The sequence below is a fragment of the Diospyros lotus genome, chromosome 2 (genome assembly GCF_014633365.1).
Source record: "Diospyros lotus cultivar Yz01 chromosome 2, ASM1463336v1, whole genome shotgun sequence".
In the NCBI taxonomy this organism is placed as follows: domain Eukaryota; kingdom Viridiplantae; phylum Streptophyta; class Magnoliopsida; order Ericales; family Ebenaceae; genus Diospyros; species Diospyros lotus.
In genome coordinates, this window is record NC_068339.1 from 39,072,913 (window position 1) to 39,135,253 (window position 62,341).

Below are 62,341 nucleotides of genomic sequence, written 5' to 3' on the forward strand. Positions count from 1 at the left end.
TTAAACTAAATTAAATTAACACTAAATTAAATTTACACTAAACTAAATTAAATTAACACTAAATGAATTTACACTAAACTAAATTAACACACATATCTGTATACATAATCAAATATACATTAACACACACGCAACTTTATACACACATAATAAAATAATAAAAATACCTCCCATCAAATCACTTACACTGCAAACATAAATATGTATGCGTATGGTATGGTACACAGAAACTTCTAGTTTCCACGTTTGTAAAATATTTTTGTTTTTTAAACGTTAAGACTATTTTTATAATTTAAAAAAAATTATGATCATTTTGTAATTTAAAAATATATTTTTATCTACGAATAGATAAAATATTTTTTTGTCTATCACTCAAAATTTTTATTTTTTTAAAAATGTATTTAAATATATTATAAATTTTATGTTTATTTTTAAATTAAATAATTATTTTTTATTATTTTTATATTAAAAATTATATTTACAAAAAAAATTCTTATTTTTTTTATTCATGAATTTTATTCACATATTTATTTTTTAAATAATAATTTTTTATTTTCATTTTATATCATACTCATTTTTTATTTTATTTTCATTTTCATACAACATATTATATATATACACTTGACTGAAAACTCGAGAAAAATAAGTGTTAATTATTAAAAATATATATATCAAACTTTTTTAATAATTTTATAATATATTTTAAAATTTATTAATTAATTTTCCAGTTAATTTTTAATTATGTATTAATTCTATAATACTATTAAAATTTACATACTTAATGCTTTTTTGATGTATTAATTATTCTTTTTTTCCCAAGTTTTTATGCTTGCATAATGAATACTCTTTCGAGAACTTCTAGGATGGGTTTGATAAGGATGTAATCTTGCAGTGATATTATAAGAAAAAGTTGACAAATTTTTAAATCTTCCAAGTAAATAAGACACAAAAGTTGACAAATGTACACAAAACATAAAACACTATAAAAAAATACACAAAATAATAGGATACACATAATCAAATGTACATAATGAATAATCAAATACAAAATTAGATACACACATAAACATAATCAAATATACTAAATTAACACACATATCTATATACATAAACTAAATTAAATTAAACTAACACTAAATTAAATTAATTTACACTAAACTAACACAAAATTAAATTAATTTACAATAAACTAAGGCTAAATTAAATTAAATTAAACTAACACTAAATTAAATTAATTTACACTAAACTAACACTAAATTAAATTAAATTAAACTAACAGTAAATTAAATTAATTTACACTAAACTAACACAAAATTAATTTAAACTAACACTAAATTAAATTAACACTAAATACAGAAATGAAGCAAATAAATCTATCTATCTATCTATATATATATATATATATATATAGACAGAGAGAGAGAGAGGACCTTCTGGAGGTGGCGGCGGTGCGCAGCAGGGGCGGCGACGATGGTAGTGTGGGTGAGGGGCGGCGACGATGAGGTGGATAGTTTGGCCGCAGGTGAGATAGAGAAAGAGAGGGAGAGAAAGATGCACCGTGGGCGACGATGGTAGGTCGGCCGCGGGTGAGAGAGAGAAAGAGAGAGGGAGAGCGAGAGGCAGTGTGGGAAAGAGGGGGAGACAGTGAGCTAGGGCGAGGGTGAGGGCGAGTGCCAGCCGCGAGAGGTGAGAGCGAGTGCGAGATCGAACGAGAGAGAGGAGAAAGGGCACGCAGGCAATGCAGATGAGGGAGAAGAGGGAAAGAGGGAGACGGGGGGGCGTCGCAGGGGGTTTACGGGGGGAGGGATAGGGGGGTGAGGGGGGTTTTACGGGGATCAGTGAAAGAGGCGGGAATTCCTCGCCTCTTTCATTAATAAATTATTAAAATAATTAAAAAAATAATAATTATTATATAATTAATAAAATTTATAATAATGAATAAAATTATTAAAATTATGATAATTATTAAATCATTTTATTAATAATTTTTTATAATCATTTAAAATATCATAATAAATTAATTTAAATCATTGCATTTTAAATTAATATTAATTTAAAAAATACTTATATTATAAATCTAATAATTATAATAAATTAATTTGATATGTTATAAATACTATTTTAATAAAAAATTTATTAAAGATAAAAAAAATTTAAAAATATTGTAACAATATTCTTAATATATTTTGAATGTTGAGTAGTCTTTAATTTTTTAAAAAAGAAAATTTTGATTATTTTCTCTTTCATATTCCTTCATTATTAGGGGAACGTGATCGGTTTAATTATCAAATTAATCAAAAAATCAATAAATTGAATTGAGAAATTAGACTAAATTGACTTGACAGATTAAACCCAATAAACTAAATTAGATAGAAAAAACTAAATATAGATTACATAAACTAAACAGATTCAATAAACCGAACAAACACATAAAAAAATTAATTAAAATTTAATTAACCGATAAACCAAATAAGCTAAAAAATCAAACAAGCTGAAAAATTGTATGATAGGCCAAAAACGACATCATTTTATTATCATAAAAACATCATTGTCTTAAAATCCAATCGATTCGATTTTTTTTAATTAAAAAATATAATCGAAAACAAAAACTAATTTTTTTTTAAAAACATTAATTGAATAGAAGCAATTTTTTTAAAAAATTGATAATTTTTATTAATTTGATTCAATGAATTTGATTATACCGAATTTTAATTAATTTGATTCAATAAAGTAGTAAAAACCAAAATAAAATTAGAAATAAAAAAATAATACATTTTAAAAACTAACGATATATTGTCATACAAACAAAGAGTTTATATCGAATTTTAATTAATTTGATTTGATTCAATAAAGTAGTAAACAACAAAAATAAAATTAAAATTTTAAAAATCATAAATATTTAAAACTAACGATATACTATCATACAAACAAAGAGGTCAAACGATGCATAACAAAACAACGAAGATATAATATTTAATAACATGAGATAATTAAAAAGAAAAATTTATAAAAGTTTTTAATTAAATATACATTAATATATTAAATTTCTTATAGAATTTAATATTTATATATTTAAATATTTATAAATTAATTAAATAAGTAAATAAAAATTAAGGTTAGCGACAGATTGAAAGTTCCGTCTCTATATCAGCGATGAACTCAGACAATTCGTCACTAAATTTTTTTATTTATTTTTTATTATCAATATTAAATTTTAATTTTTTATTTTTAAAATTGGTGACGGAAAAAACTTTCCAGCTCTATATTTGAAAAGCAAAAAAATTACAATTAAAATTTAATTTTTTAGCGACGAAAATAGTTTTGCGTTGCTAAAAGTAGTAATAGAATATTAAATCTGTTGCAAAATTTAATTTATTATTATTTTTAATTTAAACTAATATATTTTTCTTATTTTAAACTTTAGGGACATAATTTATTTTCATCTCTAATTAACGATAGAAAATAAATTTCGTCTCTATCTAAAAATGTATTTTTTATTTTTTTATTATAAAATAAATTCTCGCCTATTGAATTTGTTTATTTTTAATATTTTAATTATATAAAAAATAATATAACTTATAAAAATAATAATAATAATTATTTAATTGATAAAAATAATGTATTTTAAATATAATTTTATTATTAAATAATTTAAATAAAATCTTACTGTAATTATCTAAAATGTGATAATAAAATAATTTAAATTATTATATTAATATATTGAAATATTTATTAATAGTTTGCTATATTAAAAATTTATTTTTTCTATAAATAAAAATTATATTAAACGAAATCTACATAATATTTAAAAAAACATTAACTAACCTTAGGATTCTCAATTATAGAATAGAACAATACTAATGAGAGAACCCATCTGATCAACACAATGAGTTTCAGATTGTTGAATTTCATCTATAATTCAAAGACAAAATTAGAGAGGACAAATGATAAAGAGATATATTTATTTTTTTTCTTGATCAACATTAATGTTTTATATATAACACTTATATTAGATAGTGACATATGATACTGTTATTAAGTATAAGATACAATATTGTTCATATATTGGCCCTATTTGTTACAACTTAATTAAAGAAATTATACCTCATAACTTCTTAGTTTATAGTTTTTAAAACTTAAAATAAATTGTGAACTTGTTTGTTACAACTTCTCAGAAAGATGTTCAAGCTGGGGTACCTTAACTTTGAAAAAGTCAGCTTGTACTCCTTCTAAAACCTAGTAGAAGATATAAGTTATAATTCTACAAGTTAAAACAAACAATACATTACCACTTTTTTAAAGCTAGAAGTTAAAAATTACAGCTTTTAAGCTACAAAAAAACATGCTCATTATGGTTTTTAAACTTTTTAACTTAACAAAAAATTCTCATATTTATAAAGAGAAATAGATTGACAAGATAACTCTTAGACTCCTTTCTATATAATGTAATCTCTCAATATTTTTTCATTTTTATGATTTCTAAAATTTAAAATAAAAAAATTTCAATAATATTATGATTTTTAAACTTTTTATTTATTTTTCAAATATAATATTTGTTTACATTTTACACACAGTTAATAAATATTATAAATAATTAATTATTATACATTTAATTGATATAGTTAGAATTTAGCAATATTATGATTTTTAATATTAATATATTCATTTAAATTATATAAATTAATTTTTTCATATTCATCTCATGGTTAAATGTAAATTTAAATATTCATTCCAAATTTAAATATTTATAAATTAATTAAATAAAAAAAATTAAAATTAAAAATTAATGTTAGCGACGGAATATTCAATCCATGGCTAAATCAGCAACGGAAATCATAATCCGTCGCTAATTTTATTTATTTTTATTTTTTTAAATTTAAAATTTTATTTTAATTATTTAAACTAATATTAAAATTAATTTTTTATTTTAAAATCTTGCGACGGAAAATAATTCCGTCGCTCTATAAAAATTAATTTTTATGTTTTTTATTATTATTAAAATTTAACGACAGAAAATAATTTCCGTCGCTAAAAGTAGCAACGGAACAAAGTTCCGTCGCAAAATTTTAAAATAAAAAAATTAATTTTAATATTACTTTAAACAATTAAAATAAAATTTTAAATTTAATTTTTTATTATTAAAATCCGTCGCTACTTTTAGCGACGGAAATTATTTTCCGTCGTTAAATTTTAATAATAAACAAATTAAATTTAAAATTTTACTTTAATTATTTAAACTAATATTAAAATTAATTTTTTACTTTAAAATATTGCGACGGTAAAGAATTTCTGTCGCTAAAAATAGCAACGGAAATTTTTTCCGTCGCTAGCTAAAATTTAATTTTCATTTTTTTTATTACAATTAATACTCAGCGACGGAAATATTTTTCCGTCGCTAAAAATAGCGACGGATTTTATTTTCCGTCTCAAAAAAAAATTAAAAATTATTTTTTTAGTGACGAAATTTTTTCCGTTGCTAATTGTGGAAAAAAAAAATGATCGTAATCCATCGCAATTCTGTTGCTGTTCCGTCGCAAAATAGCGAAGGAAATATCCGTCGCTGAAAATCCGTCGCTAAATCCCGAATTTCTTGTAGTGGTAGATGTATATACATAGTATAACTAATGATATTAATATTATAATAACACATAGCTATCCATGGTATAACATTGGTACAACCTTGGTATTAGGGATACTAGTGGTACAACTTAAGGGTGTTTTTGGAATAACATAGAAGTACTATATATGGTATAATGTTGAATTGGTGTACCCATTGAAGGGAATCACTAGTACGGCGGTATAGACAAAAATAAAATTTTTACCGTGTATCAAATATATGCAACGAAATATAATATGCACGCCATACATAGATTGGGTATTTAAGCAACATATATATTCAACAATTGAATATATAAATAAATACATACCTACTGTCCGATGTAAGGTTATTGTACATAAACTAGTCCTCAGCGGGGGCGTTGTCCCCTACACCTCTGCGAGCTGGCAGCAGCTCAACCCCGTCGGGGGAATGTAATACCCGGTATTACATAGTATTAAGAAAAAAAATAATTTTTCATTATTTTGAAAGGACCTCGGGTGGTTCGGGAAGCCCAAAGGTCGGTTTCGAGAAATTAATTAATAAAATTGTCGAATTGGCGGTCGGGAGTGCCTCAGGACTTGGATGTCCAGGGAAGAGGACAAGAGACTGATGAGCGTCTCGGGATGAAGATAATGGCGCTGAAAGCAGTCCGATCGGGAATAATTTTTGAAATAAATTCTGTATAAGTCTGAGTGGGTGTCAATACCAAATAGTCGGAGGTGACCTCTTGGAAGCTGAGGGGACCCTAGGGGTGGTTCGGTTTTCTGAGTAAGACAACCCTTGAGTGCTTTCGGGTTGAATAAAGGTCCCGTGCAGGCGCAAGGACGAGGTCGGTTTTCCCGAGTAGCGGTCAGTTATTAATTTCGAATAAATCAAGATTTTGAATGGTTTAATTATAATTAATTTAAGCATTGGGAGGGCCCAAGTGTAATTATAAAGATCTTCAAGAGCAATTATTAATTGCTTAAGTGGAATTAATGAGATATATGAGGGGTTAATATGTAATATATATATTTATATATGTGTATATATATATATCGTGAGTGAGTGCTGTGAACATTTCAAAATTTGAAATTAAAATCAAAGAGGGAAAAGAGAGATTGCGAGGGAACTGAGAGCTGAAGCTTGAGTGATTGCGAGAGAGCATGAGATTGAGAGAGAGAGCTCGCGAGAGAGTGAAAGAGAGTTGCTCGAGATGGTGATGGGCCGGCCTGAAATCTCGATCGGTGGCGGCCATGGAAGCCGCAACGCAGCGAAGTAGAGACAGCCATGGCTGGGGGATGCGACGGCAAGCTTAGTGGCCGATGGTGGCCGCAAGTGACTGGGGGCTTGTAGGGGAAACAACCAAGGTCATGCGGTGGCGTGTGGAGGGGTCAATATGGGCCGAAAGCAGCAAAATCGAGTGGCCATGGCAGCAGCTTCGTTGCTGTTCCAGTTGCTGGTCAGTGGTAGGGGAAGCACGGAGGAGGCTGGTGGCAATCGCAGGGGCGCGGGGAAGCGTCAGAGCTGGCCGGAGGCGCTGCCATGGCAGCTCGAAGCTGCTGTGGCAGCAGCTAGGCGTGGCCATGGCAGTGCGCAGTAGCTGTAAACGGCGAGGTGAGCGAGCGGTGGCAGCGGTTGAGGCGTGAGGAGGCCAGTCAGGGGCAGCGAGGTGCGGTCGGCGGTGGTCGTCGAGGGCGGAGCCGGCTGTAGGAGGCGTTGGCGATGGCTGAAATGGCAAGGCTGGCGCGCATGTAGTGAAGAAGAAGAAGGAATAGTGGTTGCGCGGGAAGCAGGGGAAGAAATGGAGAAGAAGAAGGAAAAATAAAGAGAAAAGAGAAAAATAAAAGAAAAGAAAAAAATGGAAATTCTGGAAAATAAGGGAAAAATGGAGAAAAATCCCAAAAAATTCCAGAAAAATGGGGAAAAGTTCTGGAATTTAAATTGGGGCTGGAGAAACGTGTCGGGAGCTCGGAAGTGAGATTTTTGGGCGCGAATGGCAGCTCGGGAGGCAGCGTCGGTGTGGGTGTTTCTGAATTTCTCTCCAAATGGGTCGAGGTAAATTAATATTTTCTTCTCCAGTTATTTACATTAAGCGAGTTAATGTAAAATAGTTATTTGTTGGATTAAACCCTATGTCGGGGTTGTTTGAAAAATTGTTGATGGATGGTTTTGATAGTGTGTGTGGTGAAGTTGAGGGCATTGGTTTAATGCCGAATGTTGATAGAGTTGGGTTTGTGTGTATTTGTATCTAGATTCAACTGGGGAGGTGGTGATCCTAGAAGAGCTCAGAGTTCGGGCTGGAGTTCGTGCCGAGGCAGAGTTGAGGCTTTGAGCCAGGTAAAGGACGGCTCCATGTGGAGGTGGCCTTGCAAGTTGGTAAATATGTCTGATAATGTTTTTATGTTGCATTAGCATGTAGTGGTTATATCTTGTGTGATGCAAGATTTAGTGGACTTGTGGCCATAAGGAGGACTAGTGTGTGGGGGCTGATAGGTTCATGCCTCAAACCTTAGCAGGTTGTGAGGATGTGTGGGCCTAGCCTCATTTTCATGCATTGGGCATATATAAACATTTTTATATTCATATTTACATGCATTACACCTTATTGAGTCTTATGACTCATGAGGTTTTACCTCATGTGTAGATGATACAAGTCCAGATGCAAGCAGGGATGGTGCCGGGAGGCTGTTGTGGTAATTAGCTTGTTGCCTGTGATGAGTAGTTATGAAATCTCCTGTATTCTTTTATATGTATTCATGTGTTTGAATGTAAGCGATATTGAGCACTAGAGGTATTTAATTGTTGTAATCATCTTAGTGTGATGAATGGTTGTGAGATTGTTCGTTGTATATGGCTTAGTTAGAGAAGCCGAGTTTCGGACCGAGTAAAGATTAGCGAGGTATGTTCTCATAAATCCCCAATACTCAGCGAAGTGGTTGTTATGCTAGCTTTGTGCCTGGGTCACCTCTGGCTTGCTATGGGGCGAGCTGAAGAGAGGTGAAGCTCACTCGGGTTTTGGGTCTCGGTTCGCTGAGTTTTTCTTGTTTGAGTTGGGACCAATTCCTGAGTGAAACGAAGGGAATGACGAAGCCTAGTTCCCACCTACGGCATTTCCTATTAAAACATAGTCCAACCCTTCAGTTGTGGTTCGTCGGGTGAGTAATCCGGTCGATTATTTACCGGTGGCGCCCGTAAGTGGGAGCGGGTCGTTACAGGGGGCACTGCCCCTGAACCCCATATCATACGGTTCATAATATATTTTGGGTATTATATTACAAGAAACTCTAATTTGATTGAATGCATGGAAATCTAGGTTTATTCAATTCTTATGAATATTGCATTAGTTAGATTTATGATTTCTAAGATGCATGCTAATTACATGTTAATATCATTATGTATGAGATGCATGCTTTATGATAAATTAAATTCCTTAATGTGTTAGATGCATCTCTTGTGATGTAAATGAATCATTAAAAACCCTCACTTAAAATTGTTTTAAGTATACAAATATTAAGTTGAAAGTAAGGAAATCAAAGAGTTTAATTTCATCATGGCCTTCCATCATTGGCATATAATATGAGGAGTTACCATATTTGGTATGCATCACCAATAATATTTTGGGTGTACTAAGTAGGGAAACCTATATTATGTGTTATGTATGTTAATGCACATTAGGTGATATGTAGCAATACTATTGTCAATATTATTTGGGGGTATTTTTATTTGTCATACTTGTGGTTAATGATGGTTGACTTAACATGATTTGTATAAGAGCGTCAATAATATTTGAGTTTATGTAAATTTGAGGCAAAATAATTTAAGGGTTACATTGGATGTAATTGGTAAGAATTACCTACTTTTTAAACTTACTATAAGAGCGTCAATATTATTCGGGTTTATAGTAAATTTAATTGGATCTCATACCCACTAGAAAACCTATGTAATAAAGCTGTCTGAATCTTATCTTGAGGGTGCAAAGGTTTGACTAAAATAGTGAGAGTATCACTTATGACAAAAGTCCTTAATCATATGTGAATAAAATTGATTGAATGTTTACATATTTGATCACGTTTATCTTTGCAGATTTGTGAAATCAAAATGGCAAAGAATCTAATTGCAAGCATACTAGATGCAAACAAATTGACTGGTTCCAACTACTTGGATTGGCTTAGAAATCTTAAAATTGTTTTGGATTATGAGAAAATTACATATGTGTTGGATAAATCTCCACCTAAAAAGATTTCAGAGGAATCCACCCTAGAGGAACTAATCACTTGGCAGAAGTGGAAAGATGATAATCTATAGACTCGTTGTTGTATGATGGCTTCGATGTCTAATGAGCTATAAAAGCAACATGAGAACATGGAGCATGCCATTTGAAATCCATTTGCACCTACAAGAGTTGTACGATGAACAAACCTGACAAGTGAGATATCAAATCTCAAAAGAGCTTTTCAGAGCCCGTATGATGGAGGGTGATTCAGTTAATAATCATATATTGAAGATGATCAACCTGATAGAAAAACTCGCGTCTCTAGATGTTATTATGGATAATGATTTATATGTAGATCTTATCCTGCAATCTCTTCCTGATTCATTTGATCAGTTTGTCATGAATTTCAACATGCATAAGCTTCAGACTTTACTTCTTGAGCTTCTTAACATGTTGAGAACTTCTGAGATGACAATGAAGAAGGAAAATTTTTTCATGCTTATTGGTTCCTCCCATTCTTCAAAACCAAAGAAAAATTAGTCTAAGCAAAGCAAAGAAAAAGGTTCTCTGAAAGAGAAGATGAAGCCTAAAGGTGGAGTCAAGAAGCCAAAGCAAAGTCCAGTCGAAAAGGGAAATTGCTTCCATTGTGGAAAACTTAGGCATTGGAAAAAGAATTGTAAGATTTACCCAGAACTAAAGCATAAAGGTTTTGATTCAAGTATATACTTTGTTGAAATTAATCTTTTAGTTAATGATGCTTCTTAGGTATTAGATACTGGATGTGGTAGTCATATTTGCAATGATTTGAAGTTGATGACAAGAAGTAGGAAACTAAATAAAGATGAGGCATCTCTACGGGTTGGGAATGGAGCAAGGGTTGTTACGGTAGCCATAGAGACAATTTGTTTAGTATTAGAATCTGGAATCAAGTTAGTTTTGAATTATTGTTTTTATGTGCCAGACATTATCAAGAACATTATTTTCATTCTTGTTTTGGACAAGGAAGGTTTTAATTTTATAATTTTTAGTGAAGTTTGTTCTATTTTTAAAAATGGTCTTTTATATGGTACTGGTGCATTGTCAAATAATTTGTATACTATTCAAACTAATGATTCCATGATATGTCTATAACAAAATAACAAAAGAAAGGTTGATAATCAAAATTATGCTTATATGTGGCATCTAAGGTTAGGTCATATATCCAAAGACAGGATAAACGAGTTGGTTAAAAATGGGTTGCTGAACTTATTTGACTTATAGTCACTTCCAACTTGTGAATCATGTCTTAAAAGAAAGATGGTAAAATCTCCATTTGTGGGACAAGTGGAACGTGCATCTAATCTATTGGATTTGATCTATACAAATGTTTGTGGACCATTAAATGTTAGTGCAAAAGGTGGTTTTTCTTACTTCATTACCTTCACCGATGACTATTCACGGTATGGCTATGTGTATCTTATGAAGCACAAGTTAGAACCCTTTGAAAAGTTCAAGGAATTTAGGCATGAAGTAGAAAAACAGATGGGAAAAAGTATTAAGGTCCTTCGATCTGATCAGGTGGGGGGGGGGGAGGGGGGAGAATGCTTGTGTATAACATTTATTGATCATCTTAAAGAGAATGGGATTCTCTCCTAACGGACTTCACCAGGAACACCACAACTCAATGGTGTTTCTGAATAAATAAATCGAACCATGATGAGTTTCGTTGATCTTTTTTTTTTATTTTTTTGGGGTTATGCTCTTGAAACAACTGCTCATTTATTGAATAGAGTTCCCTATAAATCTTTACCTAAGATTGTAACATCCCGCATCGAGCGACAGGAAGGACATGATCAACTTACCCTAATGGGCCTACGCGAACTTCCTAGTGGTCACCTATTCTTGAACTATCATAGCTCAAACACGCTTAACCTGAGAGTTCTTTATCCACATTTAGCCCAAATAATATCCAGCCAGTATTGTTTCCTTATTATCCTTAATATATACTAACTTCTCTAGAGTCCCTTATTGGATCTGATCTTGGGCTATCAGGGGATTACATTCTCCCCCCCCCCGCCTTGAGCACATGACGTCCTCATCATGTGACCTTACAACTGGTTTCAGATCTTCTCCCCTTTAGGGGCTTCCATCCTAGAAGTCTGCCACTCCCCGCTTCTTGTTCAGGCCCCCACACCTTGGTGCCACTCCCCGCCCTCATCGGACTGCCTTCTCCAAGGGTTAACTCTGATACCACCTATAACATCCCGCATCAAGCAATAGGAAGAACCGAATCAACTTACCTTGATAGACTTACGCGAATTTCCCAAGGGTCACCCATCCTTGAGCTACCCTAGCTCAAGCACACTTAACCCAGGAGTTTTTTATTCACATTCAACCCAAAAAGAATTCAATTGGTGTTATTTCCTTCCTTACTATCTTCGATATATATACTAGCTTCTTTAGAGTCCCTTCTTTAACCTGACCTTTGGCTCTCGGGGTATTACAAAGACTCCATATGAAATGTGGTTTGGTAAGACACTCAGGTACAAATATTTAAGAATATGGGGGTATCCTACCTATGTCAAGAAAACAGTAGGAGACAAGTTGGATAGTAGATCCATTAAGTGTAAGTTTGTGAGATATCTAAAAGAATCAATTGGATATTACTTCTATTATCCCCTTGAGCAAAAGGTGTTTGTTTCAATGAATGCCACTTTTCTAGAAAAGAAGTTTCTATTAGATGGGAATAATGACAATATGATAGATCTTGAAGAAATTCAAAAATGACAAACTACTATCTCACAACAAGTGGAAGTAGAAAATATTATTGAACCTCAAAGTACACAATCTCCACGGAGATCCCAAAGGGTCTCAAGACCTCTTGAAAGGTATGTTTTCTTAGTTGAGAGTAATGAGGATAATATTCTCTTGGATGTAGATCTAAGAACCTACAAGGAGGCGATATTTGATATCGACTAGGGAAAATGATTAGAAGCTATGAAATCTGGAATGGATTCCATGTACTCTAACAAAGTGTGGACTTTAGTGGATCCTCCTGAAGGTATTGTACCTATTGACTGTAAATGGATTTACAAGTGAAAGCTTGGAGTTGATGGAAAGATAGATACTTATAGAGCTCATTTGGTGGAAAAGGGTTACACTCAAAGCCAATGTATTGACTTTGAGGAAACTTTCTCACCAGTAGCGATACTTAAGTCCATTAGGATTTTACTTACCATAGCTTCATATTATGACTATGAGATATGGAAAATGAATGTGAAAACAATCTTTCTTAATGGTGACATTAAGAAGGATATTTATATGAAACAACCAGAAAGATTCATATCCAATGGAAATGAGTAAAAAGTTTGCAAGCTTTAAAGGTTTATTTATGGACTAAAACAAGGTTCCTGAAGTTTTAACATACGTTTTGATGAGACAATCAAATTGTTTGATTTCATCAGAAACATGGATGAACCCTGTGTGTATAAGAAGGTCAATGGGAGTGTAGTCACTTTTTAGGTGCTATATGTTGATGACATACTATTCATTGGGAATGATGTAGGTATGTTGCAAGCAACAAAAGCATGGTTATCTACTCACTTCTCCATAAAAGTTTTATGCGAAACATCTTACATTTTTGGGATTAAGATCTATAAAGATAGATCCAAAAGGATGCTTGGATTGTCCCAATCGATGTACATAGATAAAATGTTAAAGAGATTTAACATGGAATGATCTAAAAAAAGATTCCTTCCAATGTGCCATGGGATTTCTCTCTCCAAGTCAATGTCTCCAAAGACTCCAGATGAGAAGAAAAGAATGGCATCTATACCTTATGCTTCTGCCATAGGTAGTATAATGTATGCTATGCTATGCTATGTATAAGATCTGATGTCGCACATGCTTTGAGTGTCACAAGCAGATATCAGTCTAATCTAGGTGAGGAGTATTGGAAAGCTGTGAAAGAGATTATTGATGAGAGGTCAATATTTTCTAAATCTTAATGAATTATATCCCTATTTTAGCTTTATAATTATGATTTAAATAAATAATTATTTGCATTACATATTATTACAGGATAAAATAAGGAAGTTGACTTCTACAATTAATTAGGGGGAATAAATTGAAGACGTTGGATTACCCATAATTGTTGCTCAAATTTATGGGCCAACTATGGAGTCTAGAGGATGTTTCAAGTGCACTTAGCCCAACTATCAAATATAATCCAACATAAGAAAAGCCCAAGACTAACCAAAGGCCCAAGACCAATCAAAGGCCCAACAAAGCCCAATTTGTAGAAGACTTTTCTTTATTTTGTATTTTTTTTATGAGTGATTTACCACCTAAAGTCTTTTGTATTCTTATGAGTAGTCCACCACCTAAAGTCTTTTATATTTTTTGTTTTTTACCTAATTTTCTTCCATTAGTTAGGTGAATGTTTTGTGAGTGCCCATTAGATATAATTATGTTTAGTTGAATAATTGTGTGGTTTGTATTGTATCTTGTGGGCTATAAATAGCTCACTTGGGTGCATTTGTGAGAGTGTGTTATTACTTGAATAAAAGTTTAGTTTTGTTCTTAGAGTTTCACTTAGAGAATTGCTCTTATTCTCTCTCTTGTTTTCTCTTGTAATTTTACTTCATTTCTTACTTCTTTTAAATTCTTATGTCATTTATTGTTACTTTATTATCCACCACCTAAATGGCCGGTTAATTTCTGCCTTTAAATTTTTGTAATTTTAATTCTTGTCTTTTAATTATCTACCGCCTAAATGGCAGGTTAGTTTCTGCTATTTTAATTCTTGTCATTTAAATTCTGTTATTTAAATTACGCCATTTAAATTCTTGTCAATTAACTTTTAAATGAAAATGAGTAGCTAAATCTAATCTTGGGTTAAGGCAAGGATAGTGTCCAACGCCAATGATTCCCAAAGAAAGCTGCGCTTTAAATGAGTAACATTAATTTAAATTTCAGTATGAGTGTGTTTTAATTATTGAAAAATCACTAGGTTTGGATTGAAGCGTAAGCCTAACTTAGAGCTTTCATGTCACGCATAAGAGTTACTAGAACTGAAAACGCTATCATACCCAAATTCGGATGATTAATTTAGTTGTTTTGTGTATTAATTGCAATTGAATTTATGGTAGTTGCTTAAATTAAAATCTCGCATATCATGTATGGGGATTGCTTAAATTAGAACTATCATCATTTCTAATTACATTTAATAACAAATCTTCATATTTGAAATTAAATTAATGTTACTAAACTTGTCTACTAAAATTTGGGAATCAAAGAGTTGGTGCTGAAATTGTCTTAACTCAAGTGCTATCCAATTTTATATCCTCACATTAAGTATTTATTTCAACTTTTACCTTGCTTTATTTTCTAGTATCTATTATCAAAAAAATCATAAAAAAATTCTTGTTACCAATCCATCTAAATGCGTGTGCGTGTGTGTGACATTCTTTTTCTTTTACCATAAATAAATCTCTCAATAGACGACCTGGACTCATCCAGAAAGTATAAATTTAAATTTGGACTACAACTGCACTCGTACACTGACGAGTATAAACCTTTCACCTAAATAAAATATATATATAATTTTTATTGTGTTTTATTTTGTGTTTTAATTGCAGGGTGAGAGTGCAGCCAATTATTAAGTACTTGAGAAAGACGAATGACACTTTCATGGTTTATGGAGGAGGTGAACTGAAACTGTAATACTTTACGGATTCTAGTTTTCAGTATGATGTAGATGATTCAAAATCTGTCTGATTATATATTCACCCTTAATAGTGGAGCAGTTTGTTGGAAAAGTTCTAAACAAGAAACAACTGTAGATTCCACCACTGAGGCTGAATATATTGCAGCATCAGATGTTGCAAAGGAGGCTGTTTGGATGAGAAACTTTATCTCAGCATTAGGAGTGGTTCCTACTATAATTGATCCAGTTCTCGTGTATTGTGATAACAATGGTACAATTGCACAAGTAAAGAAACCGAGGTCTCATCAAAGATCCAAACACATATTGCAGAGATACCATTTAATCTGCGAGATAATTGATCAAGGTGACATTCAAATGGCGAAGGTCGCATCAATAGAGAATGTAGCAAATCCCCTCACAAAGCCATTGTCACAACAAGTGCTTAAACGTCATTTTGAGAAGATGGATTTAAAATACATGAGAAATTGGCTTTAGGGCGAGTGAGAGATTGTTAGTGTTATGTCTCACAAGCCAATTACATTTTATGTAAAGGATCGTACTTTTCATTATGATTCTTTTTATTCAATCAATTGTTATTACAAAGGTATTATGTTTTATTTGTCATTAATGATTGTCGTCATTATTTATTATAATCTATATTTGACAAAATCCATAAATCAAATAGACTCATAGAATATGATCGTGCATAGAGATGACGATCATGAAACATATTTCTTATAAGTCTTGATCTTAAATGTTCCTAGTCATAGAGTTATTAGAAATAAATACTAATAACTCAGATAGACTAGCACATATGATGCATGCTTAATCAGGGAATGTCTTGTTTCATGGATATTAGTGTGAGGACATTAGTGCATATATGTGGGTGCTTATTAGAAGAATAAGTACACTGAACTAACCTGTTACAGAATTCCTAATGGTTATTGTTTAATGTCGAATTGGAATTCTTGTATTGCAATTGTGTAGACTGGTCCTTAGACTTGAGATATCATGGTAGTCTTATATTTGACTGGTTGCGTCTTGGTGCTATTTGGATTCTAAAGTAATCGTTAACAAATTGTCATTAGACATGGCCTTGTCACATATGAAAGCTTATGAATATCAATAAATGATTCATCACTTATCGTCCAGATAAGAGGATGTCCTATGTATTCCAATAATTTCATAACTGTGAAAATCCTTGGCCAAGGTGAGGTGGAAATCAAAAGGTGTTTTCATTTCACCTTTCAAGTCATAAATTTGAAATGGATATATAGTTATTGAATAGTTAGGGTTTCGTCATAAAATCATACCCTAAATTCAATCGGGACATTGATTGATGAAATAATTTTATTGCATGGTAATTGCAATTGAAAATATCTGCATATATTTCATCATTAGTTAAGAATTCATGATATGTTGCTAGACATTAATCATGATATGTAGGGATTTTAGAATTAACAAAAGAATTGAATAGAAAGCAAGTTATTAAATCATTGAGAGGAACAGGATTGAAGCCCATAAATTAGTCATCATAATGGACACCCAACCACAAATGCAATTCAATGAAAATAAAACAAAGTCATAGTGTAATTAGGTTGAACACTTATTTATCTAAATAGTAGTTGAGGAGTATCCCTAGTTCCAATCCTACGATGAGAATGCTTGAACTAATAAGGTTTTAAGAAGAGATTCAACTTTGAATGGGTTCAATGTAGGTTTCTTTGAGGGGTTGGTCACTAAACACCCTCAAAGGACTCACCTAATTGAGTGTAATAGTAGGGCTATTACTATTTGACTTTGAGTAGTTTTTACAACACTCAACAAAAAACAAGATACACGTGCATGACCCTAAGACATAAATCCAACTAGAACTTCTTATATTCTTGGATCGTGTGTGACATTCATTGAAATTTGAATTATAGAATAGAGTTCAAGATTTGTATTCTTTCAAATGAAAATTGGGCTTACATTAAGAACATGTTTGAGTAGAAGACACCTACACCTATTATATACACTTTTATTTTGGAGCATAAGGGATAAAAAGAGGTTTGTGGGAGAGATCCTATTACTTAAAAATTCATGAAAAAATAAATATATCTCAAGAGGACAACATTACTAAATTTGGCGTCAAACGGGATGTTTTAATTCTTAGGAGAAGACATTGGCATGCCTCGATTTACACGGGTTAAAACGACATAATTTTTGTTTGTCAAATGCAAATACATTAATGTTCTTTATGATATATCATAATAATATATCAAATATCATTTCAAATTTAACAAATTACTTCATCCAATGATCTGTTGCTCGCGCACGCCGGCATGCGGGGGGTGGGGTGGGGCTCATGCTTCCCCTCTAATTTTGCTCGCGCACGCCGGCATGCGGCCGGGGGTCATGTTTCCCCTCTAATTTTGCTCGCATCAGACAAATTTTATGTTGTTTGTCAGGCAAACCTTATGTTACTAGAGGGATCCCGTTGGGCAAACCTTATGTTGTTTCCGCTTTCACTTGTATATATACTTCTGCAGTAATTCTGCAACTGAAAAGGGGACAAAAGACATTTAACAAGAAGACAAAGCAAAAGAGCAGAAGCCGCCGTTAAAGGCAGAGGTGGAGAGAGAAGCTACCAATTAGGAAAGAAATCAATGCTTATATGGCTTTGGCTTGGATTTGCAGTGGTGCAAAGAAAAAGAAAAGTTAACAAAATAGCAGTCGTCCTCTAGACAAGAGCCAGGGGCCTGTCAAAAATCTTGATCGCGTTCTTAACAGCTTCAATGTCGGTGTCGATCAGCTTCCCCGTCTTCGACGAAACAATCGTGCATTTTTTCTCTTCTGCGTCCGGCACAAACAGTTTCCCCTTCTCCGCGGATGAAAACAAAGCGATGCTGCAGCAAAAGTAGACTCAGGTTTCAAGGGTCTTACTCGAGTTCACGAGATGGCTTCTTCGAGAAGACGACGCTTACCAGGGCTTGTCGCGCGCTTGCGCAAGTTGAATGGCCGCAGTGTTCGTCGCTATTACTCCCATGGAGTCATTGATCAGAGCAGCCAGCTGAGAATCACATATCGCAGCGTAACAATCACAGCGGCAATTCTACTTCAGCAGTCAATTCTCCATGGATCTGATGGAAGAATTACATACCTGGCCCGGAGTAGTGATGAAAACGATACTGGCGTCGTCTCCGACAACGTCCTCGACATCTTCCCTCTCTTTCTCGTGCGGGATCACGAAAACCGGCCTCGCTCCCCTGTGTCATGGTTTCAAATTAGCAATCCGATTGCATCCTCGAATCTGCTTGTAGTTCACGTCATCGAAACCATACCTTATTGCCTCGGCAATCTCAGCCCAAGCTTGGATCGGCAGCAAGCTATCGGCGTCTCCCCTGGACTGCATCGAAGCTTTCGAATCGAATTGTATGCCATGGATCACCACAAATTTTCCTTTCTCCGCTCCGGCGTTCTTGTACTTGGCCTCTACAACCCCTCTCAGCTTCCTGGAAATCGACACCTTGAGCGGCGGCACAGGATGCCTAGGCACGTTCCGAGCCGGCCTTCCCAGCCAATCGAGCATCTGGTGATACCTAAACGGAAAAGATCATCGAGACAGTGCATCGTCAGAAACAGATTAACAATTAAGTTGTAGGAGATCATACATGGAGTGGAACAGCAAGATAGGCATGTTTCCTCTGTAACTAACATGTTGTATCCGCCCTCGGAAAGGTTCATGCTGGGCGGAACGAATGTTTCCGATAGAAGCAATCCGGCTCCGGCAGCATTTACGTTTGGGTATACGTAGCTGACTCTATCTCGGGCGGTTGACATGAACAAGAATGCAGCATGGCCGAGCCCCGCCAGTTTGGTTGATAGGATCATATCGTAATACCTACTCTGAAAGGTAAAATAAATTTTATTACATACATAAAACTGATGATGCGCTTAATTAGGGTCAGGGCCTTTGGAGTGGTCTCATCATGCAGAGTGAGTGACTTGAACCTAATGGAATGATTGCCTCGTTCTCCTACACAGCCATAGAGGGACAGAGACACTTATAGAATAGAGTTATGAAGATTAAAATATCTTTGTTTAAAATATAAATTTGTTAGGATGTTATTGTCGACATTATCACATTATCACACGCTTAATTATCGTTTTTCTCCTTTCTCTTATGGTCATATGATCGTTGATGCTATCGCCTCATCTCGTCACCATCACATTATTGCCTCATTGACCGTCAGAGAATGCGATAATGAGGTGAGGCGATAGCATCGATGATCATGCGGCTACTGGAGAATGGAGAGATGAGAGAGGTGAAGGCCAGGTAAAGGTATTGGGGGTCTTTTTGACCCAATTTTGTAAGCCCGTGTGTAAGGCCTTCCAACAAAGTAGAATAATCTATGATTACCTACCTTCATTAGTCCGACCATGTCAGTGTACTCAGATGGGTCGGGGAAGTCATTGTCCGTTTCGTAAACATCAGCCCACCTCACATTCTTGTTCAGCTCGTAGCTCTGCTTTCCTCTGGCCGACGCCACCACATCCACCTGAACCCCGGGGTACCGGTCCTTAATCAACTGAATGGCCGGGAAAAACAGCAAGTTCTCGTACACGCCACCCGAGATGACGCAGCAGCATCGCCGAACGTCGCCCCTGATCTTCAGCCCCAGGGAAGCGATCTCCACGTTGTACCCCATCGGGAACTTGAGGAATCCGTACGGATTTTTGGGGTTGTCGGGTGGCCTGGGATCTTCTTCCTGCTTCCCGTCGGCGAACAGCGATCCGTACTCCAAGTCGGGGTCGTCGCCGTCGTCGAAGGGGTCGAGCCAGGGGTTCTTCTTGGCATTTGGGCGGTGGAGGAGGAGGCCGCGGCTAGGTTTTCTGGGTTTGGTGGGGAGATGGTTGTGGTCGGAGAAGCAGAGATTGGGGAAATGGGTTGAAGAAGTTGGATTGGTGGGAAAGGCTGAGATGGATTTGGGAAGAACGGCGGTTCCGGCGGTGGCCATTTTTGAAGGAAGCGGCAACCAGTGCTTTGGTGCTGCTCCTATGGTTGTGGATCAGTTAGCAGAAGGTGGCAGTTGAATGAGTGGAAGGGAAGATGGTAGGATAAGCGGGTCCCTTTGGTTCTAAGTTTTACAAAATATAGATTTCCAGAAAATAGAAGAAATTCGAAGCTTTGTATATGTATGTATGAAAGTTTTTGCAATTTTAGGTCATTTATAGGGAGATATTATATGATTTAAAAATCTCTAATTTTTTTTTCAAATAATTTTATAGAGACATTTTTAAACTTTAGAAAAGTTTAAAACTATCTCATGTTTGCTTTACTCACACACTTCATTCAAAAATATTTTGAAACGGACAAAGTGAGTGTCTGATTTTTAGAGGCATTTTTAGGTCATTTTGAGACTTCATGCAAATGACTCAAATTACAAAAATTCTCAATGCAATTTATCCAAAATTTTACTTGTTTAAAATTTCTTTTGTCAAAATTTTGCTTGAATGGAATTTGTCGTATAATGTTTTTGTTGTCACCATGGCATAACAATACAATTTATAGTCTGGGAATTCATAATCAAGCCGTTTTAAATCCTTTAAGAGAAAACATGATCAGAGAATATATGATAGTCTCTGCATGAATATTTCGAAACTTAGGTTAGATTCTTGAATTTGCATAAGATTTATAAGCAACATTGAAGTCACTGTTAGAACTTTACCATTTTTGGAATGGAACATCTTTTATTTATAAAGGAGCATGACAGTTCGTAATAAATATCTTTGATATTCCAAGATCAATTAGGATTAACATTTTTATGAATGATACATATCCTTTAAGGAATTTTTTTTAAAAAACAATTAAATATCAAATTTATAATATTTGCGTATTATTCGAGACGACTCCCTCATGGGAATGGTCTCTAAGAGACCTTATGATTTCTCATGACCTGTGTCGGTCTCTAGAAGACTCTAGTGTCTTGAAACCATATTCAGTTTCCAAGAGACTCCAATCTTTTAGAATTGTCCTTATTAGCTCACATCTCCTGTAAATATTTCAATCTCCCAAAAATTGTTAGATGGGCCTCTTCTAGGGCTGGCAATAAGTCGAGCTAGGCCCCGCTCGATTGATTTTAGCTTAGCTCATAGCTCGGCTCGAGCTCGATATGAGCTAATTTTTTTAGCTCGAGCTTGGCTCGATGATGACTACAAGCTGGCTCGGCTCTACTTGGCTCGAAATTGACTATTACCTTACTTTTATGTATATATATATATTTAAATAATATATGCGATATATATAATATATATATTTATAAAATTATTAAGTATATCTTTATATTATTGAGTATTAAGTAATCAATATTTTTTTATTTAATAAATTTATAAAATTAATATATATATATAAGTATATGGCTCATGAGCCAAATGAGTTGAGCTAATGGTAGCTCAAGCTCGGCTCATTTACTAAATGAGCCAAATATTTGAGTTCAAACTTGGTTTATTTGTATCATGAGCTATCTTATTGAGCCAATTTTCTAGTCGAATCTTAAGCCAGCTCACGACTAGCTCAGTTCATTGCGAGCCCTAGCCTCTTCTATGATGTCCATCTTCCTTTCTTTTGATTTGGGTTTTGTCTTGTGGTGGGCTTTAATTCACAACACATCAGTTTTCTTTATTGTAAAAATTTACTCGTACAAAATTGGTTTTGTCAAAATTTTTATGCATTTTTTTTTTTGTATAAAAATTTAAGTAGGAGTATAATTGTTATACGGAAAAATATAATTAATTATTTCATAATTTTTTCTCATACCTTTTGAAAATTATATAAAGAAACTAATATTTCAAGATATTTTTGAGACTACAAATCATGTTATTATGAATAATAATAAAACTATATAATATATAAATAAACTTAATAACAATTCGCTCTCAGGATAGGAAATAGGATATGGTAGGTAATTAATATAATTTTTGAAATGTTTTAGCACCATCAATATAATCCATCGCACAAAATGCCATTAAAATAATTTAGGTTGCACACAAATGGAAATAAGAAATATTTTCGATACGAAACGAAAATAAAAAAATAATAATTTTTTTAAAAAAATAGGAAATAAAAATGTGAGTTAAAGTATAAATTAAAAAATATATATAAAAATTGAAGAAGAGAATTGAAATTAAGTGCGATGGAATTAGAGATGACAATTGGAGATCAAAATTGAGAGAGGTTGAAGATAAAGATAAGGAATAAAAAAATAGAAGATTATAAGGAGATTAGAAGAATATAAGAATTGGAGAAGAGAAGTGTGGCAATTAGAATTGGAGGAAGCCAAGTTGTCGCAAGCAAAGTGCAACGAAGCGGTAGAACAAAAGAGACGGACATCACAGGAAAGAATAGAGGAGCAGCCCACGCAAGCAATGGCTGCATGGTGGAAGCAAAATTGCATTGCGAAAGCCGTAAGGCTGAGGCAACAGACGGACGCTGGCACAAATTTGGTTCACACAAATCTGTTCCAAATCTCTAGGGAGCATTAATATGTTATTCATTTATCTTTTCTTTTAGAAAGGGAACAACTGGCAGTGACTGCGAGAAGGAACGACAACCTTTGGCGAGGCTTGATCTTTGAGATTCGACAGCAAAGAAGCAGCAAGCTCCGATGCACGACAAGGAAACTTCAGGATTTAGAAACGCAAAAAAGGAAAAGACTAAACTAAACACTGGATCGGTCGTTGGAAACGCAATTTCAGCTATTTTTTGTAATTTGCGAAATGTCCTCGAAACATTTCACAAATTATAAAAAAGGCCCGAAAAATGTTTCAGGCCATCTTTGTTGTTTCCGTGCTTCAAAGAAAATAACAACCTAAATAACTTTTTGTAAGAAGGACTTGGCTCATATGTATTATGTAATATGCTTGTGGTATTATGAGAATTAGGATATTTTAGCCGTGTGAGAAGATAAAAAATAGAATTGTCATAGATAGAGTGAAAAAACAGACAATATCAAAATAAATAGAGGAAAAAAAGAAAAATACTTCATGAAAAATTATTTGACATTAATTCCATAGGTTTAGATGGTAGGACCTTAATAATGTTGTTAACAAGGTCCTAAAATTAAAGAGGTATGTCATAAAATATTCAGAAATATGATTTTAAATACTTAAATTTGACTGTTCTATACTAATATCTTGTATATTTGCATTAATCTAACACAAAGTACAAGACTTAATATAGAATGTTATCACATGTATCAAATATGAGTGTCTAAATAACATTTCCGTGTAAAGTGTTTGTAGAATCTGGAACTATCAATACCATTGTTCTCGTAAATTAAAATAAATATATAATAATAGTAAGAGGAAGATGTTCACATTTCTCCACATTACCAAGTCTATTCAAAAGGAAAGAACACAAACTTTGAGATTATTGCCATCTTTGATGCACAGAAACGATTCGGAGACATTGTTTCGACATTTTTGAGACATTTCCTGTTTCAGAAATGTCAAAGACGACCCAAAATATTTTTTGGGTCATTTATATAATTTGTGAAATGTTTCGGGGGCATTTCGCAAATTACAAAAAATTATCAGAAATGTATTTCCAAAGACCGATTATTTTAAAGATGGAATTGCTTTTATCTCTAACTAGCCAATATATAACTAACACTTTTCTTTTTTAGTTTTCTTTACGTTTACAACACATGTCCTTCACCTTTAGCAGTTCAACCTTAAATCAATTGGCATTTTCGAATCTCGAAAATCATCGCCGTCGTTCGATCGTCAATTGCTTCTTGCTTGCTCAATGCTCGTGTCGCCGTCGATCGAGTCTCGGTCTCGCAATCATCGTTCCCTTTCTCGGTTGGTTGTTCCCTCTCGCATTTGTTGTCGATTACTTCTTGTAGCTCAGTGCTCGTGTTGCTATCGATCGAGCCTCAATCTCGCGGTCGTTTCCTCTTGCACTTGTCGTCGATTGCTTCAATATACTTGTCGCCTATTGCTTCAATGCTTCTTGCTACACATCTGTAGGTAATTTTTTTTTATATATTATAATCTCATAATACTGTTAGTTTAGATTGCATGGAAATGGATACGAAAAACGTTTCCGATACGAAACAGAAACGAGGAAACAACATTTTTTCAAAAAAGTAAAAAATATGGGTGGATTAAACAAAAATCTGTAAGCCTTCTTAGAACACCATTTTCTTGCACAACATCTCTCTCATTTTCATTTTTTCTCAAGAATACATCTGTAAATCACTAATTTTTTAAAATTCAACTGTCTAATCTTGGATCTGATCATATTTTTATCGTGAAAGTGACCCTAATCTATAAGAATGTAAGTCTTTTAGTTTTATCAATAATTATTTTTACTTTTTCAGTACAGATCCATGATATATATGTATATACACGCAACTTGGGTTTGGTTGAAAGTTTAAGCTTAGAGTTGTGAAGATTCAGCTATGTCGGGTGGTTGACTCTGATCGCCGGAAACCACTAGCCATGGTGCCCGATGGAGACTACTAGGGACATTTATTAGTTATGATCGAAAATTAAAAATCAGATCTATGAAAATTTAGTTATTAATTTGGCTCACTTTTGTGTATGTTAAAAATTAGAAGATCATGGAAATCTTCGGCTGTCAACGATTGCTAACGGCTGCTAGTGGTAGGGGTTGCGGCTGGTTTATGTTATTTTTAAAGGATATGTATTGGATATATTTTGAGAAAAAATGCAAAAAAATAATTTCAACAACAATTATTTAGCTATATACCATTGTAATTACAAATATGTTAGAAAAGATTAATCACTAAAAAGAAGAAATAAAATTTAAAATATTTGAAGTTTCTTTATAATTATTATTTATAGAAACTAAATAATAGTATTAGCATTCTTTACTTAAATATAATAATTTATTTTTTATTTAGATATGAAAAAATTTCTCATAAAAAGAACAAGGCTAGAGCAAAATTCAATTTTTGAAGCAAGTGGGGATCGATAACATTCTAAGTATAAGTGTGTTGATTTAGACAATCTTAAAGAAGATGCAGGATTGTGAAAGAGTATTTCGATTATCATTATAAGGAAAGAGATGAAATTTGATGAGCTTATTTATTGAAAGATCTATGTCAACCACGAGGGGACCACTTTTCAAAAAAAAAAAAAAAGAAAAGAAAATGAAAGGCATTATTTCCAGCCAAAATGGTTTGATGAGTTCAACAATTGGTTAGAGTATAGCATTGAAAAAGATACAACCTTTTGTTTGTGTTACTATCTTATGAGAGAGTATGTTGGCGAGCAACGTATTAAAGGTGAATCTTTTGTTTCCGGGGGGGAGGGGGGGTTCAAAAATTGGAAGAAAAAAGACAAACTTCAAAAATATGTAAGAGGCCCCATGAGTGCTCACAATTATACTTGGAGAAAATGTCAAGCTTTAATGAATCAAATGCAACATATTGAAACTTTTTTATTCTAGACAATTCGAACAAGCTTGAAAGGAGTATCGAACCCGTTTGACTGCAATAATAGTCTGTCCAATTTCTTTTGCATTAGGGATTGGCATTTTCGTGGTCACAATGAGTCCAAAAGTTTATTAAATCAAGTTAACTTTTTGGAGCTTCTAAAATTTCTTGCTGATCACAATGAAAGTATCCACAATGTTGTGTTGAATAATGCTCAAAAAAATCTTAAGTAACAACTCATGATATCAAAAAATGAAATTGTGAATGCAGCAGCAATTGAAACTACCAATGCAATAATTCATGATCTTAGAGATGATTTCTTTTCTATCTTGGTTAATAAGTCTTGTGATGTGACAATCAAAGAACAAATGATCGTTCTATTGCGTTATGTGAATAAAGAGGAAAGTATCATTGAACGGTTTTTTGGTATAGTTCATGTTAATGACAACTTCATTATCACTTAAAATAGCAATACAATCATTGTTCTCAAAGTATGGGTTGAGTTTGTCAAAATTACGTGGTCAAGCCTATGATGGAGCTAGTAACATGAGGGGAGAATTCTATGGTCTTAAAAGTCTTATTTTAAGAGAAAATCAATTCGCTTTCTATATTTATTGTTTTGCTCATCAATTTCAGTTGGCTCTTGTAGCAGTTGCAAAAAGTCATAGTCAAATTGCTCTACTTTTCAATTCTCTTAGTAATATTGTGAATGTTGTTGGTGGTTTGTGCAAGCGTCGAGATATTTTAAGAGAAAAGCAAGAAAATAGTCATTAAAGCATTGAGTAATGGAAAAATTACAAGTGGACGTGATTCAAATCAAGAAAGTAATATCCAAAGACTTGGTAATACCCGGTGAGGATCACATTATAGTACATTGATGAACTTGATTGTTTATATTCTTCTGTTATTGATGTATTGAAAATTGTTAAAGAAGATGATACAAGTTCAGAGCAAAAAGGTAAAACTTATGCTTTATTGAATTTAATTCAATCTTTTGAGTTTGTATTCAACTTGCATTTGATGAAAAATGTCTTGGCATTACAAGTGAGTTGTCACAAGCATTGCAAAAAAAAAGATCTATTGTAAATACCATGACATTGGTTAAATTATCCAAACAATGTTTACAAACAATGAGGGATGACGGATGAGAATTTTTACTTGATGAGCTTTCCTCTTTTTGTGAAAAACATGATATTGTAATTTCGAACATGGATAATGTTTATATTATTCCAAGATGCTCAAGGCGTAATGCTAAACATCATACTAATATGCATTATTACAGAGTTAGAATCCAAATAATTCTTTTCATGCTTTTGACAAGGATAAATTGGTTCGTCTTGCTTAATTTTATCCATTAGAATTTTCTGAAATTGATCTTATGGTACTTAAGAAACAATTGGAGACTTATATAATTGACATGTGGTTTAATAATGAATTTTTGGAAGTTAATGGGATTGGTGGTCTTGCAAAAAAATTAGTTCAAACGAAAAAAGATGTCAAGCGCTTTTACTGTTGGGATTCAAGGTGTGGATTTGCAGGATATCCTTAGCATCATGAGCTTCCAAAGAGGCAGCATGCCCTTCCGGTATTTGGGGCTGCCTCTTGCAGCTCAGAAGCTAAGAGTGAGCTTTTATATGCCTCTTATTAATAAAATTTTGAATTATATCAGTTCATGGACAACTTCTTCATTATTGTATGTTGGGAGAACAAAGCTAATTCGGGCTGTTCTTTAAGGGGTCAAATGTTATTGGCTTTCAATCCTCAATGTTCCTAGTGTAGTGATTGACAATTTATCCCGATTGTATAGGCTCTTCTTATGGAATTCAAAGATCTCTATGATTCCTTGGAGGTCTGTGTGTATGCTGAAGTTTGAAGGTGGCCTGGGCCTCAAAGATCTTAGAAGCTGGAACACTGGGCTGCTATCCAGGATTTTATGGAACATCCACTCCAAGAAAGACTCTCTTTGGGTGAAATGGATTGGCCACTAGTATTTAGGGGCAGCATCCATATGGGAGAGGGAGTGTAGAGATGATGATTCCTCTTTATTCAAGAAGCTGCTGAGTATCAAGGACACTCTGGTATAGGATGGAGGTTCCCTCAATGGAATAGTGGCTATTTTAGAAAGGTGGAACAAAAATGGGTCCTTAAGCACTAAGGCATCGTATGATTATTTTAGTCCCAAGGGGCAGAGAGATAAGTGGGCTTCGGTGGTTTGGAAGTCCAACCTTATCCCAAAGCATGCCTTCATTTTGTAGCTGTGTGCCAAGGCGAAAATCCTCATGAAGGATAAGTTTTTGTTCCTTGATATTGATCGCTTATGCCCTATGTGTGGTGACACTGATGAGTTTGTGAGTCATCTTTTCTTTCAGTATCGGATCAACGTGACCATTTGGAGCTTGATTAGAACTTGGCTAGGCCTTGCTCGTGCTATGTCTTCGTTGCCGAGGGCGCTTAAGTGTATCCAGCATCAAGCTAGAGGTTCTTCTTGGCTGAGCCAAGTTAAAAGGATGGCTCTGGCAGCCACAGTCTACCACATTTGGGTGGCTAGAAATCATGCTGTTTTTGAGAATGTTAAACCCTGTTGCGAGAGCATTTCTTATAGGATTAAAACTTTTGTATACAAAGCTATGTTTTCTTTGTATCCCATGTTTTAATCCAATACGAATCTCTTGCTCAAGAGCTTTAGTTTTTGTTTGGTTCTCTTTGTCCTGGGTATGCCCGGTGTATACTGTACATTTTGATCTTTATACATATAAAAAAGATGTATATATGTTTGTAAAGTTAGTTTTAATTCTTTTTGTTGCTACTACAACCATTGAAAGAGCTTTCTCAGCCATGAATCTCATTAAAAATCGTTTGGACAATCGAATTGGTGATTAATAGATGAATGATTGTTTGGTTACTTATATTAAGAAAGAGACATTTGATACAATTGACAATGAAAGAATCATGCATCGGTTTCAGAATATGAAGACTTGGTGAGAGCGCCTATAATTTTGTGAAGATCTAAATATAAGTACAATATTTTTGCTTTCGAAACTAAAGAATTTTTTTGAAAAACATGTGTTTGAATTTATGTAGAAATACTATAATGATATTTGATATGATATTTTGATATTATATTACAATACTTTTTTCTATCAATATAGATAATTGTTGGATAATTTTAAGTTTTACTTTTTTTGACATCGTTGTTCGATCCCCCTACTTAAATATCCTAACTCCGCCCCCCAGCATAATAGAACTTTGTAAATCTTGTTGATAATTGTTTAAATGCATTGTGAACTTTATGTTTATATTTATTTGAATGCATTATGAAACTTATGTTTACTATTTATATTTAAATTAATTTTATAATTTTCTATATTAAAATTATATTTATAAAAAAAACCCTATATATTTTTTTAATTTACAATTTATCCCATATTTGCATTTCTTATTTTTTTGAAAACATGTCGTTTTTGTTTCCGTACAACTTAAATTGCCATCAGTGACCATCAAACAATACAATGAAGCTTTATTGATAACAAACTAATATATTTTTCCTTGAGTCCCGCTTTTGGTAAAATCTCAAGCAGCATTACGGTTAACATCTGAAAACTAAGACTAGAGAATCAAAATGCCAACCTAGTTGCTAGAAGGAAATGAAGACCTTCAACAGTAAACACTGACTTGCCTTCCAAAATAAAGTGCGACTTTGTCGCTAAAACAGAACAATTTTGGGTTAACCCCATTCTGGCTATCTCTATCCGATGGTTCCTTGCCTCAAGATGGAGCTGGGGAACAGAATCAATTGAAAAAGAAAATTTGAATGGGATCAGAATGTTAACCCTCTTGTAAAAACTTAAAGGAGTGGCTTGGCGCGAGTGGCGGGATCTTCCTCGGATTCTAGCCAGATCGTGAACACATAACCGAGAATAGACAGTAGAATGTAGAGGAAAGACACCCAAGAAAGACATGCAAGAAGGCTCATTATGCTCCCAACATACTGAGGGTCTCTTATAACTCCAAAGGAGAATTCAATCACCCATGGGATGTTCTTCCCAAAGCGGACTCCATAGTAAGTACCGGATTCACCGATCAATTGATATACCCTGTGAATTACAACATTAAACAACATACTCTCAGATGTCGTTCCATCTAGAAAACTATTTAACAAATGCTCTAAACGAGTTGTTATGAATAACTTCAGAATATAGGGTTCATTCTTGTGTTTGGTTCTCATGTTTCACTTGCCTATTTCTCCCTTCATGCTCGATTAGTTGAATGCTTCTCTCCTTGGGGTATTTTATCACAATAAAGGAGAGACGACAAAGAGGAGTTAGGCTACACAAATTGCTTAGAATCACAACAAGCAGCCTCCAATGCACAGAAACAATGAAATGGAGTCATTTTGGCATTTCTGAAACGTTTTCTACCCCGGAACACTAAGAAACACACATATATATATATATGTTTTTGGGTTGTTTTCATAAATTTAGAAACATTTCTGTGCTGTTTCACAATATTGAAAAAATATTGAAAATGTATTTATTGTCCTCGCGACTGTCCATCTTCTCATCTATATATATATATATATGTTCTTGTTCCTAACTCTTTCTTGGGTAGACTATAAATGTATTACGTATGTATATATATTCTATAAATATATGTATATAGTTGTTTGAATGCATTGTGAACTTTATATTTAGATTTGTTTGAATGCATTATGAAACCTATGTTTGAATAATGTTTTATATTAAAATTATATTTACAAAAATATATATATATATTTTTTAATTTACTCTTTATACCACGTTGTCGTTTCTTATTTTTTTTAAAAAAATACCGTTTTCCCATTTCCGTACAACCTAAATTGCCATCAGTGACCATCAAACAATACAATGAAGCTTTATTGATAACAAACTGATATATTTTCCCTTGAGTTCCCTTTTTGGTAAGATCCAAGCAGCATTATGGTTAACATCTGAAAACTAAGACTAAAGAATCAAAATGCCAACCTAGTTGCTAGAAGGAAATGAAGACCTTCAACAATTGGAATTGCAGTAGACAGTGACTTGCCTTCCAAAACAAAGGGCGACTTTGTCGCTAAAATAGAACAATTTGGGTTAACCCACTCTGGCTATCTCTATCCGATGGTTCCCTGCCTCAAGATGGAGCTGGGGAACATAATCAATTGAAAAAGAAAATTTGAACGGGATCAGAATGTTAACCCTCTTGTAAAAACTTAAAGGAGTGGCTTGGCGTGAGTGGCAGGATCTTCCTCGGATTCCAACTGGATCGTGAACACATAACCGAGAATCCACAGTAGAATGTAGAGGAAAGGCACCCAAGAAAGACATGCAAGAAGGCTCATTATGCTTCCAACATACTGAGGGTCTCTTATAACTCCGAAGGGGAATTCAGTCACCCATGGGATGTTCTCATCAAAGCGGACTCCATAGTAAGTACTGGATTCACCGATCAATTGATATACCCTGTGAATTACAACATTAAACAACATACTCTCAGATGCCGTTCCATCTAGAAAACTATTTAACAAATGCTCAAAACGAGTTGTTATGAATAAGTTCAGAATATAGGGTTCATTCTTGTGTTTGATTCTCATTTTTCACTTGCCCATTTCTTTCTTCATGCTCGATTAGTTGAATGCTTCTCCCCTAGGGGTATTTTATCACAATGAAGGAGAGACGACAAAGAGAAGTTAGGCTACTCAAATTGCTTAGAATCACAACAACCAGCCTCCAATGCACAGAAGCAATGAAATGGAGTCATTTTGGCCTTTCTGAAATGTTTTCTACCCTGGAACACTAAGAAAGACAAATATATATATATGTATATATATTTTTGGGTTGTTTTCATAAATTTAGAAACATTTCTATGCTGTTTCACAATATTAAAAAAATATTAAAAACGTATTTATTGTCCTTGCGACTGTCCATCTTCTCATTTATATGTATATATGTTCTTGTTCCTAACCCTTTTTTGGGTAGACTATAAATGTATTACGTTTGTATATATATATTCTATAAATATATGTATATAGTTGTTTGAATGCATTGTGAACTTCATATTTAGATTTGTTTGAATGCATTATGAAACTTATGTTTGAATAATTTTTTTTATAAAAATTATATTTAAAAAAAAATTATATATATTTTTTAATTTACAGTTTATCCCACGTTTTCGTTTCTTATTTTTTTTGAAAAAATACCGTTTTACCGTTTCCGTGCAACCTAAATTGCCATCAGTGATCATTTAACAATACAATGAAGCTTTATTAATAACAAATTGATATATTTTTTCTTGAGTTCCGCTTTTGGTAAGATCCCAAGCAGCATTACGGTTAACATCTGAAAACTAAGACTAGAGAATCAAAATGCCAACCTAGTTGCTAGAAGGAAATGAAGACCTTCAACAATTGGAATTGCAATAGACAGTGACTTGCCTTCCAAAACAAAGTGCGACTTTGTCGCTAAAACAGAACAATTTGGGTTGACCCCACTTTGGTTATCTCTATTCGATGGTTCCCTGCCTCAAGATGGAGCTAGGGAACATAATCAATTGAAAAAGAAAATTTGAACGGGGTCAGAATGTTAACCCTCTTGTAAAAACTTAAATGAGTGGCTTGGCGCGAGTGGCGGGATCTTCCTCGGATTCTAGCCAGATCGTGAACACATAACCGAGAATCCACAGTAGAATGTAGTGGAAAGGCACCCAAGAAAGACATGCAATAAGGCTCATTATGCTCCCAACATACTGAGGGTCTCTTATAACTCCGAAGGGGAATTCAGTCACCCATGGGAAGTTCTTCCCAAAGCAGACTACATAGTAAGTACCGAATTCACCGATCATTTGATATACCCTGCGAATTACAACATTAAACAACATACTCTCAGATGCCGTTCCATCTAGAAAACTGTTTAGCAAATGCTCTAAATGAGTTGTTATGAATAACTTCAGAATATAGGGTTCATTCTTGTGTTTGATTCTCATGTTTCACTTGCTCATTTCTCTCTTCATGCTCGATTAGTTGAATGCTTCTCCCCTTTGGGGTATTTTATCACAATGAAGGAGAGACGACAAAGAGGAGTTAGGCTACTCAAATTGCTTAGAATCACAACAAGCAGCCTCCAATGCACAGAAACAATGAAATGGAGTCATTTTGGCATTTCTGAAACGTTTTCTACCCTGGAACACTAAGAAACACAAATATATATATATATATATTTGGGTTGTTTTCAAAAATTTACAAACGTTTCTATGTTGTTTCTTAATAATGAAAAAATATTGAAAACGTATTTATTGTCCCCGTGACTGTCCATCTTCTCATCTATATGTATATATGTTCTTGTTCCTAACTCTTTCTTGGGTAGACTATAAATGTATTACGTATGTATATATATATATATTCTATAAATATATGTATATAGTTGTTTGAATGCATTGTGAACTTTATATTTAGATTTGTTTGAATGCATTATGAAACTTATGTTTGAATAACTTTTTATATTAAAATTATATCTAAAAAAAAAATTACTTATATTTTTTAATTTACACTTTATCCCACGTTTTCATTTCTTATTTTTTTTTGAAAAAATACCGTTTTCTCGTTTCCGCGCAACCTAAATTGCCATAAGTGACCATCAAACAATACAATGAAGCTTTATTGATAACAAACTAATATATTTATCCTTGAGTTCCCCTTTTGGTAAGATCCCAAGAAGCATTACGGTTAACATCTGAAAACTAAGACTAGAGAATCAAAATGCCAACCTAGTTGCTAGAAGGAAATGAAGTCCTTCAACAACTGGAATTGCAGTAATCAGTGACTTGCCTTCCAAAACAAAGTGCAACTTTGTTGCTAAAACAGAACAATTTTGGGTTAACCCCACTCTGGCTATCTCTATCCGATGGTTTCCTGCCTCAAGATGGAGCTGGGGAACAGAATCAATTGAAAAAGAAAATTTGAACGGGATCAGAATGTTAACCCTCTTGTAAAAACTTAAATGAGTGGCTTGGCGTGAGTGGCCGGATCTTCCTCGGATTCTAGCCAGATCGTGAACACATAACCGAGAATCCACAATAGAATGTAGAGGAAAGGCACCCAAGAAAGACATGCAAGAAGGCTCATTATGCTCCCAACATATTGAGGGTCTCTTATAACTCCGAAGGGGAATTCAGTCACCCATGGGATGTTCTTCCCAAAGCGGATTCCATAGTAAGTACCGGATTCACCGATCAATTGATATACCCTGTGAATTACAACATTAAACAACATACTCTCAGATGTCGTTCCATCTAGAAAACTGTTTAACAAATGCTCTAAACGAGTTGTTATGAATAACTTCAAAATATAGGGTTCATTTTTGTGTTTGATTCTCATTTTTCACTTGCCCATTTCTCCCTTCATGCTCGATTATTTGAATGCTTCTCCCCTTGGGGTATTTTATCACAATGAAGGAGAGACGACAAAGAGGAGTTAGGCTACTCAAATTGCTTAGAATCACAACAACTAGCCTCCAATGCACAGAAACAATGAAATAGAGTCATTTTTGCATTTCTAAAACGTTTTCTATCCCGGAACACTAAGAAACAAAAATATATATATATATATGTATTTAGGTTTTATTCATAAATTTAGAAACGTTTCTATGTTGTTTCACAATAATGAAAAAATATTGAAAACATATTTATTGTCCCCGCGACTGTCCATCTTCTCATCTATATGTATATATGTTTTTGTTCCTAACTTTTTCTTGGGTAGACTATAAATGTATTACGTATGTATATATATTCTATAAATATATGTATATAGTTGTTTGAATGCATTGTGAACTTTATATTTAGATTTGTTTGAATGCATTATGAAACTTATGTTAGAATAATTTTTTATATTAAAATTATATTTAGAAAAAAATATAAATATTTTTTAATTTACACTTTATCCCACGTTTTCGTTGCTTTTTTTTTTTTTTTGAAAAAATACCGTTTTTCCATTTTCGTGCAACCTAAATTGCCATCAGTGACCATCAAACAATACAATGAAGCTTTATTGATAACAAACTGATATATTTTTCCTTGAGTTCCCCTTTTGGTAAGATCCCACACAGTATTACTGTTAACATATTAAAACTAAGACTAGAGAATCAAAATGCCAACCTAGTTGCTAGAAGGAAATGAAGACCTTCAACAACTGGAAATGCAGTAAACAGTGACTTGCCGTCCAAAACAAAGTGCGACTTTGTCGCTAAAACAGAACAATTTTGGGTTAACCCTACTTTGGCTATCTCTATCCGGTGGTTCCCTGACTCAAGATGGAGCTGGGGAACGGAATTAATTGAAAAAGAAAATTTGAACGGGATCAGAATGTTAACCCTCTTGTAAAAACTTAAAGGAGTGGCTTGGCGCGAGTGGCCGGATCTTCCTCGGATTCCAACCAGATCGTGAACACATAACCGAGAATCCACAGTAGAATGTAGAGGAAAGGCACCCAAGAAAGACATGCAAGAAGGCTCATTATGCTCCCAACATACTGAGGGTCTCTTATAACTCCGAAGGGGAATTCAGTCACCCATGGGATGTTCTTCCCAAAGCGGACTCCATAGTAAGTACCGGATTCACCAATCAATTGATATACCCTGTGAATTACAACATTAAACAACATACTCTCAAATGTTGTTCGATCTAGAAAACTGTTTAACAAATGCTCTAAACGAGTTGTTATGAATAACTTCAGAATATAGGGTTCATTTTTGTGTTTGATTCTCATTTTTCACTTTCCCATTTCTCCCTTCATGCTCAATTATTTGAATGCTTCTCCCCTTGGGGTATTTTATCACAATGAAGGAGAGACGACAAAGAGGAGTTAGGCTACTCAAATTGCTTAGAATCACAACAACCAGCCTCCAATGCACAGAAACAATGAAATAGAGTCATTTTTGCATTTCTGAAACGTTTTCTATCCCGAAACACTAAGAAACAAATATATATATATATGTTTTTAGGTTTTTTTCATAAATTTAGAAACGTTTCTATGCTGTTTCACAATAATGAAAAAATATTGAAAATGTATTTATTGTCCCCGCGACTGTCCATCTTCTCATCTATACGTATATATGTGTTTGTTCCTAACTTTTTCTTGGGTAGACTATAAATGTATTACGTATGTATATATATTCTATAAATATATGTATATAGTTGTTTGAATGCATTGTGAACTTTATATTTAGATTTGTTTGAATGCATTATGAAACTTATGTTTGAATAATTTTTTATATTAAAATTATATTTAGAAAAAAATATAAATATTTTTTAATTTACACTTTATCCCACGTTTTCGTTGCTTTTTTTTTTTTTTGAAAAAATACCGTTTTTCCGTTTTCGTGCAACCTAAATTGCCATCAGTGACCATCAAACAATACAATGAAGCTTTATTGATAACAAACTGATATATTTTTCCTTGAGTTCCCCTTTTGGTAAGATCCCAAGCAGCATTATTGTTAACATATTAAAACTAAGACTAGAGAATCAAAATGCTAACCTAGTTGCTAGAAGGAAATGAAGACCTTCAACAACTGGAATTGTAGTAAACAGTGACTTGCCGTCCAAAACAAAGTGCGACTTTGTCGCTAAAACAGAACAATTTTGGGTTAACCCTACTTTGGCTATCTCTATCCGGTGGTTCCCTGACTCAAGATGGAGCTGGGGAACAGAATTAATTGAAAAAGAAAATTTGAACGGGATCGGAATGTTAACCCTCTTGTAAAAACTTAAAAAAGTGGCTTGGCGCGAGTGGCCGGATCTTCCTCGGATTCCAACCAGATCGTGAACACATAACCGAGAATCCACAGTAGAATGTAGAGGAAAGGCACACAAGAAAGACATGCAAGAAGGCTCATTATGCTCCCAACATACTGAGGGTCTCTTATAACTCCGAAGGGGAATTCAGTCACCCATGGGATGTTCTTCCCAAAGCGGACTCCATAGTAAGTACCGGATTCACCGATCAATTGATATACCCTGTGAATTACAACATTAAATAACATACTCTCAAATGTTGTTCGATCTAGAAAACTGTTTAACAAATGCTCTAAACAAGTTGTTATGAATAACTTCAGAATATAGGGTTCATTCTTGTGTTTGATTCTCATGTTTCACTTACCCATTTCTCCCTTCATGCTCGATTAGTTGAATGTTTCTCCCTTTGGGGTATTTTATCACAATGAAGGACAGACAACAAAGAGGAGTTAGGCTACTCAAATTGCTTAGAATCACAACAACCAGCCTCCAATGCACAGAAACAATAAAATGGAGTCATTTTGGCATTTCTGAAACGTTTTCTACCACGGAATACTAAGAAATACAAATATATATATATATATATGTTTTTGGGTTGTTATCATAAATTTAGAAACATTTCTGTGCTGTTTCACAGTATTGAAAAAAATATTGAGAACATATTTATTGTCGCCGCGACTGTCCATCTTCTCATCTATATGTATATATGTTCTTGTTCCTAACTTTTTCTTGGGTAGACTATAAATGTATTACGTATGTATATATATTCTATAAATATATGTATATAGTTGTTTGAATGCATTGTGAACTTTATATTTAGATTTGTTTGAATGCATTATGAAACTTATGTTTGAATAATTTTTTATATTAAAATTATATATATATAAAAAATTATATGTATTTTTAAATTTACACTTTATCCGACGTTTTCATTTCTTATTTTTTTTGAAAAAATACCGTTTTCCCGTTTTCGTGCAACCTAAATTGCTATAAGTGACCATTTAACAATAGAATGATGCTTTATTGATAACAAACTGATATATTTTTCCTTGAGTTCTCCTTTTGGTAAGATCCCAAGCAGCATTACGGTTAACATATGAAAACTAAGACTAAAGAATCAAAATGCCAACCTAGTTGCTAGAAGGAAATGAAAACCTTCAACAATTGAAATTGCAGTAAACAGTGACTTGCCTTCCAAAACAAAGTGCGACTTTGTCACTAAAACAGAACAATTTGGGTTAACCCCACTCTGGCTATCTCTATCCGATGGTTCCCTACCTCAAGATGGATCTGGGGAACAGAATCAATTGAAAAATAAAATTTGAACAGGATCAAAATGTTAACCCTCTTGTAAAAACTTAAAGGAGTGGCTTGGCGCGAGTGGCGGGATCTTCCTCCAATTCCAGCCAGATCGTGAACACATAACTTAGAATCCACAGTAGAATGTAGAGGAAGGGCACCCAAGAAAGACATGCAAGAAGGCTCATTATGCTCCCAACATACTGAGGGTCTCTAATAACTTCGAAGGGGAATTCAGTCACCCATGGGATGTTCTTCCCAAAGCGGACTCCATAGTAAGTACCGGATTCACCGATCAATTGATATACCCTGTGAATTACAACATTAAACAACATACTCTCAGATGTCGTTCTATCTAGAAAACTGTTTAACAAATGCTCTAAACGAGTTGTTATGAATAACTTCAGAATATAGGGTTCATTCTTGTGTTTGATTCTCATGTTTCACTTGCCCATTTCTCCCTTCATGCTCGATTAGTTGAATGCTTCTCCCTTTGGGGTATTTTATCACAATGAATGAGAGACGACAAAGAGGAGTTATGCTACTCAAATTGCTTAGAATCACAACAACCAGCCTCCAATGCACAGAAACAATAAAATGGAGTCATTTTAGCATTTTTGAAATGTTTTCTACCCCGGAACACTAAGAAACACAAATATATATATATATATATGTTTTTGGGTTGTTTTCATAAATTTAGAAACGTTTTTGTGCTGTTTCACAATATTGAAAAAATATTGAAAACGTATTTATTGTCGCTGCGACTGTCCATCTTCTCATCTATATGTATATATGTTCTTGTTTCTAACTCTTTCTTGGGTAGACTATAAATGTATTACGTATGTATATTTATATTCTATAAATATATGTATATCGTTGTTTGAATACATTGTAAACTTTATATTTAGATTTGTTTGAATGCATTATGAAACTTATGTTTGAATAATTTTTTATATTAAAATTTTATTTATACAAAAAAAATTATATATATTTTTTAATTTACACTTTATCCCACGTTTTCGTTTCTTATTTTTTTTAAAAAAATACCGTTTTCCCGTTTCCGTACAACCTAAATTGCCATCAGTGACCATCAAACAATACAATGAAGCTTTATTGATAACAAACTGATATATTTTTCCTTGAGTTCCCCTTTTGGTAAGATCCCAAGCAGCATTACGGTTAACATCTGAAAACTAAGACTAGAGAATCAAAATGCCAACCTAATTGCCAGAAGGAAATGAAGACCTTCAACAATTGGAATTGCCATAAACAGTGACTTGCCTTCCAAAACAAAGTGCCACTTTGTTGATAAAATAGAACAATTTGGGTTAACCCCATTCTGGCTATCTCTATCCGATGGTTCCCTGCCTGAAGATGGAGCTGGGGAACAGAATCAATTGAAAAAGAAAATTTGAACAGGATCAAAATGTTAACCCTCTTGTAAAAACTTAAAGGAGTGGCTTGGCGCGAGTGGCGGGATCTTCCTCGAATTCCAGCCAAATCGCGAACACATAACCGAGAATCCACAGTATAATGTAGAGGAAAGGCACCCAAGAAAGACATGCAAGAAGGCTCATTATACTCCCAACATACTGAGGGTCTCTTATAACTCCGAAGGGGAATTCAGTCACCCATGGGATGTTCTTCCCAAAGCGGACTCCATAGTAAGTACCGGATTCACCGATCAATTGATATACCCTGTGAATTACAATATTAAACAACATACTCTCAGATGTCGTTCCATCTAGAAAACTGTTTAACAAATACTCTAAACGAGTTGTTATGAATAACTTTAGAATGTAGGGTTCATTCTTGTGTTTGATTTTCATGTTTCACTTGCCCATTTCTTCCTTCATGCTCGATTAGTTAAATGCTTCTCCCCTTGGGGTATTTTATCACAATGAAAGAGAGACGACAAAGAGGAGTTAGGCTACTCAAATTGCTTAGAATCACAACAACCAGCGTCAAATGCACATAAACAATCAAATGGAGACATTTTGGCATTTCTGAAATATTTTCTACCCAGGAACACTAAGAAACACAAATATATATATATATATATATGTTTTTGGGTTGTTTTCATAAATTTAGAAACGTTTTTGTGCTATTTCACAATTTTGAAAAAATATTGAAAATGTATTTATTGTCCCCGCGACTGTCCATCTTCTCATCTATATGTATATATGTGCTTGTTCCTAACTCTTTCTTGGGTAGACTATAAATGTATTACGCATGTATATATATTCTATAAATATATGTATATAGTTGTAACTGTAAATGTATATGGGATTAAAAATGTGACAAACAACTTCAATTAAATATCAACCTCATGACTTCTAGTAATTGACTCCCAATGATACATTAGGCTCTTGGAATGTCAGTTTCCAATGATGCTTGCGATTAAGTTTTGGCATGTCCTTGTATTGAGTTATAGCTTCTTCTCAACCATATGTCACTCGTGGATTGCATCTTTATGTTGTGAAGAATGATGCCCCAACATAGGGTTCATAACGACCACCATCATCTGCACCTTATTCTAACCGAGTTAGGTTTAGGGTCTAGGGTTCAGCGGCACAAAATTCATAATGTCAATTAACGTTCTAAATGTCACATGTATGATACAAATCAATGCATAACAAGGCAAATCTTTACGCCGGATGCCTTTCCTAACAAAACCCTCTAATAAGAGAATGATAAGATAAATTAAGCTCCTAAACCACCATCGTCGTCAACTAGGGTTTAGGGCTTAATGGCACTGCAATCATAGTGTCAATTATCTTTCTTCTAATAGTCAAATTGATGATACAAATCAATGGAAAAGATAATGTGGCAAATCTTTACGCCGGATGCCTTTTCTAACGCAACCCTCTATCGATAGAATGATGAGATAAAAGCTCCAAAACCAAGAACAAACTAAGACTTAGTTTGGCTACGCTTTTTTTTAACAGCGTTTAAGGTGGGTAGTGTTTAAGTTGTGTAATAGCGTTAAAGCTGGGTAGTGTTTAAGCTGATAACGTGTTTGAATAAATGTGCTTTTAAGCTATTAGTATAAAATTATGTGTTTGGTTTGTAAAACCTGATAAACTATTAAAATTTGACAAAAAGACTAAAATGGACATGACATTGAATAATGCAAATAATATTCAAAAAATATAATTTTTTTTAAAAAAATTGTAATCGATGTCCAATTACTGAAATACTTACAATTACTTGTTAATAAATTATAAAATAATTTTAAAAATATATAATTTTTTTACTTTATGTATAAATTTAAATTTAATTCATAAAAATATTCAATATATATGTTAAAATATTATATAAAATTATTTATTTTTTTAATTTTATCAATACTTAAAATTATTGAAATTGGAATAGGGCAATTTGGAAGCAAAATGAGCCAGTAGCAGACGCGACAGAGGAGAGACCCCGAGCGGTGACAACCAGAAGGCGGCGATGGCAGCTTGTGGCGCTGGAGGCAGCGATGGGCGACGATGGCAGCGATGGGCGGCAATGCCAACTATGGGCGGCGGTGACGACCGTTGTGGGAGGAGATCCGACAATAAAGGAGGCATATGATGTGAACCCCACGAAGAATGGTGAGACCCGACGATCAAAAGTGGTTCATTTGCCAATGATCGTTTTAAAATAGATTCATAATAAAGAAAACAAACGACCTTGACCCGTTATCTATAAAGAGATAAGAACCAAAGGTATAAGAAAGTAGGGTTGACGCCACACTCAAGATAGATGAGAAGAGTTGTAAGTGATAAATCAATGATGAACGCCACAAGATAAAATCTTGATAAGTTCAAAGTAGTTCGTTGAAGAACCAAAGAGAAAACTCTCACTAATAATATTGTCCAAAAACTAAATTCCTCTAGAGTTATATTGGCTTATATATAAGAAAGTAGGGTTGACGCCACACTCAAGATAGATGAGAAGAGTTGTAAGTGATAAATCAAGGATGAACGCCATAAGATAAAATCTTGATAAGTTCAAAGTAGTTCGTTGAAGAAGCAAAGAGAAAACTCTCACTAATATTATTGTCCAAAAACTAAATTCCTCTCGGGTTACATTGGCTTATATAGCCGATCACCAATCCTAAATTAGAAGGAAATAAATCAAATCCTAGACATAGTAGGAATTGATTACAAGAAGGAAATAACATAATCTGATAATAAAGAAAGAAAAATTATCTAAAATAGAAAAGATTTAAAAACAAAGTAGGAAATAAGGAAAGTGGTCAAATATTCAACCATTCCTTTTTATGTGCCTGGATCTTATCAATCAATGATCTCCGAATCTTGTCAATCAATCAATCAATCACCCCAAATCTTGCAATCTTGTCAATCAATCAATCAATCAACCCTAAATATTACAATCTTGTAAATCTTCTTAATCATTCAATCTATCAACCCCAAATCTTGTAATCTTGTTATTGGGCCTCTATGAATGCTCAACAGATCTTGTAAGGCTTTAGCAACCTGATTCACATCATTCCCCATCTCTTGAGAAAGATTTGTCCTCAAATCGTCACCTACATGAAAAGGAGAGAAATCAGCAACATTAAATGTTGCACTTGCACACTCACCCGGAAAGTCGAACTTGTAGATCCTTTCAAGCACTTGAAATGGATCATCTCCCCTTGAAAGTTGTTTTGAATGCCTTTGAACGGGAAATCGTTCCTTCCTTATATGCCACCAAACCCAATCACTAGGATCAAATACAACTTTTTTGAAATCATTAGGTATCTTTTCAGGGAACATATCATCAAATTTCTGCAAAAAAGAAACAACAGCACTAGGCAAAGAGGGGTTAAGGTCAGTAGTACTAAAACAAACCTCGTTGTACGAAAGTACAATCATAGGCTGATTTAGAAACAAAGCCTTTTTGAACTTATTTTCTCTTACATAATAGTTCACTTGTTTTCTCTCTTTTCTTTCCTCACAAACCGAAACTCATTTTCCTTTTTTGCTCTCATTTTCTCTCTGTTTGGTCTCAGTTTCTCTTACTTTTGAACTTTCACTCTCCTTTTTCATCATCTCAGTTTCTCTTACTCTTGAACTCTCACTCTCTTTTTTCTTATCACTCTATTTTTTTAACCTCACTTGATCTTCATATACTTGTCTTAGGGATAGGGGTACAAGAGTAATTGGTTTTTCATTAAGTACAAAGGAGAATCTGTTGGTATAACCATAATGAATTGCACACCTATCAAACTGCCATGGTCACCCCAAAAGAATATGGCCCGCATGCATTGGCATCACATCACACAAAACTTCATCTGTATACTTCCCAATTGAGAATGAAACAAACACTTGTTTAGTTACTTTAAATTCTCCATAATCATTCAGCCATTGTAGCTTATACGGCCGATGATGCTTCAAAGTCATCAAATTCAATTTTTCCACCAAGCTAGTACTAGCCACATTAGTACAGCTTCCCCCATCAATAATCATGTTACATACCTTATCATTGACATAGCATCTAGTATGAAAAATGTTCTCACGTTACTCTTTCGCATCCATTTTGACTTGCACACTAAGAGTTCTCCTTGCCACCAAGAGCTCCCCATCTATTGGGTACTCAATGCCACTTACATCCTCCAAATGTGGCATGAACTCATTATCGAACTCATATTCGGTCTCAATATCACCATGATCTTTCAAAATCATCACTCTTTTGTTTGGGCATTGAGATGCGATATGGCTTGTCCCCAAACACTTAAAGCATTTGCTATCTCTATTTTTAGGAGGTAGAGTATCAGATTTTACCTTATTTGGTGCTCTTCCATCTTTGTTGGTATTGGAGGTTTCGAATTTAGGCTTGAAATTAGGCTTTTAATCATTTTTGCTCCAATTCGATTTCCATGTTGAAGAGCCCAAATTTTGCCTAATTCGTGTGGTTCCCTTTCTCTTCAATTGTCGCTCTATCTTAATGGCCATGTGCACCATGTCATCTAACTCAACGTAATGTTGTAATTCTACCACATCTGCAATATCACAGTTCAATCCAACTAGGAACCTGGCCATGGTAGTTTCTCGATCCTCCTCCACATTGGCTCGAATCATGGCTATTTTCATCTCTTTGTGGTAGTCCTCAACACTTTTGGAACCTCGAGTAAGGCGTTGCAACTTCTGAAATAAGTCCCTATAGTAGTGACTTGGAATGAATCGCCTCTTCATAATAGCCTTCATTTCTTCCCATGTCTCAATGGGCCTTTCACGATTCCGTCTCCTGCTCAAAATAAGTTGATCCCACCAAATAATAGCATAATCAGTAAATTCGACGGTGGCCAATTTTACCTTTTTCAATTTAGAGTAGTTGTGACAAGCAAACACCATTTCAACATTTGTCTCCCACTCCAAATAAACTTCTGGATCGTTTTTGCCTTGGAAAGATGGAATCTGCATCTTAATGTTGTCCATGTTGTTATCAATCCTTTCTCCATGTCTAACTCCTCTATAGTCATCTTCATAGTCATACCTAGGTGGATGGCTCTTTCTTCTTTGCACAATAGGAGCTCTACGTGGCTGCCCCCTTTGTGAACTAGATTTAACTTTATCTATTATCTCATTTATCTTATCAAATCTCATCTCCATTTGTTCAAATTTTTGCTCTAAGGACTGAAAGAAGAGTTTGAAATCTATCTTTTCCTAAGCTTCACTCTCTCGAGACATGTTTAATACCCTCCAAAACAAAGTTAGGAAACCTCACAACACTCTCTCACAGGTTTCCTCTCAAGATTGATAGCACTCACACTCGTGCATTCTCAAACTTGGCTTTTACCCTCTTATGAGCTCACACTCTCTTGCATTTTTCCACTCTTTAGCCTCCTCTTTTAGTTCTTTATTGAACTCAAATGAACTCGATCAAAATTTTTCTTGCAACAATCCAAACTCAACTAATCAGATCACTAAGAATGAGAATGGGTTAATTCGCAAAGAATGAAAAAAAATAGGCAGGATTTAAGAAGCTGAAAGAATAAAGTTATAATGAAACAATGAATAAGAAAGGCAGAGGAAAAGGAGATACGAATTTTGATGCAACTAGGGTCGACTGCTCTGAATAGACATCACACTTTATGCAAACAAAACTTAGATGACAAGCAACACTTCAACTAATTCAGATTCAATTGATTTCTAAATTTTCGATACTTTTTTTTTTTGAATTTTGAATTTTCGCACGTTCTTTTTCTTTTTTAACTTCCAACTTTCCACTCCTTTTTTTTTTTTTTGAATTTCCAATTTTCCTTTTTTTTTTTTTGGAATTCCCAACTTTCCACCTTTTTTTTTTTTTTCTATATATAATGATAACTAACAAAACTTGAACAAATCAAGATGAAAAAATAGGCAAAGTTGCAGACTCGAAGAACAAACAATGGTGCAGGAATAAAAAGAAATAATAAACAATGAAAGCAAAAATAAGGATAGTTCAAACCTGATTTAGAGCTGAACTCTGATACCAAATGATGTGAACCCCACGAAGGAAGGTGAGACTCGACGATAAAAAATGGTTCATTTGTCAAGAATCGTTCTAAAACAGATTTATAATAAAGAAAACAAAGGATCTTGACCCGTTATCTATAAAGAGATAAGAACCAAATGTATAAGAAAGTAAGGTAGATACCACACTCAAGATAGATGAGAAGAGTTGTGAGTGATAAATCAAGGATGAACGCCACAAGATAAAATCTTGATAAGTTCAAAGTAAGTTCATTGAAAAACCAAAGAGAAAACTCTCACTAATAATATTGTTCAAAAACTAAATTCCTCTCGGGTTATATTGGCTTATATAGCTGATCACCAATCCTAAACTAGAAAGAAATAAATCAAATCCTAGGCATAGTAGGAATTGATTACAAGAAGGAAATAACATAATCTGATAATAAAGAAAGAAGAATTATCCAACATAGAAAAGATTTAAAAACAAAGTAGGAAAATAAGGGAAGTAGTCAAATATTCAACCATTCCTTTTTATGCGCCTGGATTTTATCAATCAATCATCTCCGAATCTTGTAAATCTTGTCAATCAATCAATCAACCCCAAATCTTGCAATCTTGTCAATCAATCAATCAATCAACCCCAAATCTTGCAATCTTGTAAATTTTCTCAATCAATCAATCATTCAATCTATCAACCCCAAATCTTGTAATCTTATTATTGGGCCTCCATGAATGCTCAACAGATCTTGTGACGCTTTAGCAACCTGATTCACATTAGCATAGATGTTGTGGGAGAAGAGAGCTTCGTTGAAAGAGAAGAGGATATTGAAATTGGAAGAGGGCAAAATAATCATTTTCTTGGTCAACTCCAGAAGCTCTCACAAGTTTTTCTACAAAAGCTACTGCCCCAAAGCTTTCTTTAAACGCTAATACAAAAGCCTTTAAGCTTTAAAGCTCTCGATAAATTCAAATAGGTAACTAAATAAGCCTTACAACTTAAACGCTATATTAATAGCTTATAAACGGTTAAACCGCATTATCAAACAAAGCCTAATTCTTTCCGTCTGTTCCAAATCAAATCAGTTACCATAGGAATTTGTGATCCCAGGTCCAGCATATCATCATCACCATTATCATCATACAAATTACCTTTTTACTTGTCATTCTATATAATCATCATCATCATCAAGCTATAAACACTAAGCATTCAAGAGCAAAAACAATCAATTCGAATTGAACAGGGGCTTCCGTTGGTTCCGCCATGGATGCAAAAGCATGTAGATTAAGAAGAGAAGAAAGAACCTGAAGTTGAGGAACTGGCCGAAGAGGAAAAGGGGCCAGAAGTAGAGAGGCGGCGGCCATGAGAAGGAGGAGACGGAGAAGAGGGAGACGAACTGAAGAAGCTTCAGAAGGTGAGACACCCTCGCCATAACCTTGGACGGATCTCGCCCTTTGCCGCAAAGCTCCACCCATGATTGAGGGTTCCTCCATAGCCAGTAGTAGTACGGGAACGGCAAAAGCACTCCTATGCACGCCCCAATCCCCATTCACTTTCTTCCCCGAAATCTCTCTCTCTCTCTCTCTCTCAGAGACCTAGCCCTAGGGTAGAAAATGCAGATCTCAAAAATTTGGGCCGGCCCAGTTCCATACAATCTGAATTGAGCTTCTATTAATAGGGTTGGAAATGAGTTGAATCATTCGACAGTGTCTCGATCTCGATGCTCAATTCAATAAAACTTATTTTTAGTTCTTTCACTGAGAAAAATAAGTAGAGATTGAATTTAATAAAACTCAATTCATTAAATCTTGTGAACATGTTTAATTAGAGACTCATGAATACTAATAAACTTAATTACATACTCGTAATCATACTTCATTAAAAATTCGTGAATAACTCACAAATAAGTTCATTTATAAATATATTAATATATTTATTTATAATATTATAAATATATTATTTAACATAAACTTATCAAACTTTAAAATATTAATATAACTAAATTAAATATGTTTAAAATTATTATATATATTAATTTAATTATTTAACATAACATAATATATATATATAATAAAATAAAATAAAAAATTAAGTTTAAACAAAATAATAGGTTTTGTCGAGTCTGAGCTTGGGTTGGCCAGCAGGCACTTAAGCTTGAGTCAAGCTCAAACTCGAACTCGACTAGTTAATCATTTGATTAGCTGAGTTTGAACCCGAACCGAGCTCGTGCTCGAAGCTAAAAATTGACTTGCGAATTAAAATTAAACTTAGAAAAACTCAACTCAATTCGATTGTAACCTTATCCATAAAAGAAGATGATTGACAATGCTTGCTTTGACCCATTCCTTGGAGCCAATGCCTAATTTCAATGACGGTTGGTTGAATCTTGAATCGGCTGCCACGCCACTAAACTATTTTCACGCTTTACCTTGTTTGTGGTTTAAAAATGTCTCCTTTCCTTGAATACGTCTTTTTATAAATGTCTTTAATTAAGTAAGTTGTTCGAACATTTTTAAAATCACATAAAATCTTTACATTAACAGCTCAAATCACAAGTTATCTAAGTGCAACTTACCAAATAATTTTATTTCATAAACCAAATAACATGTCAACCTTATCTCTGAGTACTGTATTGGAGTCTTTTTCGTACTCCCCCCCCCCCCCCCCCTCCCTTTTTTTTTTTGTCAACCCTAATCCTCTTTTATTAAATATACTTATATTTAACATTTTGGAAGGGTTCTCAAAATTATTGATGGAAAAGTTTGAGAAGGGCACATATACATATCTATGTGTGTGGATCATCTTTTTTGTGAATGGGAGATGCTGGAAGATACGTAGATGGCAGGCTGTGGTTAGGGTTAAGCCTCAAGTCACCTCTCCACTATATATAGATCAGTACACACACTCACCAAGTCGCCACTACTGGCATGGGGGTGGGTTTTGGTTTTCATTGAACTTAGCCCATTCCGGCCATCGATCTGGAAAGACATTAATATATTGCAACTGCATGCTGCAACTGCAATTTCAATCCCACAATCATTTGATTTCGGTCTCCAGCTACCTAGCTAGTTAGCTACTTGTACAAATTTTATATTTATCCTAAACTTTTTATCAACAATCATAGATAGATAGATAGATAGATAGAAAGATGAGCACTTACTCAAACCACTTACATATAATTGTCTTTACCACTGATTAATATTTTTATAGTGGTTATAAGATGTTTAGTCATCATGATTACTAGTTAGTTGTAGTCTAGTTTTTAATTATATATTTTTTTTAAAGGAAAAGTTTAAATAAGGGTTAAAGATATCAAAGTGTTAAAAAGTTAAATATTTTATATTTATAAGATATTTGTGACATCAAATCTTGATGATTAAATTTAACTTATATATATATATTTATAATACCATGTATGAAGACACAGTTATATAGGCAAGGATAGGGATTGCATCATTCAGAGAAATTTTCCAGAAGCAGCTAATGTGGATTCCATCCAAGGTACAAACAAAACAATTACACACGTCATCATCCACAATTTTTGGTGAAAATTAATATGGTAGCAAAGGGTATTGTACCTATATATATAATGTGAAAAGGGGTAATATATGACGTCAAATATGTATTATATAATTAACAAGAAATGCTATGGTACCCCAACATGGTACTGATCAATGTAATGTGAAGAGTATTTCATATATAATGTAAAGGGTATATTACAAAATAGATGTCCATCTTTTATATTATATAAAATACCCTTTATGTTATGCAGAATATATGACTTCGACTATGTATCATTTATTGAATTATATTATGATGCAAAAATATTATTTAGACATTCAATTATGATACTTTGTAATATTATGTTAATATAACACAAAATATAATATATGAATATGAATGGGCAGATAGTATTTTTGTAAAATTTGGTGGATGATGAGGGGTGAGTGGTCACAAGAGGGCATCCATATATCTATATATGTGATAACAAACATACATAATATATGGTGTTAGGCAGCCATAACTTTATTCCTTACCAACTTTTGGAAAAGATATTGAAAGGGCTGATGTAAAACCTGATTAGTTTATTATAAGTTTTTCTAACTTTACATACCACCCAAGCTAAGCAAACACCCTCCAAATAACATAACTATAAGGCATATGGAAAGGAAAAATGAGGCGATCAGCCCAATCTTTTTGAGTGAGTTACGGTAATTATTGCTGCTTAGATACCCTAATTAACTATATATATATATAGATGGATCTTCATTTGGGACCATTCAAAAGCTATCGAAATTAAATAGAAAATGAAGCTCTAATAGACCCCATAAACCCAAAAAATGGTCCAAATTCACTGTTCAGGCTTAACCCAACAACACTAATCTATTGATATGATAATCCTGGGCATGTGATTACTGGAATTCTTTATTAATTTGGGTTGCAAAGCAAAGTTAAGCTAAGCTTATGATGAGAACCATTATTTGAAGAATACATATATAAATATATATAAAATACAAAAGTTAAAATCATATGGCTTACACGTTGCACAAGACCTTTTTAAGGGTACAGACTAAAGAGGAAGAGGGGATATTTAATTTTATATATAATAATAGAATTAATCTACATAAAAAAATGTTAGCCGCCACCCCCATCAATGGTATATATATAGTATGATGTGATGATCTTAACAAAAATCACCCACCTATACATTCTTTACTTTATTAGAATTAAAAAAAAAAAAAGTATGGTTTTCTTACAGTACCCTTATTTTTTTTTAATTTTAGAGTAATTTGTATTTGCAATTTTTGTGATTTTTATTATTTTTACAAATAATTTTTATTATTATTTTGAGTCCTAAATAAGCCATCAAGAGAGACAAAAAAAAAAACCCTTCTTCCTCCTCTCCAATGCTGTTCCTCCAGCAGTCATCCCCCCCCCCCAGGAAAAAGGGTATTTTTATCTTTTTAAATATTCAAAGGGTCATTATAATGAGTTGTTAAAATAACAAAGAAGATAATTTATAACTCAATTTAAGTGGTTGAGATGATAAAATAATTATTTTACTTTTTTTCATTGACCAATAGATTGATTAGATGATCCAAATATAGGGATAAAAAAGGGGTTTCAACATTCATTGTGGTTGCATTTTATTGTGTTTTTATTATATAATAATATATTAATACATAAATATAAAAAAGTACGTACAATCCAGATAGCATTTCCTAAGTTTGTTCTTAGTTGCCCATCATCTTGCACGCATGGATCTTATGTGTCTGTGTGTCTGTGTGTGTGGGGAGCAATAATTGGAACTCTATTTGGTCAATTAATCATCACGAATTGGAAAAGTATGTGCATCATATGGTTGCGGATAACTATGGAGCAGGAGGAGAGGCAAACAATATTATTATGCTATTATTATGTGCCCACTAAAGCTGGTGGACGCATGCACCACGTCACCTCATGACCCAGTCCTTTACTTACCCCCGCGCGCGCACACACACACACACATATATATATATATATATAAAAGGCCTTCTGTACAAATAGCATATATAATCCTATATATATAGATGATGGAGACAGGCTGAACTGAAGAAGAAGCCATTGCACATCCCAAAATAGGCACTAGACACTGCCTGTCTCCTAGTCTACATATGATGATTGCTACAGAAATGTCTTCTTCTTATTTTAAAGTGGCGGCAGAGAGTTTTCCGGCCAAAGAGGGGGTGGCGGTAAGGAGATACGATGAAGAGAGGGACAAGGTGGCGGTGGAGGAGCTCGAGCAGCGCTGCGAGGTTGGCCCGCCGGGGAAGCCGTCGCTGCTCACTGACCTCATGGGCGACCCCATTTGCCGAGTCCGCAACTTCCCCTCCCATGTTATGCTGGTAATTCTTCTGCCATGCATTACACACACGTGTATATTTAGATATATATATATATATAAACGGGATTCAAAATAATGAAATATTATTTCGACGTCTTTAGCTATAAGATGACGTTGAAATAACAGGTGGCGGAGTACGGCGAAGGGAAAGCGATTGTGGGAGTGATTAGGGGCTGTATAAAGACTGTGACCAACGGTAGAATGGCTTCAGGGGACCACGACCTTCCCTCCTATGTGAGGTTGGCTTATATTCTTGGACTCAGGGTTTCGCCTGCCCACAGGTTCATCTCTCTCTCTCTCTCTCTCTCTCTCTCTCTCATCCACTGCATGCATATCCTAGCTATAATACATCAATGGTAATGGACAAATAAACTTTATTTATATTTAAATTACATATAATTATATATGATGAGTGTGGTAATAGTTTTAGTTATGTTTTACATCATATATATATATTATCCGTTTTAGTGAGGGGCACATGTATTCTTAAAAGGGTTCTTGTGAAGGGAGGTTATTCTTTTTTTGTTTTTGTTTTTTAAATAAAACTATGTAATGACACTTATTAAATATAAATGATTCTAAATCAAAACAAATAATAAATTATATAGCATCAATGATATCTTTTACTCAAAAATTAAAATTAAACTATGATGTCCTTTCCATATATAAAGACTAAAGAGTGGATATATATGTTCTTCCTTGTACCCAGGAAAGTAGAGGACACAGTTGAATTGAGGATTATTCTTCCGCCGTCTAGGCGGCCCGCACATATTAATTCAACGATGTCAGATCGATCAAGCTTGAATCTTTTATTCATTATATATATATAACCCTCTAATTATTCATTCAAGCACATAAGCATATTTATATATATCTATATATAGATAGATGGAATTTATAAACCCACCTATGCATCTCTTTATAACACCCCATCTCACCATAAACTAGGTATATCCTTCCAGATAATTAACGATTTGACAGGATCGCACGGTGCTTTTGTCGACAAATTAATACAAATTGTGCACGGAATATGTTCTAATTATGACTAAGTAAGTTAGATTATTGGCCACATGAATTTTAATTTTTAAATGTTTGCAGAAAACTGGGCATCGCCACAAAGCTGGTGGAGAGTTTGGAAGAGTGGTGCAAGCAAAATGGGGCGGAATACGCGTACATGGCCACAGAATGCAGCAACGAAGCTTCGCTGAACTTGTTTACAGTGAAGTGCAAATACATCAAGTTTCGTAGAGCCGAGGTGATGGTACAACCAGTTCATGCACACTACAAGCCACTTGGGTCGGGCATCAAAATCCTTAAAGTCCCCCAACAACTTGCCCTTTCTATTTATAGCCAAATCTTTGCCAAATCCGAGTTCTTCCCCGAGGACATGGACCGGATTCTGACCAACAAGCTCAATCTGGGCACCTTCTTGGCCGTACCCAGCAAAAGCCCCGGGATTTCGAGTCATTTACCGTCGGGGCCATTCGCTATCCTGAGCGTGTGGAACACGAAGCAGGTGTTCAGGTTGCAGGTGAAGGGCGTGTCGAGGTTAACGTCCGCGTGGTGCGCAGGGAGCCGGGCCGCCGACGCCCTGCTGCCGTGGCTGGGCATTCCGTCGGTGCCGGATCTCTTCACCCGGCAGTTCGGCGTTTACTTCCTGTACGGCCTTCACATGGAGGGCTACGGTGCTTCGCGCCTCATGAAGTCTCTATGCGCCTTCGCGCATAATATGGCCAAAGATGATGATGGATGCGCCGCCATCGTGGCCGAGGTGGGCCCGAGGGACCCCGTCCGCCTGGCCGTCCCCCATTGGCCCAAGTTCTCCTGGTCGGATGATGTCTGGTGCATCAAGAAGTTGATAGAGAAAGGCGATCACGGTTGTGGGCCGTTGGATTGGATCAAGTCTCAGGCCTCATCCGATGTGATTTTTGTTGACCCGCGCGATTTTTGACATGTGGCGGTTATGTATGGTTCATTAAGTGTTCATTCATGGCACCATTTTAATGAAAAATAGTACGGTAATGTTGTTTGTATAAAAAGTGTGTATTTTTTAAAAATTATAAATATTTTTATTTTTACATAATAATAGAACTATTTATAGTAAAGGTGGGGTTAATTGATTATATATCTTTTTAATTTTTTTTAAATTAGTCATAACTCTCATTTTTGGATAGCTAAATTGATTATAAATATCCTTAAATTTTTATTATTTGCCAAATTGATCTTTAAATCTTTTCAAAAAAATCATAAGATTCCTTTAATCTCAAACCATAAAACCTAATCGAAAAAATGGTCTCATTGCTCTTGTTTTGAAAGTATCAAAACCTATTCCTTATCAGATTTTATTTGATTTCTTAAAATCACTCGTAACTTCTTTTTCACTTTAACTAATGTTTCTAATAAATCATTTAAATTCAAATTTCGTTTTTGAAGATTCTCAATTTATTCTTTTAAAACTTTATTTTCATCATTTAAAGTGTCTTTCTCTTTTCTCAAAGAAATAGATTCTTGTTCAAAATTCTTTATCTTTTTCTTTAAAAGATTATTTTTTAAGCTAACTTTTTTCAGACTCTTTCGTTAAGTCATTAAATGTATCATGCAACTCGTCTAAAATAAAGTTGGAAGTGTAATGAGTAGAGTAACAAGATGTTATCCCATTTTCTTCCTTGGCCATGAGATATAAGTTGGCCACTTCTTGCTCTCGTGATTCTTCACTAGGGGGATGAGTCCTCATCGCTCCATGATGCAAGCATCTTCTTTTTCCCTTTCTTAGCATTCTTCTTTAGCAAAGGATATTTCGTCCTTATATGACATAGTGGTTTCTTCTTTTTGCTCTTTTATCTCTTTTGAAATTTTTTCTTTGGTTAAATTTTTCCTTCTTTAAAAATCTATTGAACTTTTTTTCTTAAAAAACAATATCTTATCATCACTATCATATGATTCTTTTTTCTCTTTTTTAACTTTGAAAGCAATATTATTTTGTTTATTTGGTTCCTCGACTATATCTCCTTTTAATAAAATTTCATGAGTCATCAAGAATCAAACCAAATTATCTAAGGACAAAGTATCTAAATCTTTGGATTCGATAATAGCTTGTTACCTTTGGATCCCAACCCATTGGAAGTCATCTAATGATATTTTTTACCTTCTCTCCATTGGTGTAGGTTTTTCCCAATGACTCTTAAGTCGATGACTATGTTATTGAAACAGGTGAGCATATCCTTGATTGTTTCTTCTTTCTTTATGAAAAATAATTCATAATCATGGGTTTAGAATATTAATCTTAATCTCCTTTACCTATTTTGTACCTTCATGTGTGACTTTTAGTTTGTCCCATATTTAATTTGTTGTCTTGCAAGTTGAGACTCAATTAAATTCCTCCAAACTTAGAGTACAAAACAAAGTGTTCATGGCTTTTTCATTTATCTCCAGAGTCATATTTTCTGCTTCCATCCACTCCTTCATGTTTTCCATTTTTGGAAGCTCTACCCCTTCTATTTATTGTTTGCAAAATGCTAATGCCTTGCATAAGAAATTAAACAATATATTTTTTTTTCTTCCAATAATCATAGTTAGTGCCACAAAAAAAAAAAGGACGGTTGCTCATTTGACCCTCAATGTGAGAAGAGCCAAAAATGTGTGCCATTTGAAAAAGATTCTCTTTAGATTGTTAAATTGAAATATGCAAGGAGATTGACTCTAATATTAATTGTTGTGATGTAGCACACTTGAATCACTACATACTCACGAGAGGGGTGAATTGAGTGGTTTTAAAAATATTTGAAATTTTTGAATTTTTGAGAGTAAATGTAAATATAATGCAATGAAATAGTGATTTGATCAAATGAGTAAATAATGCTAGAGGAAATAATGACAACAAGTAATCGAGGCACAAGGTTATAAAGCAATGAAAATATAAAGCAATGGAACAGTGATTTGATTAATAATGACCCAGTTGTGGAAGATGATGAAGGAATGCAGATCCAATGACTGAGATTTGTCAAAAGCTAATGGTTTGATCCAATGGCTCTACTACTGGTTTATTAGAATTTTGGATAGAAAACAAACTACAATCAAACCATCAACTATACAAACGAACACATAATTTTAAGTGAAAAACAAAAATCGAGTAAAAAACACTATCAGAAAGAACAAAATATCATTAAGATGATATTGCTACAATAATATCAAGGTACTGAGCACCTATTTATAGACATAATACTCATTTATAGATGTATACAATATATTATATTTTAATCAAAAGATGAACCATAAAGATAAGTCTTTAATTAGAAATGAATTCTAATCACAGTTAAAATTAAAGTCTTAATTACAATCAAATTAGAAATTTCAATCATATATAAATTTAAAATTTGGATTACAATTATCACAATCATCTCAAGTTCCCATGTTTAGTTACCAAGGGTGGAAGACCATCATCTTCCTCCTATTTATAAGATAAAGAATTTGTCTTTTAAATCTTTTTCTTTTGAATCACACTTGCTAAAAGGGGCATAATTTTTAAAAAAAAACATAAAAACTATTTTTTCAAATTAATAAAAAGTACAAAAATTAATTTTCACCCCCCTTGCCAAACCCATTTTGGGTCAACATTTTCTTCTATGTATATGTATGTATGTACACTTTGTGTTTTTTTTTTTTCCTCTCACTTATATTTAGATGCTTACATATATACATATGTATTTATGTATTTAACCCATTATTTTGGTTAATTGTGGTATGTCCTCATCTTTTTTCTATCTATTTGTCTTTTTAATAAATCTTTAAGATCCACTATTTTTATATCTCATTCTAACCCTCCATTACCTATTCAATTTATTGGGATCCAATTGCTACAACCTTTACTTAGAAAGATATTTTTAAAAAATTATTTTCCTAAAGAAATATTTTCTCAAGCCACTCATGTATCAAAATTTTGAACAATCGCATCGATACTTTCAAAATTTGAATAATTGTCCACTAAACTCATTTTTGATGATCGTTATTCAAAAATTAACTTGCTAAACATATACAAAAATCTTGATAATTGCACTGGCATATGGTTATGTGTTTAAATATATTTTTTTCCAAAAACTAGGATAAGTGACCAAACTTTTGACGCAAGAATCATTGGAAACCAAATTTTCTTACATTTAATTATAAATTTTTTTGTGAAACATATCTAAATAGTTTAAAAGAAACACTACTCTGAACTAGTTCGTGCCGATGGCTTCTTCAGAATGGTAGACATTATATTAAATTACAAGAAAAATTAAGACGATGTTTTAGGAATTTTAGTTTCTAAAAAATTAGTTTTACGTTTTATACGCAATATCATCTTATGAATTTTATAAATGATGTGAAATTTTTATGAATTTTAATAACAATTTGTGTATTTTAAATATTCGAATTTGATAGAATATTAACAATCATATTAAAGAAAAACTCTAGGAGACTCTTAAGACAAAGGATGAGTTAATGATAACTCAAAAAGAGTATAAAATGATAAAATCCCTTAGATTTGATCTAAACATGTTTTAAATACATTAAAACTCAGATTATTACTCTTCTAAACAAGGCTGAGAAAATATATTTTTCTATTTCTTAAGATTATACGATGATTTCTCTTTTCTCTTTATTGAGGAAGAGAATAATACAAAAGAAAAATAACAAAAAAGGAAAGAGTAATATACACAGAATATACATAGCTCCTAAGATATACAAAAATATCTTCAAGCTGTCTTGAAGATATCTTCCATGACAAGCTTGCTTACAAGATTTTCAAACTAAGTTCTGTGTACTCCTTTTGTAAGAATGTCAATCACTTGGTCAACTGTTGGAATGTAGGGCATACAAATTACTCCATTATCAATTTTTTTTCCTTAATAAAGTGTTTATTCACATCTACATGCTTCGTCATGTCATGAAGAACTGGATTATAAGCAATCGAGATTGCAGTTTTATTATCACAGTAAACTTTAGTTGAAAGGGAAGTGGAGACCCTCAAGTCTGATAGAAGCCTCTTTATTCACATGACCTCACAAATACCATAAGCAACTGCACAAAATTCGGCTTCAACACTGCTTCTAGTCACCACATTTTGTCTCTTACTCCTCTAAGTAACAAGATTGCCTTTTACAAAGGTGTAGTACCCTAATGTAGATCTTCTGCCAGTTATACTACCTGCCCAGTCTACATCTGTATAAGCCTCTACATGAAGATGTTCACGTTTTCTAAAAAGTAGACCTTTCCCAGGGGTTCCCGTTATTTGTCGTAGAATTCTGTAGGTAGCTTCAAAATGTTGTGAACCAGGTGAGTGCATAAATTGACTTACAACATTTACAGCAAAGGCTATGTCTGGTTAAGTATGGGATTGGGATAGATAGATAAGTCTACCTACAAGTCTTTGATATTTCTTAATTTCTCACATTCTTGGCCTCGGCAAGTTGAAGTTTTAAGTTAGGTTCAATGGGAGTTTCAACAACCTTACACCAAGTATTCTTGTTTCACTGAGTAAATCCAGAATATACTTACGTTGGTTAACAAAGATCCCCTCCTTAGATCTTGCAAATTCCATCCCAAGAAAGTACTTTATAGGACCCAAGTCCTTAATCTCGAACTCATGAGCTAATCTCCTCTTAAGCTTTTCAATCTCTCCCTTGTCATCATGAGTCATTATTATATCGTCCATATAGACAATTAAGATTGTTTTTTTATCGTCACTTGCGTGCTTGAAGAACAATGCGTGATCTGCTTGGCTCTGAATGTAACCATAGCTTTTCACCGCTTTTCAAAATCTTTCAAACCATGCTCTCAGAGACTGTTTTAGACCATACAAGATTTTTTTTAAATGACATACCTTGTTTGTACCGAGCCTCTTTTCAAACCCTAGTGGAAGATCCATAAACACTTCTTTTTCTAAACCACCATTTAGGAAGACATTATTTACATCAAATTGGTGGAGTGGCCAATCAAAATTCACTACAAGGGAGAGGATAACTCGAATGGAGTTTATTTTAGCTACTGGAGCAAATGTTTCTTGATAGTCGATGTCGTATGTTTGGGTGAAACCCTTAGCAACCAACCTTACTTTATATCTTTCTATACTCTTGTCTGCCTTACATTTTATAATAAATACCCACTTACAACCTACCGTTATTTTATCTTTTGGTTTGTTCACAATCTTCCAAGTTCCATTCTTTCTAAGAGTACTCATTTCCTCCTGAATTGCTAACTTCCAATCTGGGTCACCAAGGGCATCATGAATTGTTCTTGGGACATGCAAGTTAGAAATATTTGAAGGAAAAGCCTTATGATGATTGGACAATTTTTGGTATGACAGGTATTTAGTAATTGAGTGTATGGTACAAGATCTCACTCATTTCCTAGTAGTAATAAGGACATCAAGATCGGACAAGTCAAATGAAGAATAATCTAAAGGAGTGAGTTTAGAGTTACCATGAGAAGAAGAAGTACTATCGGAAAGCCCATCATTAGAAGACGTCGATTGTTCAATTGTTAGAGGAATATTCGGATTGATAGTATTCTTCAGGGTTTGCCTTCTTGTATAAAACTGAAGCTCCGATTTTGAAATATTTTGATCCGTTTCTCCCCCTGATTCCAATCCCATCACGCTAGGCACCTGTGAACCAGACACACACTTTTCCACAATGTTTGGAACATTTATATCCTTGAGTTGTTCATCAGAGTGGAGGAGAGCACCAATCATGGTAAGACGAGGATGATAGAGTTTTAAGTAATTATCCTCCTTAACATTAGAATTCAAAAAATTATCTTCTTTCTCAATATGCTCCCCTGAAGATGATTTTTGAGAAAGTAAGGTTGAGTTTCGAGGAAAGACACATCCATACTAATATAAGTTTTTTTGGTGACAGGATTAAAGCATTTGTACCCTTTTTTATTTGGTGCATAACCCAGAAAGACACATTTTTTAGCTGTGGGATCTAATTTGGAACGAAATATTTGAGGAACATAAACAAAGCAAGTGCATTCAAAAACTTTTAAGGGTAACTCAGAATATATACGATAGAGAGGGAAGAGTTGTTTTAAAGAGTGTAAGAGAGTTTGAAACTGTAAAACGTGAGTGGGTATATGATTGATGGATAGGAAGCGGTTAAAATTGTGTTACCCCAAAGGTATTTAGGGACATTCATAGAAAACATGATGGCTCTGGCAACCTCGAGTAGGTGTCGATTTTTCCGTTCAATAATACCATTTTGTTGGGGAGTTTCACGGCAAGTAGATTGATGTAAAATTCTTTTTTCTTTTAAAAAAACCCCCTAAAGATTCATTAAAATATTCAATGCCATTATCAGATCAAAGAATACAGATTTTTGTGTTAAATTAAGCTTCAATCATATTGAAAACAATCTTTGAAAGTTCTAGGCACATTTGATTTCTTTGCAAGTAAGTAAACCCAACAAACTCGAGTATGATCATCAATAAAAGTAACAAACCACTTTTTGCCAGACAAAGTGGAGACCTTAGAAGGGCCCCAAACATCACTCTGTATTAAATAGAATGGTTTTGAAAGATAATAGGTGGAAAAAATTTAATACGATGATAATAGAAGTAGAACTAATACCACTCAGCTCGTGAGCTTTTTTATTACACAAGACATCTCCATCCAAATAGTAGAGCCCGTTTATTTCTCTAGCACTGTTAATCGTCTTCCCCGAGTTTTGGGCCTGAAAAATGCAATAAGAATAAAAAAAGATAACACGACAGTTAGAGTCTTTGGAGAGTTTACTAATAGAAAGAAGATTGCATGCAAGTTTATGAACATGGAGTATTGATTGAAGATTAATATTGTTAGAAAGTTTAATGAGACATTTACCTGCAATAGGTGAAAGACTACCATTGGTTATTCTTATTTTTTCACTACCAGAACAAGGAATATATGAGTTGAATAGATGCGATAAACCAATCATATGATCAGATACTTCTGAATCAATGATCCATGGAATAGATTGAAAATAGCTAGATAGGGCAAATGAATTTCTACCTGAATAGGCCAAAGAACAATTGGGTGTACTAGGGGACAGATTAAGCTTAAGCAGTTGTAAAAGTTGATCAAGTTGCTCTTTGTTGAATGGTCCTGCATCAGCTTCATCGGCTATGGTTAGGATCGCTTCGATCTGGACTTCCAATTGGCTGGCTTGCCATGAAGCACCGAACAGGTCTCCCGAGTATGGTGTGGTTTATTGCAATGATCACACCAAACATAAGGCTTTTCTGCCACCTTTCGTTGACTCGCAATATGCCGTCCACCAGCATTAGCATCAGCAATCACGAGCGCCATATTTTCAGATAGCCCATTTTCACCACTTTTTTTCTTGCCCAACATAACCAGTCTTCGGTTTTCTTCATGCCGAACTTCAGAAAAAGCTTCACTAAGAGACGGGAGTGAATTTATACCGACGATCCTCCCTTGGACTTCATCATACTCAACATTGAGTCTAGCAAGAAAATTAAATACCCGGTTAGCATCAACCATTTTCTGATAATATTTGCAATCTTCTGTGTTTTTTCACTCATATGTATTGAAGAGATCCAAGTCCTGCCAAATGCGCTTAAAAAATTAAAATATATGGTGACAGTATCACTACCTTGTCGAATCTCACCAAGTTTCAAGTTGAGCTCGTAGATTTGGGATTGATTCCCCAAATCAGAATACATGGCAGCGACTTCATCCCATAGTTCCTTTGTTGTAGAGAAGCACATATAGTTCGAACTTATCTCTTCCTCCATAGAGTTAACAAGCCACATCATCGCCATTGAATTCTCGGCATCCCAAATGTCATACAGCGGGTCTTTACTATCTAAGGCTGATGTGGTGCCAGTCAAATAGCCAATCTTTCCCTGACCTCGACTGTACATATGAACAGATTGCGACTAACGCAGGAAATTGGTACCATTGAGGCGAATGGTCGTAATCTGTATCGGATGTGAGTCGGAAGAGTTTTGGGGAACTCGAAACTGGTCTTGAGAAGACTGGGAATGCTAGGTTGGAGTGATTGAAGATGCAGAGTCATTCATGGTGGTTGAACAACCAGATCAGGGTAGTAAAAGTAAGGACCCACCAGCAATTGGATCTGGATCTGTACACAGTGGTCGGATCTGGACACGCTAGTAGTGACCCACAGATCTGAATACTTGGATTTGGGTACCCAGTTGCTCAATCTGAAGAATAGAGGGCCAAACCTTATCAGAGGCAACGAATGACAGCACGAACAACAGCACGAGCAACGACTAAGGACGTCTGATATGCGATGCAGCTCGAACGAAGCAGCACGAATGAAGGATAGAAGCGACTCTGATGTGCGATGCAGAGCCGACCTTCGCGACCAAGGACAACGACTGATGGAAGTCGACCTTTACGAGAAGCTAGGAGGCCGTGGCCGTTCCAAGGGTGGGAACCCACTGGAGAACAACGACAACTGTAGAGGCGGCAACGATTGGGATGGCCGGATCTCAGAGGCAGTGACCGATGTAAGGGTGACGATAGCCTAAGGATGCAGCGGTGACAAATGAATGGTGAAAAGACGGCGGCAATACTTGGGTATAGTAGAGGAGTAGAAGAAATTAGGGTTTCATAGTGAACGACTGTGATTTAACCCCTAATTCCTGCTTTGATACCATTTAAACAAAGCTGAGAAAATATATTTCTCTATTTCTCAAGATTATATGATGATTTCTTTTTTCTCTTTATAGAGGAAGAGAATAATACAAAAGGAAAATAACAAAAAGAGAAAGAAGAATATACACAGAATATACATAGCTCCTAAAATATACAAAGAATATTCTATATTTAAAATACTTCTATTTCTACAACTCTTAATTATGATTTTGAAATTTTGAAATACATGATTGTATTTTTAAATGGATTAAGAGTGAGGCTTTTTAGTGATCATTGAGTTAATTTATTTAACAAAAAAAAAATCTGTTTTAAGGGATTCACTAGATGAGT

At 34.1% G+C, this 62,341-nt stretch overlaps 3 protein-coding genes across 13 annotated transcripts; 1 reads left to right on the plus strand and 2 right to left on the minus strand.

Moving 5' to 3' along the window:
- Positions 1 to 18,094: 18,094 nt before the first annotated feature.
- LOC127793970 (photosynthetic NDH subunit of subcomplex B 1, chloroplastic) lies at positions 18,095 to 20,583 on the minus strand. Its single transcript, XM_052324805.1, has 6 exons — positions 19,887 to 20,583; positions 19,178 to 19,368; positions 18,804 to 19,061; positions 18,623 to 18,728; positions 18,447 to 18,532; positions 18,095 to 18,368 (listed from the first exon to the last, which is right to left on the minus strand). The coding sequence occupies exons 1-6, from the start codon at positions 20,478 to 20,480 to the stop codon at positions 18,203 to 18,205; spliced, it is 1,401 nt and encodes a 466-aa protein (XP_052180765.1). The 5' UTR covers positions 20,481 to 20,583; the 3' UTR covers positions 18,095 to 18,202.
- Positions 20,584 to 29,656: 9,073 nt separating this feature from the next.
- On the minus strand, positions 29,657 to 47,101 carry LOC127795058 (phosphatidyl-N-methylethanolamine N-methyltransferase). Of its 11 annotated transcripts, none has more exons than XR_008021737.1 (3): positions 46,772 to 47,101; positions 36,469 to 36,947; positions 32,183 to 32,312 (listed from the first exon to the last, which is right to left on the minus strand). XR_008021737.1 is itself a non-coding variant. In XM_052326495.1 (2 exons), exons 1-2 carry the CDS (start codon positions 47,014 to 47,016, stop codon positions 29,770 to 29,772), a joined length of 495 nt encoding a protein of 164 aa, XP_052182455.1. In that variant the 5' UTR covers positions 47,017 to 47,101; the 3' UTR covers positions 29,657 to 29,769. The 11 variants fall into 11 exon arrangements, 9 of the variants coding, with proteins under 9 accessions (XP_052182455.1, XP_052182458.1, XP_052182460.1 ...); XR_008021736.1 differs by lacking the exon at positions 32,183 to 32,312 and adding an exon at positions 35,033 to 35,087; XM_052326495.1 differs by lacking the exons at positions 32,183 to 32,312; positions 36,469 to 36,947 and adding an exon at positions 29,657 to 30,019.
- A 3,955-nt stretch (positions 47,102 to 51,056) lies between these two features.
- Positions 51,057 to 53,389, plus strand: LOC127795374 (probable N-acetyltransferase HLS1). The gene is made up of 3 exons (XM_052327017.1): positions 51,057 to 51,352; positions 51,478 to 51,632; positions 52,450 to 53,389. Exons 1-3 carry the CDS (start codon positions 51,122 to 51,124, stop codon positions 53,300 to 53,302), a joined length of 1,239 nt encoding a protein of 412 aa, XP_052182977.1. The 5' UTR covers positions 51,057 to 51,121; the 3' UTR covers positions 53,303 to 53,389.
- The last annotated feature ends 8,952 nt before the right edge of the window (positions 53,390 to 62,341 follow it).

Coding starts and splice junctions, on each gene's coding strand:
- LOC127795374 (XM_052327017.1), top strand. CDS start 51,122: ATGATGATTGCTACAGAAATGTCTTCTTCTTATTTTAAAGTGGCGGCA. Junction 51,353..51,477: donor TCCCCTCCCATGTTATGCTG/GTAATTCTTCTG, acceptor TTGAAATAACAG/GTGGCGGAGTACGGCGAAGG. Junction 51,633..52,449: donor AGGGTTTCGCCTGCCCACAG/GTTCATCTCTCT, acceptor AAATGTTTGCAG/AAAACTGGGCATCGCCACAA.
- LOC127795058 (XM_052326491.1), bottom strand. CDS start 44,626: ATGGAGATGAGATTTGATAAGATAAATGAGATAATAGATAAAGTTAAA.
- LOC127793970 (XM_052324805.1), bottom strand. CDS start 20,480: ATGGCCACCGCCGGAACCGCCGTTCTTCCCAAATCCATCTCAGCCTTT. Junction 19,062..19,177: donor TCCGAGGGCGGATACAACAT/GTTAGTTACAGA, acceptor TTTTCCGTTTAG/GTATCACCAGATGCTCGATT. Junction 18,533..18,622: donor TCATCACTACTCCGGGCCAG/GTATGTAATTCT, acceptor TGTGATTCTCAG/CTGGCTGCTCTGATCAATGA.